Source organism: Cavia porcellus, unplaced genomic scaffold, assembly GCF_034190915.1.
Source record: "Cavia porcellus strain 051 isolate PalLab524CR breed Dunkin Hartley unplaced genomic scaffold, mCavPor4.1 scaffold_20, whole genome shotgun sequence".
Classification (NCBI taxonomy): Eukaryota; Metazoa; Chordata; class Mammalia; order Rodentia; family Caviidae; genus Cavia; species Cavia porcellus.
The window spans coordinates 9,314,907-9,386,995 of record NW_026947503.1 but is presented as its reverse complement, the minus strand read 5'-3'; the positions used below and the strand labels follow the sequence as shown (position 1 = coordinate 9,386,995).

The window sequence follows — 72,089 nt, the reverse complement described above, 5'->3', positions numbered from 1 at the left end:
CTAGAGAAGGCCACTGTGGGTGAGGAATGGAGAGAGGAAGGCGCAGGAGCAAAGAAAGCTCTGGCTGAGAAAGCTACAGGATTTGGAATGAGAGCTACATGGCAGGAGCCATAAAGACAGGAGATGCATCATCTTAAAGGATTCTATGGAGAAGGAGGACAGATCCTGGAGGAGCAGAGCCAGCCAGAAGTATTTGGGCCATCATAAAAGACGGAGTGAGAAAAAGACATGTTCTTAAAATGAAAAAGGCCTAAGGATGAAGGATTTCTGCCAACTTGCTGCCATTTTGATAAAAACAAATAAAACATCAGCTTTTTGATTTTTATAGCCTTCTAGAGGACAAGAGTACCAAGGTTATTAACCAGGCACCCCAGAGGTGTGTTTTTTCAGGGCACAGGAACTGGTCCCCATGACCAAATTATAAGTGAGCTGACAGAACAACTTCGCCTCAGGATGTAAGAGCTTTATTTCTTTCCCAAGGAAGGTGGAAGCTGTCCTGAGTCACATTTAAACAAAGAGGTCATCACCTATTTTGAAAGTGTGCTGTGGAAAGTCCCAACACCCATTCTCCTTGGCTGGGTCACCAAAGAGTGCAGGGCAGTGTTCCAGGGAACAAAAATAGTTATGCCTCAGGTTGTATGGCCTAAGGAATGTTAAAATGGGTTTCCCTGTTCTGGGACAGCAGGATGGGTTTTCTGTCACAAGCTTGCTAAAAGAATGGAAACAGAAACCCCCAGATGATAGCTCACCTGCTTCAAGTGAGAAAGGTTGCTGTTGCATGTGTATTAGCAACAGCAAGTAAAAAGTCCCTGATGAACAAAAAGGTGGTTCTTAGGCAGGGGACTCGAACTGGGAGGGCTTCCCAGGAGCCACTCACTCTGCCATCTGAGTCACAGCACCATTATGAAAGAGTTCTTGGTGTGATAAGAGAGAATATAAAGTAAAAATAACCTTTACTCCAAGGATGTGGAGAGAACTCCATGACCGCCAGTGGCCTGGCTTTCTCTGCCTGGAGGTGGGGTATGGGATCTACATATAACATCTGACCTGCTGGGGGTGGCACTTAAGGGTGGGCATTGATGAGGCTCAAGGACTCATTGGAGTTTTCTTGGCACACAAACAGGAAGGAGAGTTGTAATTAAGGCTGAGGAAGAAGCAGGAAGTGATAGGTGGTTCTGCTTTGGCCTTCCATCACCTTAGACTGTCACCATAACTGTACAGCAATTTATTCTAGGGCAAGAACCTTTCAGGTTTGATTTTGCTATATATAACTGACTGGACAACTATTGTGAAGATAATGAGATATACTATAATACCTATTACTACTATCCCAGTATCCTGCTTTAAAGTTCTGTACCAGTGTCATTTGATTGTCTCAATTGGCTTTGTTTTGTCTTGCTCTGTAATATTTTTACTACATTCGAAATGAAAGTTGAAAAAAAATGAAATTTTATAAGCAAAGGTGTTACCGGCAGTTGAGCCTTTTAGAAATATTATAGGCAGTCAGACAGTGCTAGGCCCTCGAGGAAGCCAACACAGAAGACCAGATAGCTAATGACCTTGGAGGGGACACACACCTCTTGCTGTGGGCCAGATCTCAAAAGAGAAGGCAAAATAAATACAAGCATACCCTTAAGTATCATCCTTAGGGATTAAATTTGGATCACCTTGAAGTCACCATTCCAAATCCTAGGGAAGACTCACTGCTCTCTAAGAATGCCCACTTTCTACATAGCTCGCTTCCCATTGGTTCCCAATTTAGTCAATTTTATCTGGGCAATTAATCTTTGGTTGACCACAGTTCTGTCCCACTTTATGTCCATTTTTAAAATTTCCATTTTTATCAACCTTTGAGCCATCTAATCTCATGATTTTGCTCTACAAAAGTCCCTGGAAAACACAGAGTCCTGAGTATCTCACATGGGATCCCTTCTGTCTCTCTTCAGACAGAAGCTTTCTTTCAATAAATATATTCTACTCTTCACCTGCATTGTTCCTCAAATTCATTCTTCAGTTTTAGAGAACACAAGATCATACCAGACATAGTAGGCCAGGAATCTCATTCCCCTGTATCACTTGGGGTTTCCATAGAGATCACTGGATGGAGGTGAGAACTTGCTTTTGCTTCATAGACTCTTGACTTGGACTACTTTAGGTAATAAATTTTTATGCTTCAAATTTTGCTGTATCCTTGCCAATTGTTTTTAATTATTTGTGATAATTGCTTAGACCTTCAGAGATAAGACAGAGGTATCTTTCAACACCAGATAGTAGGAAAGGATTTACATTTGTGCCTTACATATGTTAATTAACAATAAATAGGCCTTTCTTTTCTGTGTGCTTAGAAAACTTGAAGTTTAACCTGTGAGATTGGACAATATAGACATTTAAATAAAGTGTAGCCATATCCCTCCACTAGAAAAGATTGCCTAGGTAGTTAGAGGACACAAGTGTTTTGGAGAATTTGCCCAAGGGCCCAGGGCAAAGTTCCTCAGGTTTATTTGTTGTCTCTATTTCCTAGGCAATTTCCTAGAACAAAAATGCTTTAACCCACCTTTTCATGATAAGCAAAAGTAGTAGTTTATAACAGTTATACTTACTTCTTTAAGCATTCCTTATGGAAACAAAGTCCTCGAGCTATCTGGGAAGATAGGATTGTGTATGAGACCCAGTGGATAGGCTGACCAAATCTATCTTCCATTCTTTCCAGATGGCTTTTCCAGGTCCACCTGCACTGTAGCAGTGTCAGCTCAGGGATGCCTAGGAATTATTTTTCTTTTGTCAATTTATACAGTGTAGTGAAAATGGTACAGAGCTTCACAGCAGGTTACTGGGATAACAGTAATAGGTACCACAGTATATATTTCATTATCTTCACAATAGTTGTTCTTTCAATCAGGTATAGCAAAATGAAATGAAATCCAAAATTATAGAAATTATCAAAGCATAATATTGAATAGAGCAATATCATTAATCAGAATAAAGCAAAACAGTGGTAAAAACATTCGCCTTCAAAGAGATAGTAGAAAGAAATACCCCTTATTTGCTATATTGCATATGGTCAACCTCCCAAGAGATGCTCATATCTCTGGCTCCCATTTGCTAACAGGGAGGAGGTGCAGGGGAGGTGGGATGTTTGATTCTCAATCCATGTGCAGGTAGGCTCACTACTACTTAGCAAGGAAGCTAGCTGGTTACTTGGTTTCCCAGTGCCCTAAGATCCAACATGGCACTGATTTCAGGAAATACTGGTGGTTGTCACCCTGGGTTGGCTGCTTACCAGAGGGGAGAGCTGGTTGCTTGGTTTCCCAGCACCCTGAGTTCCAACATGGCTTGGATCTCAGGAGAAGCTAGTGGTTCTCCGCTTGGGGAGACTGCAGCCTGCCACACCACAGCCACTTACCAGGGAGGCAAGCTGGATGGTGCCTAGGGACTATTTAGCAAGATTTTAAAAGGATGCTTTATCTCCTTTATTTGCATAATTAGATAGCTCAATTCACAGCTCAGTGAAAGGTCCTGAGTTCAATGCTAAGGTACAAAAAGCTTTCATACTTGTGTCTTGCTTTTACATTACAGAGTTGGGCAACACAATGCCAAAGCCACTTACTCTTTTAGAATGCATTCTTAAGCACTGAAAGGTGTTCGACCCTTCCATATTGAAAAAGAGACTATTGGTATTACTCTGCACAAGTGTATGGCCTATTTACCCCCAAAAGCCAAAGTGGAACATAGAGAAGTATTAATTATGATGTTCTTTTGCAATGAGACATACTGCAAAAAGGAGAGAAAGTGGTCAGAGTTGTCTTAGTTCAGATTTTCTATGCATTGAGAAGTACTCCTTATTTATATTCTAAATGTAAGTGTCAGCCACTGGAAAACTCAGGATCTCAGGCCCTTAAGGCATCTAATGCCTCAGAGCCTAAAGTCACTCCTCCTGAAGCTTTGGAACCTGAGGATAAAATAGCCTTAATTAAATCTACCCCACCTTTAACGAACTTGAGTTTTCCCCAACTGACCCTTCTAGCCTTGAGGATAAGGCTTCTAGATCAGCTATACTACAGGCTTCTAAAGACTACTCCATCCTTAACTGAGTTTAAGCAAGCTCCTCAAGGGCAATATCCTTTACAGGAAGTACAGGGAAGATGTGAAACTTTCTGAATTCATGTACCTTTCTCTTTTGGTGACCTAAAAAAAAATAAAATTAGATCTTGGAAAATTTTCAGATGATCCTGACAAGTACATTGAGGTCTTTAGAGGACTTACTCAGGTATATGAATTAGATTGGAGAGATGTAATGTTACTCTTAAATAAGACATTGACTTCTAGTGAGAGATAGGCAGGATTAAAGGCTGCTATTGTTTTTGGAGGTGAATACTATATTGTTAATTTTAGAAGACCTCAAGATCAACAGCCATGGGATCTGCGAGTTCCCACTGGAGCACAAGCAGTCCCTTTGCAAGATCCTTAGTGGGCTAAAGACCGGATGGGTGATTGGATTAGAAGACATTTCCAGACATGTGTCCTTGAAGGTTTAAGAAGGGTGAGAATTAAACCATTCAATTATTTTAAGTTATCAACTATTGAGAAAGAAAGTAATGAACATTCTTGTGCCTTCTTAGATTGATTATGAGAGGCATTGATAAAACATATTTCTTTAAATCCTGATTCAATAGGGGGACAAATTATCCTTAAAGATAAATTTGTTACATAGTCAGTCTCAGATATTGAGAAAGCCACAAAAGATGGCTTTTGCTCCAGATAATTCACTTGATACTTTATTAAAAGTTGCCTCCTCAGTATTTTATAATCCTGATGAGGTGATCAAGAAGAGAATGCAGACTGAGAAAAAGCAGCTGCTTTTTCTGCAGCTTTAAGAAAAACAGACCCTAAGTTTGACTCTGGGGTGCCAAGAAGAACTCAGTGACAATTATCTGCTATGGCTGTCACAAGCCAGGTCACCTTAAGAGAGAGTGCACTCAGAAGCCCCCTGAGCCATGCCCCGATTGCAAAGGGACCACTGGAAGTCTGACTGCCCTCTGTGGCAATGGCCCCAGTGTTCAGACCCATCCTATCACTTGTTCCAACAGGACTGAAGGGCCCTGGGGAACTCACTGCCCTTTCCCTCTGGCCAAACAGTCATCTCCACAGAGGGGTCCCGGGAAATCATGACTATGGAGGGAAAAGGAACCAGCCTCTTACTGGATACTGGCACAAGCCTCTTGGTCCTTCTTTTCTTTTCTATCCTAGCCTTCCTTCCAGTCACCACACCTCAGTGAAAGGAATCACTGGCAAGGAGGTAATTCACTACTTTTCATAACCTTTAGGCTGTAACTGGGATGGTTTTCTTTTTGCCCATTCATTTTCAATTATGCCTGAAAGTCCAGTTCCTCTCTTAGGAAGAGATATTTTATCATGTTTAAATACTGTGCTCTATATATGCACCCAGGTCAGGTATGCTGCCTTCCCCTCATGGAGACAGAAATAAATCCTGAAGTAAGGGCAACTAAAGATGAAGTAGGTAGGGCAATAAGAGCTGTCCCAATACAGATACACCTCGGAGATTCTACTATTTTTCCCCACCAGAGACAATATTCTTTAAGACATGAAGTTAAGAGTGGATTAATACCTATACTTGATAATCTAAGAGCACAAGTGTTACTTGAGCCCTGTAATAGCCTGTGCAGTACTACAATCTTGAGAATTCAAAAACCCAATGGGAAGTGGAGATTGGTCAGGACCTTAGATTGATAAATGAAGCAGTAGTGCCCATTCACCCAGTAGTACCCAATCATACACTTTACTTTTTCAGATCCCAGAAGACAAAAGTTGGTTTTCAGTGTTGGATTTAAAGGATGCCTTCCTTTGTATTCCTTTACATACAGATTCTCAGTTTCTTTTTGCTTTTGAAAATCCACAGGACCAAGCATCTCAATTGACATGGACTGTGCTCCCCCAGGGGTTCAGAGATACTGCACAACTTTTTGGCAAATGCATGTTTTGGGTTTTCCCAGGTCACAATCATACAATGTGTAGATGAAATACTGTTATGTGCCCCCTCAGAAGAGCTTTGTAGCCAAGGTACATGTGCTCTGCTAAATTTTCTAGCAGACAGAGGTTATAAGGTATCTAAATCTAAGGCACAACTTTGCTGACTTGAGGTAAGATATTTAGACCTCATTATATCCAAAGGGACCAGAAGGCTAGGAAAGGAAAGGATTAAAACCATTCTCTTTCTCCCTCAGCCCAAAACTCTAAAACAGCTAAGGAAATTTCTAGGAGTTACAGGCTTTTGTGGCCTTTGGATACCCAGATAGGGGAAATTGCATGACTCCTCTATCAACTTGTAAAAAAGACCCAAAAGGCAGGTTCCCATATCTTATGCTGGGAGCCTGATTCACAAGCAGCTTTACAGAAACTTAAACAAGCACTTCTGAGTGCCCTTGACCTGAGTCTACCCACAGGATACCACTTCAATTTATATGTAGGTGAGAGGTGAGGCATGGCTTTGGAAGTGCTTATGCAAGATTGAGGATCTGCTTAACAGCATATAAGATATTTGAGCCATGAAGTAGACATTGTAGCTAAGGGATGGCCTGCTTGCTTCAGCCCCATGGCAGCCATGGCTCTGTTATTGATAGAGGCAACCAAGCTTACTTTTGGCAAAGATCTCATGGTATATACACCTCACAATGTGGCAGGACTCCTTTCTTCTATGGTATGTCTATGGCTGTCTGATAACCGTCTTCTTAAATACAAGGCTCTATTTCTAGAATGACAAGCCATTCAGATAAAGACATGTTCTTCCGTAAATCTCACCATCTTCTTGCAGAACAGGAGGAAAGAATTGAGATTGATAAACATGACTGTGAGCAGGTAATTCTTCAACATATGCAGCCAGAAAAGACTTATTAGACACCCTAATCACTGACTCAGATTTAACCCTTTTCTGTGATGGCAGCTCCTTCATGGAAAGTGGGAAAAAAAAGGCAGGATATGCTGTGGTGACCTTATACCACACTCTTGAAAGCTTCTCACTTGCATCTAGAATGAGTGCTCAGCTGGCAGAGCTCATAGCTCTGACCAGAGCCCTTCAACTCAGCAAGGGACAAAAGGTCAATGTTATACACTAACAAAAGGAGCTTCATTATGTTTGTTATGTTTGCTAATGCCCAAGCTATATGACCAAATTACTTGTTAATTCCCTTTGCAAATGCAACTATTTTCTACAATCAGACACCATGGGGCACTGGCCACATTGTTAATAGCTGTAGTGCAGTCATACTGTTCTGTATGTGCCATCTTCCTGGGTGACCTAATTGATATGTTAATCATTGCTCCCCTCTGCCAAGGACTGTAAATTCCTGGGATTCTGACCTAATTGATATGTTAACCATTGCTATCCTCTGCAAAGGATAGATGTTATCTAAAATTAAGTGCTAAAATTAGTTGACAAAGATTGTAAATTCCTGCGAGACCTCTCTGTCCTCTGCAAAGGGAAACAAAGTTCTTCCTCATTCCTTAGGATTCCAAGGATTTTCTCATATCTGGATCCATGCCCATAATTCTTTCATTTTGCAATCGTTCTTTCTACAAACGTCTGAGAAAGTTTTAAGCGAGTTACACAGCTTTGCGAACTCCAACTACACTGTGTGCTTGGTACCGGGTTAAATAAAACAGTGCTGTTTTTTCTTAAAAAACATGTCTTGCCCCATTTTTGGACACCATTTTGAGGGGCTTGTTTTTGGGCTACAAGAGTCAATATTTATACTGATTCTAAGTATGCTTTCCTAGTATTAAATGCTCACACAGCCATATGGAAAGAAATTATCTAACAGCCAATGGATCTCCTATAAAATATCCTATGAAAATAGAAGATCTTTTATTATCTGTTTATCTACCCTACAAAGTGGCAGTATTTCACTGTAAAGGGCATCAAAGACTAAATGATGACTATCTCAGTGTAATCAACTGGCTGATGAAATAGCTAAAAAGGTTGCTTGAATGCCTCATCTTCAAGCCCCCTGATCTGGGAGGGATCTCTTGAACATATTCAACCCAAATACTTTCAGCCAGAAATTAAATGGGCTCTCTCCTATGGATGCCAGCTTCTACCATCAGGATGGTTATAATCTGATGATGGAAAATTGTTTCTTCCTGGTGCTAGTCAATGGAAAATAATTAAGTCTTTGCACCAACCTTTCATCTAGGGACAGTACTCAACAGATGGCCTCAAAGCTATTTATAGGAAAAGGACTTGATCAGACAATAAGACATGTAACTAAGACCTGTGAGCTCTGCCAAAAGAACAATCCTCTTAACTGAACCATAATGAATCATAATTCCTCCAGGCATACAGATGCATGGTAAATATCCTGAAGAAGGCTGGCAGCTCAATTTTACCTATATGCCAAAATATAAAGAACTTCAATACTTACTGGTTTGGGTAGGTACTGCCATAAACTGGGTTGAGGCCTTCCCTTACAGAACAGAAAAAGTATAGAAGGTAGTGAAAGTTTAGTCTCAGAAATCATCCCCAGATTCAGACTTCCTAAGAGCTTACAAAGTGATAATAGACCTTCTTTTAAAGCAGCAGTAACACACAATGTCTCTCAGGCACTGGCATTCTCTATCACCTCCATTGTGTATGGAGGCCACAGTCATCAGGAAAAGTAGACAAGCTAAATGAGACCCTGAAAAGGCCTCTTCATAAAATGACTTAGGAAACTTATTTTCAGTGGCCTCACTTACCATTTTTAGGTCTTATCAGAATAAGAAATATACCTCAAATCCTAACCATTAGTCCATTTGAAATGCTTTATGGAAATCCTTTCCTAACTAATGATTTTTTCTTCCACAGAGAACTTGATGTCTTATTAAAAGACATTATTTCATTGCCTAAGTTTCAACAAACTCTTTGAAAGCTAACAGAAGCTCAGTCTACAGAAAAAGGAAATCCTATATTCCTGGAGATTTAGTACTGGTAAAATCTCTCCCCTCATCATCTCCTTCCCTAATACAATTTGGGAAGGAACTTATACTGTTATCCTGTCAACTCCTTTCACAGTCAAGACAACAGTTCTAGATTCCTGGATACATCACATCAGACTTAAACCTTGGAAACCAGAAACTGTTACTGGAAGTGAGCAACCACTCCCATATGCCTGTGAACCTGTAGAAGACTTAAGATTCTCTTCAAAAAGAAAACAAAGACTTCAGATAAGTAATGCTAATATTAGACTTTTACTGTTCACTTCACCACTTAAAGAGGGTGCAATTCCTTTTTAATATGGACATAAGAATATGCAAAATCATTGCAACAAACACTTTGCTGGATATGTGGCTTATTGCCCTTGACCAGTACATCAGGACTTCCTTCACTTAAAGCTGGACACACACCCAAGATGAAAATACCTGGTGTCTATCAAGGGCCTCTAGACAGGATCTCTGTGCAAGTACCTCTGACTGCCATTCAAACACTGTGACCCTGTTCAGCCTGAAGCAGCTTGATCAATCATAGTCCATTACCCTCTTGTGGCAGTTTGGGTTACTTGTTCAGAGGGGTAATGTTACAGGCAGTTGAGCCAGTTAGAAATATTATAGGCAGTCAGACAGGGCTAGGCCCTCAAGGAAACTGGCAGAGAGAATCAGATATCTGATGACCTCGGAGGGGACACACACCTCTTGCTGTGGGTCAGATCTCAAAAGAGAAAGCAAAACAAATGCAACCTATCCTTAAGTATGATCCATAGAGATTAAATTTGGATCACCTTGAAGTCACCACTCCAATCCCTAGGGAAGAGTCACTGCTCTCAAAGAATGCCTGTTTTCTACATGGCTTGCTTCCCATTGGTTCCCAATTTAATCAATTTTATCTGGGCAGTTAATCTTATTGGTTGACCACAGTTCTGTCCCATTTTATGTCCATTTTGCAAATTCCCACTTTTCCCCACCTTTGAGCCATCTAATTTCATGATTGTGCTCTATAAAAGTCCTTGGAAAAGACAGAGTCCTCAGTATCCTACTCAGTACCCCTTCTGTCTCTCTTTTAAAAGATGCTTTCTTTGTGTCAGTAAATGTATTCTACTCTTCACATCCATTGTTCCTAAAATTGTTTCTTCAGTTTTAGAGAACACAAGCTCATATTGGACATAGTAGGTCGAGTGTCTCTTTCCTCTATGAAAGTTTTCACCATGATGAAAGAGAGAATATAAAGTAAAAAATAACCTTTATTCTATGGAGGTGGAGAGAACTCCATGAGCATCAGGCCCTGGAAGCATTGGGCATGGTATATGACAAAGAGCAGATGGAATTTGCAAAGCTATGCAACTGAGTTAGAATTTTGACTGATTTTTATAGTTCATTTATGATTAGCTCTTTTATCATTAAGGACATAGGGATGAGAAACACAAACAAGGTGGGCCTTTGTTGGTCTTTGCTTGAGGTCAGAGGCATTTCACAGTGGGTGGTTAGCCAATTCAGAGTCCTTTGTCTGGCAATTCTAGGAACATTTGTCTCTCATAAAGGGAACAATGATTGACATAGGATTATTTGTCAATTACAAAGGGAACAAAAGTTGACACAGCACACAGGTTACTAGGATGGGAGGGGAACGACACATACAGAACAGCATGATGACGTGGTTGGTGCTTAATCTATAACTATGTGGTTGGTGCTTGGTTACTAGAGTAACGAGCTCAGCACAGAATGACAATACTGCTAATAGCTATGCTTTTAATAGCTATTTTTGTTAATAACTTAATTTTTCAACATCTTAGTATAACATTTTCAAGTGGGGTTGCACTTAGGGCAGGCATTGCTGATGTGAGAGCAGCCAATTGGAATTTTCTTCATATGCAAACAGGAGCTAGAAAAGGAGCAGGAAGTGATAGGCAGTCCCAATTTGGCTTTTTGCCTCATTAGACTACTGCCATTAATTTCTACTGAGGCAAGCACCTTTCACCTTATATCAAAGGGGTTTCCGTAACCAATTGCATGCAAAGGAATATGATAATGTTTATCAGATTTTGTGGTAAATTAATCATTAATTGAATATGAAATTTAAAAGTAAAACTTTAGTTCTATTTGTTGCACTTTTTTCTTTCCACAAGATCCACTTACATTGAGTTCAGACTGTTAGGGACCACAATTCACAATGACTGGTTTTGTGTATTTCTATAAGGGATAAAAGGAAGAATTGGAATTACCTTTCCCACCAATCTGAGATTTACCATTGACTCTTCTAAGCATAAAATTATCTATGCCTTCTTAAGTCATTTGAGGATTACACTCCAGTACAAGATGCTTTTAAGCATAAGATCACATATGCTTTCTTAAATCATCACAGGGTTATATTCCATTCAAAATACTTCAAACATAAGATTACCTATGCACTCTGGAGTGGGAGTTAGACTAATTGTAATCCTTTGCTAGCCCCAACTATCATTGTATAGACAAATAAAAGTAGCTGTTTTGGGAGTGGAGAAGGGCAGGTCCAGAGCTATTTTTGGAACAGAATACTTGTCTCTGGGTTTCATTTTTCTGGAGACATCCTTGAGACTGACAGTCAGGACTCTTGGCTATCTTGATATTGACATTTGGGGCTTTTGGACTAGTTCCTGAAATTGAGTAAAACAAAACTTTCAGCACCCAATACCAAATGTTCCACAACCTATCCATATGTTTTACTGAAGTCTTTACTGACAGTTTTTAATTTCAAATTTTGACTTAACTGTATTAAAATGTTCCTTGATTTTGAACTGTTTTTCATTCATTGCAATCAAACTCACAATCAAGATTAATGGTCATAGAAAATTAAAAGAAAGATGGTATTCTTATAAATCTATGAGTCCTATTAATCCAATGAAACCTTTTTGATATATGTTTTCACAAAATGAAAATATGATCACCATGAGTATAATAATAAAATTGTTATATCACAAACATCTTAAATTCTCTCAATCTGCAAACAATGATCATCTCCATTCTAAATTTTCCATGTAGATTTTTTCCTTACTTTAATCAGGTATCATAACTACTACCTGGCATGTTTGATGATAATTTTTTTCACCTAATCAAATGTTAGTTAGAAAGATGGCAGGAGTCCTGTGATACTTGTCATTTTATCATCCAAATTCAACAAGAAATTTAATATAAATTATCCATAGAATGCACATTAATTTGGCTTGAGGTTTGTGTGGGGGTTTTTGTTCTGTTTTACTTTTGGTTTGAGATTGAGTCTTGCTGTGTAGCCCAGTCAGCCCATCTTTGAATTTCCAGTGATCCTCCTGTCTTAGTCTCCCATATGCTGGGATTAAAGGCTTAAACCTCTACATACAGATTTAGTTTTCAATTTAACAAAATAACCTGGGAATTGAACTCATGACTTCGTGTGTCTCAAGCAGGCATTGGGCTCCTGAGTTATATCCCCAGCCCTCAGCTTGAATTTTAAACTGGATGTAAAAGGAAATATGTGACATGTGACCAAGAAACATGGTAAATGTCCAGATTCTAAAAAATGTATTACAAAAACAGACCCACGGCCATGAATCACCCTCATAATAGTGTCCTTGTTTATCCCATAATTCTTGAAGCTTATGGAAACAATTCTTCAATCTTTTTGCTTTGTTTTAAATAATTAACTATACTGGTTTACTTTAGATATGGATAATAACCACACTTACCATAGGGAATTCAAATTTTGTACATGATATTGTTGTAACCTAGTTCTAACCATTGTGCCTCCTTTCTCTTCTGTATGTGCCATTTCAATAGAGATTAAAATTCCATCTCCAGTAAAGACTTAAGTTTCAGCTCCTTGTAAATCTCCATCCCCTCCCCATTCTTTTTAGGTTAAGTCTCCATTTCCCACAAAAGCTTTAAGTTTCAGTTTCTTGTAATCCCCCCCACCCCCTTTAGCCTTTCTGCAATACAATGTGCTGTCCTTAAGAAATGTTTAACTACAAGGAAGTTATCAAACTGGTCAAAGTTCACAACATTCTTGTGGCTTTCAGCTTTAAAACCCAACCCTTTCAGCTGTAAGGCACACAGTCTCCATATTGGCTCCTGGAAGCTGTGTCACCAGGCCTGGCCTAAAATAAAGCCTTTGCTCCCCAAATTTTAATTTCTTGCTTCCTTGGATTTTATTCTGGGGTCCGAGCTATCAGATTTGGGGGCTCATCTGGGATGGAAGCAAGATCCCAGACTCAATTGTGAACACCTAAAAGTAAGTATTGTGGAGGGATTAATTAGACCATGGTTAGTTTGCACTTTGGGAGGGGGCGCCCTCAATTTGGGGAGTGGGAACCTCCTGAGTACAGAATCAATTGGTTTTTTTGGATGAATTTCATCCATTTGGGACTCTGCCCTGGGTGGGGAACCATACCATTGGGAGGGGATGCTCTCAATCTGGGGAGTGAGGACCTCCTGAGGACAGAGTCATTTGTTTTTTTGGGACAAATCTCATCCATTTGTGACTCTGCCCTGGGAGGAGATCCGCTCCAGTGGTTAATTTGTTAATTGCTCCAGATCCCAAAATTTGACCACTTCCAAAATTTGGCCAATTTTTGTGCAAAGGCTATTTTTGCTGCAACTTGTCTTGTCTTGTATGTCTGTCTGTGTGTCCATTTGTTCTAGTTGTTCTGCTTTTGGTTACCCAAATCTAATAGAACATTTTCTCCTAGGAACCCCTTCTACAAGCCCAAAATGGACAACGGGATTTTGACGATTTTTTGCATCTTATTGTTGTTCTGTCTCTTCCTCCTAATCTTATTTTTGTCTCTTAGACTCTCCCAGAAAACAAAAAAGAAACCGACATCCTTGTTGGCCACTGGGAAAGCTGAATCTAAATTCAGCACACCCCTTAGTCTTGTGCTTGATCACTTCAAGGAATTCAAGCAGCGGACTGAGGGATATGGGGAAAGAGTTCATAAAGCCAAATTAACAACTTTTGTCACACAGGAATGGCTGTTAGGGACCCAGGGGGTCTGTCCCCCCTCTGGGTCTTTCAACATGGAGACAGCACAAGCTACTCGCTGGTATGTTTTTGGGTCCCCTGCTCACCCTGACCAAATTGTCTATATTCAGATCTGGATAGACATAATTTATGATGCCCCTTCTGGATTAAGTCCTCTCATGACAGAGTCACTGTGGCCCTCAAACCAAAAGTGAAACCCAAGAAGCTGCGTTCTGATCCTACCATGCCTCCAGTCCTGCCCTCTGAGGAAGACCCCCTTGACCTGCTGGAGGCACTCTCGCTGCCTCCCCTGTACCCCACCTCTGACCCTCAACCTGACTCCACTGCTCCATCCCCACTGCATCCCATTCACACCTCCTGACACCCGTGGCCTGAGGTGTCTTTAGAGCAAAGCTCTGAGGTGACTCTACTTTGTCCATTACGGGAGGTCCCTCGGCTGGATGGAGCTCAATGTTTGTGTAAACCCCTTTCTCATTTGCAGACCTTTATAATTGGAAAGCCCAAAATCCTCCTTTTTCTAAGGACCCTGAAACTCTGATTAACCTTTTAGAATCTGTATTCTCTATCCATTGCCCCACTTGGGATGATTGCCAACAGATCCTGCACATCCTCTTCACAGCTGAAGAGAGACTGTGCATTCACACTCTTGGGCAAAAAGGAGTCTGAGAACTAGACGGATCTACATCTACTGATAAGTAGAGAATCAAACGCCTGTTCCCTTCCTCCTGACCTAACTGGGACCCCAATACAGATGAAGGTAAGACGGCTCTTGATGATTATCATCTGAGGCTTCTAGACACACTCTGTGCTGCCACCAAGAAGCCCACCAATTTATCTCAATTGACTGAGGTAAGACAATTAGCTGATGAATCTCCTGCTATGTTTTTGGAGTGCCTTTTAGAGGTATATAGATTACATATGCCAATTATTTTGATGGCACCTGAAAATGCATGAGCAACTAATATTGCTTTTGTGTCACAGTCTGCCCCCAAAGTCAGGAAAAAGTTACAAAAGCTTGAGGGATTTGAAGGGATGTTCCTCAGCCAGTTGATAGAGATAGCACAGAAGGTCTCTGAAAACAGAGAGAGCTTGCAGGAAGCCACAAATAAAAAATGACCAAGGTGTTAGAATTGCTCTGTGAAAAAGAAACTAAGAGATCAGCCAATACTAACAAGAGGTCAGCGACCTCCTCTTGATAAAGAACAATGTGCATACTGCAAAGAGATGGGACATTGGTATAGGGATTGCCCAACGCTAAAGGCTAAGTTAGAGAAAGAAGCAAAGGCCCTATTGTCTCAACAATGAGGAGGTCAGGGCCGGTCACCACCTCCCAAGCCCCTGATAACTCTTCAAATTGGGGAGGCAACCAGTGGACTTCCTGGTCCATACAGGAGCCACCTATTCTGTGCTGACGTGACCCTTAGGAAAGCTAACCAAGGACTCGGTTAATGTAATAGGAGCCACAGGGGAATGAAAATTATGCCCAAAAGTGACAGCTAGTTTGGCTTGCCCTGGACATAAGCTGGTCCAACATGATTTTCTATGAGTACTGGATTGCCAAGATCTTCTCCTAGGATGAGACATAAATTGCAAGTGCAAATTGATTTCTTTACAAATGGGCCAAGGCTAAGATTAGGGGAAGACTCAACTCTAGACCCTGAAGGCATCAGAGTACTAGCTCTTGTCCCAGAAGGGGAAAATTACCTCCTGCTGGGAAACTTGTCCAGTATGCCTGAGTCGTCAGCCACAGATTTGGAGCTAGAGCTATTAGACAAATGGAAACAAGAAATTCCAGAGGTTTGGGCTGTAACCAACCCCCCAGTCAACCAAGTGCCCCTGTGGTGGAGCTTCTACCCCAAGCGTGTCCCATTTGTTTGCACCAATACCTAATAAGCCTACAAGCCTGAAAGGGAATTAAAGTTCACATTCAGAGACTAAGGGGAAATGGTATCCTCATTCCGTGTGTCTCTCCATGGAACGTGCCTCTACTTCCAGTCCAGAAACCAGGGACAACTGACTAGTGCTCTGTGCAAGAATCTCCGAGAAGTTACTAGACAGTATTGACTCTGCACCCCACTGTGCCTACTTTACTCAGCCTCCTCAACCCAGAGAACACCTGGTACTCCATTTTGGACCTCAAGCATGCCTTTTTCACTCTGCCTCTCACCCCAGTGAGTCAACGCCTTTTTGCCTTTGAATGGACTGACCCAGATTCAGGGGTAATGGAACAGCTGATCTGGACTCGCTTACCTCAGGGTTTTAAAGACTCACCTACTCTCTTTGATGAGGCATTAGCCAGAGATCTCTTGGGGTTTAGTGAAGAACACCCTGAAATATTACTACTGCAGTATGTAGATGACTTATTGGTGGCCTTGTCCTCCTTAGCATCCTGTCAGGAAGCAACCGAGGGGCTGTTAAAGACCTTGGGGTGATTAGGCTACAAGGTTTCGGCCAAAAAGGCCCAATTGTGCCACCAGACCGTGGCTATAAACTGCAAGAAGGAAAAAGGACTTTATCCAAAGAAATAATCCAGGCCATATTACAGATTCCATCTAGCCCCAGGAACCAAAAAGCAAGTACGTGAGTTTCTGGGGGCTGTCAGATACTGTAGATTGTGGATTCTAAATTTTACCAAAATAGCTTGCCCGCTGTATGACTTCCTTAAGGGAGAGACTCAAAAGTCATTAAACTGGACAGACAAATGTGAATAGGCCTTCCAGCAGCTCAAGCAGGCCCTAACAGAGGCTCCAGCTCTGGGACTCCCTATCGATACCAAGCCATTCACTTTGTTCATAGATAAACTCAGGGGCATTGCCAAAGGAGTCCTAACCCAGGACATTGACCCTTGGAAGAGGCCTATGGCCTCCAAAAGGCTTGATCCAGTGGCAGGTAGATGGCCTCCTTGTCTAAGAATCCTAACTGCTGTGGCAATGTTACATAAAGAGGCTAAAAAAACTCACTTTTGGACAGAAGATTTCTGTAGTGACCTCCCACAGTTTAGAGACTCTTATCAAAACCCCTCCCGAAAAATGGCTCTCGAATGCTAGAATTTTACACTATCAGGCCGTTTCTAGACCCAGAGTCTGTAGTTTTCAAGACTCCTTCAGCTCCTACCCTTATGCCTGACAATGACCCAGAGGAACAAAGGACACCTCTCCATGAGTGTGCTGACATCCTCAAACTGCAGCAGAACCTACAGGCTGATCTTACCTACCAGCCTTTGGGAAATGCCATCAACTATTTCACTGATGGAAGCAGCTTCATCCAGAATGGCAAATGAGTGGCTGGGGCAGCAGTGACCACCCAAAAGGAGGCACTCTGGGTTAAGTGGTTAGAGCCTGGCACCTCTGCCCATAAGGCGGAGCTCATTGCTTTGACTCAGGTGCTAAAACTAGCCACAGGAAAGAGGTTAAACATCTATACTGACATGTACATGGAGCCATCTATCAGGAGTGAGGTCTCTTAACCTTGGACGGGACTAACATTTAAATTGCTCCACAGATTCTAGACTTGCTGGCAACTGTCTGGCTACCTCAATGAGTTGCTATTATTCATTGCAAGGCTCACCAGACAGGAGATGACCCTGCCACCTTAGGAAACAATTTGGCAGATAAAGCCATTTAAAAAAATAGCAACCACATCAGAGGGGCCAGCTGAGGAAGTAACTGCTCTGATGCTAGTTCCTTCAACCTTGTCAGAACCAGCCTACACAAAGAAAGACTTACAGTTAGCATCTCAACTTGGAGTGAAGTCCCCCACCCCAGGGGGCTGGTACCAGTTACCTGATAAATGAGTACTGTTACCTGAGGCACTAGGGTTTGAGCTTTTACACCAGGCTCACCAAACTACCCATTTAGGGGGAACTAAACTTGCTGAATTGTTCAGAACTTGGTTTTTTATTCCAAAACTTTCCAAACTGACCACCTCTTTGGCCTCCAGATGCCCACAATGCTTGTTAGTCAACTCAGCCAAGAGCTTTATGCTGGAGACTACCCAACATTGAGGAATTCTTCCAGGAGAACATTGGGAAGTAGATTTCACAGACATGGTAAAGCCTAGTTTACAGGGGCATTGCTATCTCTTGGTATTAGTAGACACCTTCACTGGCTGGGTAGAGGCTTTCCCTAGTAGTCTGAGTCAGCCTTAGTGGTAGTTAAAAAGCTATTGCATGAGATCATACCTCAATTTGGCTTCCCACTATCAATGGGGTCCAAGAAAGGCCCGGCTTTCATTGCCCAAGTCACCCAAAAATTAGGCATTAGTCACCCAGGCATTAAAGATTAATTGGAAACTCCACTGTGCCTATTGGCCACAAAGCTCAGGGCAAGTAGAATGTATGAACAGAACTCTCAAGGACACTTTAGCTAAGCTGTCTTTAGAAACTGGCAATAATTGGGTGAGCCTTCTTTCCTTTGCACTGTTAAAAACTAGATGTACCCCATATGTTTCTGGAATATCCCCCTTTGAGGCTATGTTCAGAAGGCCCCCTCCACTGGTCTCAAGACTGTCAGAGGACCAATTAGTTGAAATAACTAACCAAGACCTCATTAAGTTACTGCAGACACTCCAGCCTGTGTTGGCCTTGATCCACCAGCTATTTAGACAAAAACACCCAGACCTGCCTTCAGAAACGCCACTCAAAGCACCCATTGAGCCAAGAACTTCTGTCCTGGTGTGATGTCACCATCAAGACTCCCTTGAACCCCGTCGGGAAGGACCCTTCACCATTGTGCACAGTACCCCCACTGCCATCAAGGTAGCAGGAAAAACTGCGTGGATTCACCATACTCGTGTAAAGCCTATACAACAGACTGGTAACCCCTTGAAGTTAAAATTGACTAAACATACTTAGATCATACCAGTCATGAACTGCTTTAGCTTGCTTGCTTTTGCTCCTTCTATCCCACTGCTGGGGATTTTAATAACGTTGATTCCGACCTTGTACAGCAGCTTTGATCCCCCTGTCAGCAAAGAACAATTGTTGAGATCTTTGTATGGGAGCCCCTGTGATTGTGGAAGAGGTTATACTAAAGGTAAAGACACCAGTGGTGGGGAGTTATACATACAATAGGAAAAAAGGATCATGGTCCTTCCCATATAAATGATAAATTATGTAGTATGGTCTTGGGACAGATTGTGGGGACAAGTTAGCATTCCTTGTTGCTATACCCTCAGTTACAGGGAGTTTGACTCAAATGTGGGCTGGTTACACATGGCATAGGGCTCCCCCATACCCCTTGCAATCCCCACCAATGTTTCTCTGACCACTCTGAAGGAACAAGATTTCTTAAATTGTAGTGCTGGTCCCCCTTTAGAGTACAACCAGTAGGCTTCAAGGACTCTCTGTCTCCAAGGAGGTTTTCATAATGATACCTCTGACATTGACATGGGGTTTGTTGCATTTACTAATTGTAGTTCCATAATTAAACAGACTACTTCCCTTTATCCTGCCAAAGGACAAGTATTTATTTGTGGAGGAAATATGGCCTATACACTCCTCCCAACTAACTGGCCAAGGATTTGGCCTCAGTCACAATATCAGGGGGGAATGTTGTAACCTAGTTCTAACCAATGCACCTCCTTTCTCTTCTGTATGCACCATTTCAATAAAGATTAAAATTCCATTTCCAGTAAAGACTTAAGTTTCAGCTCCTTGTAAATCCCCATCCCCTCCCCATTCTTTTTAGGTTAAGTCTACATTTCCCATAAAAGCTTTAAGTTTCAGTTTCTTGTAATCCCCCCTACCCACTTCAGCCTATCTGCAATACAATGTGCTGTCCTTAAGAAACATTTAACTAAAAGGAAGTTATCAAACTGGGTCAAAGTTCACAACATTCCTGTGGCTTTCAGCTTTAAAACCCAACCCTTTTAGCTGTAAGGCATGCAGTCTCCATATTGGTTCCTGGAGGCTGTTTCGCCAGACCTGGCCTAAAATAAAGCCTTTGCTCCCCAAATTTTAATTTCTTGCTTCCTTAAATTTTATTCCAGGGTCCGAGCTATTACAATATATTTTTATTATTTTTTATTCATTTTTGTCTTTTTGAGACAGGGTCTAGCTATTACAGTTCAGGATGACCTTGAACTCATTTTGTAGCCCAGGCTGGTCTTGAATTTGCAATGACCCTCCTGCATCAGCTTTTTGATTGCTGAAATTACAGGCATGCACTACCATGCCCAGTTCCCATGATATATCTTGATGTATCTTTTCCCCCTATACTTCAAGGACTTTCCCTTTTTATTTACAAAAATTTGTTTCCATTTTTTTTCTTCACCTTTTTTTCCCTTCTTTATTCCCCCACCCAGTTCCGTTTCCCATGTAAAGATTTCCTGATGATTTCACACTATTAAACATTTTGATCTTTATTTACACTTGCAGTTTCTCACATCATGAAAATATTTCAGTATTTATACCTGTGTCTGATTTATTTCACTTAATATGGTCTCAAAAGTGCATCCATTTCCCTAAAAATGTTTCAAGTTTCTTCTTCCTTATGACTAAGTTCTCCATTGCATAACATGCTGCACACAGCAGCAGGAAGTGGGGCTCTGCACAAAACAGCAAGGAATTGATAAGCACAAGCACTACACTTGCTCTCAGCCCAAAGGCTGGGGAAGTGATTCCAAAGGAAGAATTCACATGACTGCATAGAGGGGGAGCCACCTTGGTATACTCAAAGGAAATCAATGAAAAATATAGGTAATTGTAAGAAAGGGAGAAACACATATTCTGATGCCTCTGTGGTCTGAATTAATTAAAAATGTTTACATTTCCTGGACATTTTGATTTTAAACAAGAGCTAGAAGTCATAGTGGGCCAGATCTAGTGATTCAAGTGGCTGAACATATACGGTAAAGTTTTTACCAGTCTGCCCTTCTGTTGAATGTCACATAGAAGTGAAAGTCACATCTTTTGAAGACATTTGGGAAAGAATGCTACCAGCACCACAACAAATACCAAGATAAATGTATTTAAAGTGAAATAATTTGGGGAAGAATTAATGGTATTGTATCTTTTAATGTAACTTTTAAAATTGCTCACTCTGGTATCTTTGGATCATTTTGCAACATGGAGATCTTTGGATCATTTCATTGTAGAAATCAGATTATATGGAATTGAAATTCTTGTTTGCTGAATATAATGAACCAGCCATATTTGTAGGTGACATTTAGTAACATCACACAACCACATAATTATAGACAGAGTTTTAGTGTACAAAAATTGCAACTCAACACAAATCCTAAAACAAAGATCAAACAAAAAAAAAAAAAGAAGTTCCAACTCCCCTAAATAAATTCCTTTCTGTGAGCTGACAGAGAACTATTTATATCTTTGATTCTTTTTTCTTTCTCAACATAAACACATTCAGTCCAATCTCAGTTGTTTATTTAATTGTCAGGTTTTACAGAAAACTTGCCCTACTCTCCACAAACTTTCAGTTTTTCCTTGTAAATGAAGACAGTTGGATTTTGCAAATGTCAAACTAAGAAAATTCGATAGAGCTATCTGTTCTCAGAGTACAATGTTACAGAATATCCAATTATTATGTTCTGACTTCTCTTCCCAGAGAATGTCAATCAGAGCTCCTCTATGACTTCAGCAACAATATAGATACATGAGACTGATGAGAAAAAAAAATCAGCTTTGTTTTTAAATGTGTAGATGGATTTTACAATATTAATTTTATTGTTGATTTCATGTAGACACATTTTACTTCTTTCATTAGATTGATTCCTATGTATTTAATTTTTTAGATGCTATTGTGAAGGGTAATTTTCTTTAATTTCTCTCTCAGTGAGTGTATTGTTCATATACAGGAAGGCTACTGGTTTTTGAGTGTTGACTTGTATACAGCTATGCTTTTGAATTTTTTTTAATTAAATCTACATGTCTTTTGGTAGATTTATTGGAGTCTTCTATGAAAAGTATTGTCTCATCTGCAAATAATGATGATTTAACTGCTTCCTTTCTTTTCCATATTTCTTTTATTTCTTTTTTGTTGTCTAATTACTCTGCCTAATATTCTCAGAACTATATTGAATGACATTGGATATCTTTGTCTTTTCTTGATTTCAGTGTAAAAACTTTCGGGTTTTGTATATTCAGTGTGATGCTAATGTTGCTTTATCGCAGAGAGAAAGACCATCTACACCAATTTCGTAGGGCTATTTTTATCCTGAATCAGTGTTGTACTCTTTCAAATGATTTTTCTGCATTTACTGAGATGATCATGTGCTTTTTGTTCTCACATCTGTTAGTATGATGTATTACATTTATGTAATTTGCATATGTCAAACTATTAATATGGGATGAAAGTGTTCCTAGATTTTAAACTGTTTTCCATTCAATCCAGTCAAACTCACAATCAAGATTAATGATCACAGAAAGTTAAAAGAAAGACTGCATTCTTATAAATCTATATGTTCTATTAATCCAACCAAATCTTTTTTGATATATTTTTTCACAGAATGAATTTATGCAAATGAATCATTTGCATATGTTGAATTATTTCTACATACCTGGGGTGAATCCCATCTGGGCATATATAATCTTGATGACTGGTACATTTTATTTGCCAGTATCTTGTTGAGGAATTCTACATATTTGTTCATTAAGGAGATTGGCCCATACTTCTCTTACTTGGTTGGGTCATTCTCTGGTTTTGCTATAAGGGTAATGCTTGACTCCAGCAATGAAACTGAAAGTGTCACTCCTCTTTCAATTGTATTAAAGATTTTCAGAAATGGAGATATTAGCATTTCTCTAAATTTCTTGTTAAAATCAGCAGTGAATCTGTCAGGGCCTAAACTTTCTTTGTTGGTAAATTTTTAATTACAACTTCAATCTCATTGACTTATACTGGTTTATTTAGAATATTAATATCTGCTTGATTCAGCTTTGGTAATTTATATGTATCTAAAAGCTGTCCATTTCTTCTGCTTTATTCTATCTCATTATGAGTAAAAGTTCTCAAAGTAGATATAATTTTCTGAATTTCTGCAGGATATGTTGTGATTTCATCCTTTTTACTCAGAGTTTAGTGGATTTGAGTCTTTTCTTTTTTTTCATAAGATTGGCAAAAGGTTTGTCAATTTTATTTGGTCTTTCAAAGAACCAACTCTTTAATTCATCATTTATGTAGTTTACCTAGTATCTATTGTATTAATTTCTGCTTTAATTTTTAAATTTTCTCCTTCATATGAGATTGGACTTGACTTGTTATTCTTTTTCTAGAAGCTTTAATTTCAACAGTAAATTGTTTATTTGAGCTCACCCTGTCTTCCTGATGAGCTATAACTATAGATTTGCCTCATAGTACTGCTTTCATTGAGTTCCACTATATGGTATTGGTATTGCCATTTAAATCTAGAAACTATCTAATTTCTTTAATTTTGTCTGTGATCCGTTGATGGTTCAAAGGGTTATTTAACTTTCATGTGTCTGTGAAGTTCTCCTGATGTCTTTTGCCATGGATTTCCTATTTCATTGCACGATGATGTGATTATATTCAGCGAATAATTTCAATTTCTTTTCATTTACTTAAGTATGTCCTGTGAGAAAGTATGTGGTCTATTTTGGAGAATGTCATATGTATAATTGAAAAGATATGTATATTCTGATGTTGTGGAGTAGAATACTATAGACATTTACTAAGTCAATATGATCATAGATTTGGTACAGTTCTAATATTTCATTGTTCATTTTCATGATAATGTGATATTGATGTCTCCCATTACATTTGTATCAGTGTTTTTTTTTGATATTCTATGCCTAATATTTGCTTTACATAGTTAAGTGCACTAGTATTGCACATTTCTTTATGATTATTATTTCTTCCTCTTGTATTGTTCTCTTTATGCAGATGTAGTGATCTTCTTTTCTTCTTAATCAGTCCTGCCTTTGTATAAAAAATAGAATGGCTAACCTTGCTCTTCTGGGTTTCTGTTATATGGACTTTTGTTTTCCATTCCTTGATTTTAAGCTTATCATTTTCTTTTTGAATTAAATATGCTTCATGTATGCAGCACATTGTTGGATCTTGCTTCTTGATTCATTGTGTCAGTCCGTTTCTTTTTATTGGTGAATTGAGATCATTAACATTGATAGTTACTACTTTTATGTATTGGCTTCTGTTTGTCATGTTATTTTCTTGTTGTTGCCTTCATTTTTTCCCTTTTGTTCAACTGCTTGCCTGCTGGACTCATCCTATTCCCATTCATGAATCTGCATCTTTGTGAGACAGATGAATTTGTATCATGAATTTGTAATCTTTGCTATCCCTTTCTAGAATGTTCTTCAGAACATTTTGGAGAGCTGGTTTGGTGTTCATTAATTTCTTCGTGTGTTCTTTGGCATGGGAGTATTTTATTTCCCCATCAATTTTGAAAAATAGTTTTGTAGTGTATATCAGTATGTGTTGGAGCTTGTTTCCATTCAAAGTTTGAATATTTCTTGACTTGAGGTTTAGTTTTGAGAAGCCTTTTATGATTCTGATAGCTTTTCTTTATGAGTGATTTGTTTGTTTTTCAAACATCTTTTAATATTCCATTCTTGTGTTGAATTTCTGGCATCCTGACTATTGTATGCCTGGTTGTACATTTTTTAATCATAGCTAATTGGAATTCTATATGGCTCCTTTATCTGAATGTCAAATTCTTTCTTACTGCCAGGGGAGATTTCTGCTATGATATCTGTGAACAGGTGTTTATGTCATTTGTGCTATCTGCTGTGTTTTCACTGACCATTATCAATCTTATGTTTTTGTTGTTTGGATCTTCTATAGCAACTTCTGGGTTGATTTATTGTGATCTCTCATTATTTTTAAGAAATCTTTTTGTGATCACTAACTGCAATCCTGTCTTCTATAGCTGAGATCTTGTCTTTGCTTTAGCTCATTCTGCTGTGTATATTTTTGGAGATCTGTTTGAATCTGTTCCATAAATTCCATTTCTTTCCTGTGTGAAATGAAGTTTTCCATCATGATTCTACACTCATTTTTTAAAAATCTGCATCTACTCTATAGTAACTCAGTGTGTCTTTCCATAGGGTCAACAACTTTTTAATTATTTGAGAAATTAGTTCTGATTCAATTTTTTCTAACGCTTCATTTGTCTTGTTGTTATCACTTCATGGAGTCCAGCTGGGTGGCTTTGGAACTATTCCCTATCATTTCCTCCTGAGTTTGTCTTTGGTAAGCTGAACATCTGTGGTTGCACCTTGTGTAAGTGCCTTCTCATTTTATATATTTTTTCTTACATTAATACTGGGGTTGATGCTTGTAAATTGCCTATGGTAAGTAACTTTATTGCTAGCATTTCGAATCTTGGGAAATGACTACTCAAAAGTGTCTTTCAGCAATAGCTGGCTTTTGGTTAGTTTTATCTATAACAATAAAGATATCAAACCTCTGTGATCCTTTTATATTAGATATTTAAAATAATAAAAATTAAAACTTTCAGATGAACCTATGGTTTAAACTAAAAGGGAAAAAGTGTCAGTCTCTGGAAAATACTAATATCCTCTGTTATGCAGAATCAACTAAAAATTATTTTCGATGAAATATATTACATAAAATGATTTTGGAAAATTAAGTAAAAGAGAATAGTTAATTCTTTAATATGATTTAATAATACTGCATCATGTTTTCTGAAAATGAAAATGTTTTGACAAATTATGTTTTATTCATTGATACCTAATGTGAGTTAGAAATAATATTTTGAGTATATTTTAATGATTTGTTCAAGATTATCATATAATGTCTTTAATTGATACTGCTAAATATTATGAGAACAAACAACTTTCATATCACAATCAACTATTTTGAAGGATTTTATCATTTTAGTTTGTTCTATACTTATTTTAATCATATTTTTCCTTGTAAACTCATATTTAGTATATAGTAGTTCTTTTGGATATAGTCAATTATGAATATATTAGATTTTTTAAAAGAGGGATGTGGTTATTTGCTAATGCAAGAAAAAAAATAATTGTGATATATGTCACTTTATGATCTGAGCACAAGAGGTTGTATTGACCGCATGTGAGTTCCAGCATGGTCTACTAATACAATGAAAGTATTTGAGGTGGAAATACATACTTTCAACTAAAGTTTATAGATCCTGTGCTATGAAAATATGATTTTTCTGACTACCTTATACAAAAAGAACTATAAAAGTCACATTTTCACAGATTTATAAATAATTAAAATATTACAACAGTGTTTATGGCAAATATAACTGGATTGTTTCAAATGTGTTTTAATAAAGAATCATATTTAATATGAATCATGAGAAGTAGGTACAATGTTCAAAATTGCCTCCTTACTATAGAAGATGTAAATCAATTAATAATATTTACAGTTGATATTCTGGAAAAATAGTGTCATGAGCTTTTTCATGATGTAATTACAATAAGGTTATATATAACCTCTATATTTTAATCAAATATATTTGTTTTACATTCCAAGTCAACACTGGTTTAATCATCAAACATGGGAGCAAAGACTTGTCCTTCCAATGACACTGTGGCTATGAGAGCTCTTCTAATTCTGCTTTTCAAACAGCCTTCCCAGGAATCCAGGATGCAAAGAGAATTTCAGATTTTTAAGATATTTTAACTGAGATTTTATTCATATGGAGCAACTATGTCTCCAGACAAACGTCATTGTGAGAAAAGGTAATACTATTTTAATTTTCTTAGTGCCATTTTAATCATCAGCCAGTAAATACTTACTAAGTCTCTGTTTGCAATAGTAAAGCCTCTAATCCTTCCTACATAAAACAAAAATGACTTTCCCTCTGGGGTCTCAGTCTCAAATAAGGCATGTGAAAATCATTTAAAAATCTGTATTATACAATTGATGCATTATTTCAATAAGACATTGTAAAAGTGACTATGAGGCATAAGATAAAAATTGCTTTAGGGAAACAGGAAAAATGAACTTTATTTTCTGTTTTAAAATATTATCTGACTTCATGATGATGAAGGAGCCTCAAAAATGTATCTTCTTGACTCCTGTGAATGCAGTAGGGAAAAAGAAATGAAAGAATTATAACAGATTCCACAAGTTAACATAGACACTTTCCAAGAAGAGATACATAATTAATAATCATCAGAATGATTGTATGAAATCTTCTGCTGTAACACTCTATGGGACTACTTAATATTTCTCAAATCTGCCTGTGTGTAACAACTACAGATCTACAGATCTTAACTTTAGCTATATTTGAAAATATGGAGAATCTTTTGAAATTGGCTTGTGGAGAAGTTTGGCACAGAGTGGAAGACCAGATAAGGGAAAGTCTAGCATACTATAAGTGAAGCTCAACACCCAAGCAGAGCTGGGAAAACCAGAATACTGATAAACATATGGTCAGTAAGGGCCAAACATTGGAGCTTCCTGATGAAGAGTTAAAACAACTGCATTTTGTGTTGTAATTTGAACATAAAACTTTAGAGGCCAAGAGATGCTTGGCCAAGGGGGAATATTAAATGCCTCTCAAAGATCCACAGGCCAAAGGCTTAATCACAAGGTGGTAATGTTAAGAGATAATTTAGAAGGTAAATCTAGGGCAACAAAATCAGGTCATGAACAGGTTGGTTGGAGCCTGGTCTTCTCTTTCTCATTTCCTTCATAGCTCATAAGATTAGAGATTTTGACTCTGCCACTGGCACTTGCCAGGAAGTGTCAGTTTACTATAGACTGAAAGCTTTGAGACCAATTGATGATCATGGAACGCAGCTTCTAAAAGTGAGCCAAAATAAAATTTTTATTATGGAATTTTATTATCTCAGGCTTCTCCTTATAACAATGCAAACTGACCATTGCAATTGGGTTAATTAATCTCCCACAAAATTGATATCCATCTGAAAACATAAGTATCTTATTAACAAATGGAACATTTGCATATGCAAGTTAATAAAGTCATTTTAATTAGAGTGTATGATAACCTAATAATTTATCTCTCCCTGATGAAAGCTAAGAAGGACAGAAGAAATCTCTGCTAGAGCTTGCCAGGAGAATAACTCTGATGTTAGCTCGATTTTAGACTTCTGGCCTGCCAATATTTTTTGTTGTTTTAAGTTATTCAATTTGTACTTCCTTAAGGGAACTCCAAGAAGTTAGTCCATGAAGTTACTCTCTCATCACAGTTTTGAAATTTATACACACAGTTAAATTCCTCTGAGCTTATATAAATTTTACAATTTTTGTTAAGTAGTCTTTTGATTTTTCTAAATTAATATACTTTGAGTTTTACATTGTTAATTAAACAATAACTAAGACTACAGGACAAAATGTTAAAAGTGTAAATTCTAAAAGATAATCCCATCAAGTTATGATTTAGAAAATGCTGAAATGTTATTCCTTTTTAGAAATATTTTATATGCACATAGGTTATATATATATTCATAAATTTAGATATGAACCACTTGGTTTCTGTAAATATATACCTAAAATAATTCCACAGAGCGTATTTATTACATGGTTTAAATGAGAAATTAGAATTATTTAAAATTTAATCATCAAAATAGTAATTGACTTCAAACTTGGTTTTCATTTCTTAAATACTTCATTTAAATTTCATATGTAGAAAAATTTATAAAAAGTTCATTTTAAAATTAATTAAACCAATATTGATTTGTGAATTTGCAACATTTGTGTTGCTGGAATTTTAAAGTCTCAATTTTCTTTTTAATCACAAAAATAGGAAGGAAATATTTCATATTATAGGTGTATAGTCAAGTATATGGGGTAATTATGTATTTGTAAATTAACTAAAATAGCTGTTGTACAATAAAATTCATCTGCTTGGGCATGCTAGCACATGCCTGTAATCCCAGCACTCCGGAGGCAGAGGCACATGGATCACTGCACATCTGAGGCTATTCTGGGCTACATAGTAAGTTCAAGTCCAGCCTGAGCTCCAAAGAAGACTCTCTCTCAAAAAAATGGTTAATGTTCATTTATTATCTGTCACAGACACAAGTTTTTAGAAATAGAGATATTTGTTTTCTACTATAGCAGATTTTCTACCTATTATAAATATATGCTATTTTTAAAGTACTATTTGCATTATGAATATATTCTAACAGTTATATTCAGAGATTTCCCTAAATTCTAGTATGATGGTCTGGGGCATTTAATCATATAACATTATTATATAACATAATCTTGTTAGAAACAAGATTACTAGTGTTAGGTCAATTATTTCATTCAGTGTTAAATTTTTTTCTGTAGAAGACAACCTGGGCATTTCCCCTTGAGTGCAAAATAATTGCTGTAAATGTTAGTTAAATCCAGTCTTTTTTCTACATACTGATATGTACAAAGCAGGCTCTGTTATTTCATTGTGCCTTTAATTGGCTCTAAGTGGTACAAATAAGGCTAGCTAAGTACTGATATGCAATGCTTGAAGCCAATTTGACAATTTTCTCTTTCTTGCCATTGTACTCTCAGTAAAGGATTGAGCACAGTGGGATAGCAGAGCTGCTCAGCTCTAAGGAAGGTCAGCTGGGTGCAGACTCAAAGTAAGAGGCATGTCTCACCAGGGCAAAGAAGTTTACATAGTAGAAACTAAGGCAACAACTTCCTAAAACACCATAATTCAGTTATGCAGACTGACTATTCTGCATATCATTCTCTCTGCATGTTGCAAAGATGCTCTTCTCCCTACCTGGCTAGCCAGTTCAAGTTAAGTAGTTCCTACCATCCTCACTGTGACTCACCCTTGAACCACTCCCATTTTTGCAGTGCAGTAAATTCTGGGAGAGGCCTTGGATCAAAGCCTTTGTCCATATATACTCACTTTGTTGAGACTTATACCCCTTTGGTTGCCCATATCTTTGAATGTGTCTTGGTATCTGTACTCTCACAGTGAATTACACTGTAGGTGATAGATTGGAGTTAACTCACTGGAATTCCAATAATGTTTCTATAGGATTAGTTAGTTAGAGCTTTTTGGATTAGGAGGCAAACTAAAAATGGATTCTAATATTTGGGTTATAATATATAATACATGGATCACAATATTGAAATTATCATATTGGAATTCCAATAGTTTTTAACGAATATCACAAATTCCCTTCATCTACAGCTTCTTTTCTTGATACATTTTCGACTCCTTCCTTCAAGAATTAAAATGTTTATTTCCAATTGGAATTGAGCTGTCCTTAAACTTGCTTAGGATGGTAAATCAACATTGGTCCAGTTCTGAATCCAGACCTTCATCACTCAAGGATCTACAGAAGATAAACTTTGGGTTTCTAGAAGATGCTTATGTGCACAATATGTACAAGGTCTGTGAATTTTTGGTAGCTCCATGAAGTGAGGTAGAATTTAGAAGATGGAAATCATGAACTCAGAAATTTAACTTCAAGAGGTATCATAACAGTTCAATGACAGCCACTAAAGTAACACTATTTTGTACTCATAGAATGATTCTGAAGAAAAAAAATTATATAGATTGCTGAGTTATATTAAAGTTTAATGCACAATTTTGAGATTTTTGTTATGGTAAAATTATGACATTTATTTGGAAGAAGTACAGAGTTGAGAACTGGACTCTGTGAAATAATTTCAATGGACCTAAAACTATTCCACCTTTTATCACATTTTTTTTTGCTTTCTTTCTTTTCCTTTTTTGGCCAGTAAAAATAGCCTATCTCTTCTATTAAACTAGGAGTTCTTTCTTCTTAACAAACCTGCAATGAATTGCCTCAAGGTGGCTGCTTAGCCAGTGAACACAAGGTTCTCCAAAACAGTCCAATGAACTTTATAGAAATGCAGAAAATGACTTACAAAATATAGTCTATATCAAAATAACTTTTTCCATCAATATTCATAGAATGTGTAAATAAGAAAGAAATTGGATCTTAAAAATATAAGATCAGGATGGGAGGAGTATACTATTGGATCAGAATGCAGCAACTGAGATAGCATTAAATGTGCTGCTGTGAAAGAATTACAGTTGCTTCAAAAAAGTCCTTGGCTGATTTTGACAAATATGTAATTAACAGAATTAAGTTTAGAAGGCAACTTAAATGGGAATGACTATTCCATTCCGTACATAAGAAAAAAGTATTTTCAAAGCTGAGGGTACTGGATGCGCAGTTGAGTTTATCATTTAGGATCTGCTCAATCACCCACCATCTACACTGAAAATGTGCAGAAGAGACTTTTTCACCACAGCTATGAGAAGTATATCAGGGAGGCAAATGTAGTTTTTATAGACAATTCTTTGTATGGCAAGAAGTAAATTATTGTGAAATACTATAATGAAAAGGACTTGTAGAATTTAGTGAGAATTTTGGGGTCTGGTGCTAAGAGATCAAGTGACGGTATATCTCCTACTTACCAAGACATGGTGGTCATAGTAATCATGAGGGGAATTGGTGCCAAGGTTGCCATCAAAATGATCAAATGCACATATACCTTTAATGTTAGCAATTTAGAGTGACATTCTAGTTAATAAACTTTTCATCCACACCCCATGCTGGGGCTGCCATCCCCAACCCAAAGGAGGAGAGGTTCAATTTGGTTCATGGTTTTCGACGGATTGAGTCCAGGGTTGGTGGGCTCCAAGACACAATATCATGATGGGAGAGTACAGTAAAGCCATGCCTGTTAGTTCATGATGGTCAGGAATTAGAAAGGAATCAGTGTTGGAGGGAAAGCAATCAGGGACCTAATGCAATACCCAAATTCATGCTTTCATGACACATCTAGATAAACCCAAAAGTCTGCTACACAAATCTCCTAGGCAGGTTCTAAGTCCATCACACCTATAACAATAACACTAGGAAATCAATAAATAGCTACTAATAATCAAAACAATAAATAACTTTCACATTAGTAAGGCTGCTGATAACAGCATATAGTACCCAGAAGAGAATGTAGGTGGATGAGGCATGCAAAGCAATAGAGGCAGGGCTGCCCATGTCCAGGGGTGGGTTTCCCCCTTCACTACAATGTGCACAAAATATTGGTCTTAGAGCTTTAAGATTTAATATTTGCTCTGCTGAGTTTTGGTCTTGCTTTAGAGCAATTTCTCCTTTCTTCCTCCCTCTTATGTAATAGGAATAATTGTTCTATTCCTATCCTGCCGTTATAACTTTGGAATATATAGTTTTATTTTTCCTTGGCTTCTCTCCTTTTTTTAAAATTTTGCAAAGGGTCACAGATCAATATACTTTTTGTCTTGCCTGAAACTTTGGACTGGACTTGAATGATCTTAGAGCAAATGAAATATTGGGGCCATTCATCCTAAAATGGATTCTATTTGCATTTTTAGAAGGAGATGAACCTTAGAGAGCAAGGCCAGCCTTCTAGGGGTTGGATGCTGTTCATGTCTCAACATCTATGTGTTGGGAGTTTGAGCTTCAGTGTGAGGATGTGGAATTTGGAAGAACCTTCAAGAGAAGGTCTAAAGGGAATTATAAATCAATGCGGGTATGCCAGTTAAGGGAATTACCCATTTACCAGTGCAATTGTTTAAATACAAGGTGACCAAAAATTCTATATTTTTGTTTAATGGTTATTAAATAATATAATAGAAAATGACAATTTCACCAAACGTATTCAACACGAGAATCTGTTGGTTGAGATGACACCTGTCAGCAACATTCAAGAGAGTCAATATGTAAACAAATGCATTATCCAAGTGACAATAAAGGTGAACTGTTAAGTAGTTAATGTATTTCCCAAAATGCATTTCTCATTCAGGTTATGAAAACTAGAATCTGACCCTTCCAATCGCATAGCTTCCCATGCATATTCTTTCCCCATGATGAGAAACTCTCCACAGTGAGGCACTCACCACTGCTCAAACCAGTGGAGACCATCTATCTGAGACTTTGAACTGCCAGACAGTAAGCAAAATAAAACTAATATTCTTTATAAAATTAATCTGCTTCAAGTATTTCCTCATGCTATTAAGAACCTGACAAATACACAAAGGCATGTGAGAGATCTCCACTATTCGTTCAGTTATTTTTAAACAACACTCCAAAAATAAGCTCTATTCATTTAAAAACTATAAATTATTTATTTAAAACATTTATTGAAAATTTATCTATAATCACTTTCACCTATGAAATTCTATAGTTTTTATTACCAAACCTATGTCAGGAGTGAAATGTGTTATGTCACAGCTGTCTTCAATAATCTCTTGGTTTAACATATTTATTTCTTATGTTGACTTCATGTTTCCAAAGATGCTCCTCATTTCTTAACTCTACAAGAGCCTGCTCAATGTATTCAAGGAATTACACAGTGAACATAAATAATAAAACAAATGACTAGAAAATAAGCGATTGTCAAGTATGTTAGTCTATTTAGGTTGCTATCATAAAATACCATACACTGAGTAGCTTATCCACTACACATATGTATTTCTCATAGTTCAGAATTTCCAAGATCAGTCAGTGACAGACATTGCATATTGGGAAATCCCTTTCTCTTGCTCATAGATGACAGCTCCTTGCTGCATTCTCACACTGTGAAAAGAGGAGGTTTTCTAGGGCTATTTAATTATAAGACCTCTATCCTCATGACCTAATCACCTCTCATACACTATCCCCTTTACTGCCATATCGGCAATAATACTTCAACCCCCAATTAGTGGCAAGACACAAAGATTAAGACAGTAACTTCAGGGCCACTTCATGCAATATTGTCATATTTATGGAGAAAAAATTATTGTAGGGCTTAAGGAAGGGCACTGATGTTAGTTGATTAATGTTGAACAAGGTTCATGCCCTTATACGATACTGTAAAAGTCAAGAGGAGAGTAGAAAAAATAGTTAGTTACAAGTCCATTCCAATAGACTATGAAAGAGATGAGGATGACATAGATTGTTGGGGTGGCAGTGGAGGTCATAAACCATAGACACATGAACAAAATCTGCAGATAAGTGAATGTGCCTAAAGAAATTTCTTTAAATATACAAGGCCTGAAAAATGGTGAAAAATAGTGATATTTACTGAGAGGCAACCATGGATCATACCAGAGCAGAGGTAAGACTTAAGAGTGCAGGCCAAAGATAGATCATGTAAATTACAAAGAGAATATATGCTTATGCAATATAAATAAGCAAATAGAAATGGAAGGAAAGGAGTGTTAATGGATTCATTATTTCTGTTGTATAATTTTTCTAAGGCAATCATTTCTATCACTGAGTGATGGAAAACATTTATTAAAAATCAATGCTCAGCTTTTCTTCTCTAAATATAAAAGTAAGTAAAAAATGTTTAAGTTCTAATAAGAACAAAACTTCCAGAAAGTAGAATGAGTAATTACATGTTTCTTTTATTCTGTTATCAATACCTAAATGCTGGGGGATCAGTGTGGTTCAACTAGTTAGTGGGCCACAGGTCATATAGAAGTGACTTCCCTAAATTGTCTTTCCATTTTATGAGGTTTTAAAAGTAGAAAATATTTTTTGTGCATATTCTGGTCATTCTCTTCTATAGAATTTAGCTTTGCTATCCAAGACCCTGGGCGAAGCATCTGGCATTCCTTGTTTTTATATAACCATAAACAATCTTATTTATTCCAGCACTTAACTAATTAATTCAATTTGCTGTTTCCCACAAAAATATTGGACCCCAAGGAGCTTCTTTTTTAAAATTTCAAAAGTGTTTCAGTCTGTTTTAGTACATTCTAGTGGGATAATTCCTACTACAACTAAACTAAATCCTGTTAAACTTTGTATGAATAATGGATTTTATTCTTTCCACAGTCTGTTACTTATAAACACATGCATCATGTTTTCCAAAGCCATCAGGTTTGTCACTAGTTCTGTCATGGCTGGTCCTAGCAGGAAGGATTCTAAAGACTGAGTATATTTTTGCCATACTACACAATCTTTCAGTGGCTGCTTAAATTTTGCATGAATCTTAAGAAAAATCTACAAGCCACTTACCACACTTTTTATTTGACTTATACTCCAAGATCACATTCTACTTTGCAGATCTTTTATTGGTACAGATTTTGAAAAAAAGAAAGATAAATACTAATATTTCTTATATGCAATGTCAATAAAGTGATTCTTCCTTACAAGCCTTAAAGTTTTTATTCACAAGGTTTATTAATATGCTGCTTCTTATTATTGTCTTAGTATTTTTCATATGTACAACATATCTTCAACACCAAACAAAGAATAAATCCTATTTAACAGTAAATAAGTGTATAGTACTATTTACTTACAAATACTCACTTGATTGCAATGACTTTTATTGAGTTGACTCAAAATTAATTGATGAAAGCTTAAATAGGAATGTTTAATGTAAATCAGGTAGATATACATGCACAGTTTGCTATATTACTAGTAAAACATGATTTTATTTCTTCTTGAAGATGCGGTTTTGTGTTTAACACATTATTTATTGTTTGTTGCTGCCTTGTAGATACAAAGCTAGAGAATGGTCACTTCTGTAGGGAATCATTTCAAGATGTTTTGCATCTAACAGACTAAGTGAAGGGTACCAGTCACATCAAGAAATCTATGCCAGTTTTTAACGTAAGTACTTCCATGAATACTAGGTTTCTTAATAGAGAAAACTCATTTTCCTGAAATATAGTACTTTTGAAAATAAAAAATAAATTAGGCTAGATTAATATAAAATCAACTTTAAGACTAATATATCATGGTGCTCACTGTAACCATCACAGGGAGAATGTAATTCATGATATGTTTATATTGTCTTTTATTTTGTTAGTGTGAGTTTTTACTGATAAATTCAGTGTTAAATGTACCATGTGATTCCTTGACCTGGTGAGTGTTACTTACACTGACTCAGCAATTTTTCAAAAGAACCATATTTACTTTTCTTTCAGTTTACATATAGCAATGTGTTTTCTTTCCTCTACTGCAGAAGCTTTTGCACTAAATTATATCTATAGTCTAATAATATGTTATTTTTAAATGTATTTTAAGTAATAAAATGTTAAATAATTTACTTAGTTATACATGACATGATTAACTTAATTACATGTGAATTTTTATTAAATCTTATAATCAGATAAAACAAATATTTGACAGTGATTAAATTGCTATGTTTTGGTACAATAAAATAATTCACTATAAAATTATTAAGAGTAGATGTATTTATAGAAAACTTTCATTGGAATTTCTTATGTCTCTAGTGTGTGCACAACTTTTTATGACATATGACACAGACTTGGTGTTAGAAACACAGGATATCATTTGGGTAACTATCACAGAAATTATTCAGCATTAGACCTCATGAAGCTTCTTTGTTGCTGATTTAAGTCACAAGTACATATTAAAAGAATTTTGTAAATACATTCAACGTACAGTCATTATTAAAGAGAATGTGTTATTCATGGCTAGTATTTTGTCATGACTATTTATTATTAATGTTTAATTCTGATAAGTTGGTTAATGACATTGAATTAATCACCTAGGACTGTCATAACAAAAGTAGAACACACTGATAAGTTTAAGACTACAGGATTTTATTCTTTCTCAGTTATAGAAACTAAAAGTATCAAGTCAAATTTTCTACCTAAGTATCGTCTTTCTGCACTCTCAAGGGGCAATGAGCTTCATGCATTTCACTGAGCTTCTGCAATGCTGGGGGTCTTTGGAACTTTCTGGTTTCAGGAAGTATCACTTTAAATTCTACCTCTGCTATTGTACTGCAATCTCTAGTGGCATCAACTCGTCTCACGTTTTCCAAAGGACATTGGTCATTTTTTGATTAAGTTCACTCTACTCCAGTGTAAATTAATCACAACAAATTACATCTGGCCAACCTGCTGTCCAAAGAAAATCACCATCTCTAGTTCCAGAGGTTAGGATTGCATTATATTTCAGGTCCAAGCCAGCAAGCAATTCAAGTTAATAGAACCTTGCATTTTGGCATCTAGCATATCTGCATCTTGTCTGTTTCTTTGAGGTATTATTGACAAATAAAAATTATATTTATTCAAGGTGTACGTGCACATTAAATGATTACCACAATCAAAATAAATTAGCACATCCATCACACATAACTATCACTGTGAATGTGTATGTGGTATATATGTGTATGTGGCTGTGTGTGTATGTGTGGTGACAAGAACTGGTCTCAATAAATTTTAAGTAAACACTACAGGATTATTAACTACAGTGACCAGGCTATACATTAAATCTCAGAATTTATCCAACTGCTTGTGTCCTCTATACCTTTTCGTTCCTACAATCTTATAGGTGGGCCTCCAGGGAAACTTCATTATTCTCATTGCTTCTTAATTGATGTTTCAGTATTTGCTACTTCCTAGCCATGCATGAATTTGGGAAATTAACTTCTCTAAGTAATCAGAGTTCCTCTCTAATAGGTGTGCTGAAATTATTAAATAATTCATGTGAAAATTTCAAGTGTATTTTAGAATTATTACTGATGATTATCACTATCATCAACACCATCATCATCGTCATGATGATGATGGTCCATGAAGCAATACTTCCCTTGATTGTGCTTATAAAGTACTTTTCCACACAGATTGAAGTTTAAAAAGGTTTTTCAATGGTAAAGCAAAAAGTTATACTCTCTTTCTATACATTTTGCTAGATAATTTATTGCAGATCTTCTTCCAGACAATGACTGGTCTTCTAGTAAAAGACTGAATTACTACAGAAGAATTAATCATTGTGCCTCAAAGATAATGATATAGAAGCTCTTACTTTCTTGAAAAAGGCAATTGATAAATATAACCCATATTTGTGGGAAGACAAATTTGCTTTTGGAATAATTACATTAATACTGCATTAATAGTTTTTTTGCATAATTACTAGAGACTAACTTTTGACTCCTCCTGGAGTCATATATATATATATATATATATATATATATATATATATATATATTACTAAAAGAGAAAGAAAAAATACATGGAGATAAAAAGGGTAGAAATAATACAGAATTACAGAAAAATAAATGGTAAGAAATCGCCAGTTGATAAGTTACATATTGTCTTCTTAGAAATAGCTGTTCAGATTACAAAATTAAAGTATATAAAATGACATTCAAATAGTGACACTGACAGCAGTTCTGCTCAATGATCTAACAGAAAGTTAGTAATATGGTTATCAGTCCTACACACTTGTTTTATATCTTAAAGAGGGTAAGATTAAACATATCAAAACAGAACAAAACAGTTTAAAAAAGAACAATTTAGAGAAATACAGATTTCAAAGCAAGTCCACTGGAGATCTTCAGTCTATCTAATTGTCTCTAGTTTCTTCCAAATAATTGTTCCCATCTTCACACACATTAAATACATACTGCTTATTATAGAACTAATCAAATCATTACAGGATGATGAAGGCTTTTTAGGTCTTCAAGATCTGACATTGGGGAAGACTATAATAACTACCATTGCATCAATCATTCTCTTCATAGTAGCTGTCCTTTTCTTTACATATGCTGAAACTGAACTTAAGAGACTAGACTAATATCACTCTGATCAGTGAATAATAGTATTGCTAGATTTTATATCATAATGCTACAAAATTAACATTGGGTTTCTTAGTGTCTCTTCTTCTCCGAGTATCTGTTCATTTCAAATATTGCATTATATAATGTTCCCATAAATAGTTTTTTAAAAAATCTTCTCAGGCTGGAGGTTTAGCTCAGTGGCATAAGCGCCTGCCTTGCAAGCAGGCAGTCGTGAGTTCGATACACGGTACTAATAAAAAGGAAAAAGACAAAAAAAAAATCTTTTCATGCATTAATTTCTACATGTATATCTATCTTCTCTGTATTATAGGGGAAAACAAATCATAACAAGACAGCAAAACAAATTCCTAGAAAAACATGCAATGATAAAGACACATAAGACCACAATAGGTGAACTACCATAAAACATTGTAGGACTTGAGAGCTGTTAATAGTTAATACTGGTATAGATATCTTTTACATCTTGTCATCTTCAGAGTAGTTGCCTCTAATTTTAGGGTTGATAATATCAAGCATATCAAATTCAAATAAAATCAGCCAAGGCAAAACTGTGGTCTTATGAATCGGATTCAAATAAGATCAGGCATAGTAAGACAATATAAGTAGAACAGGATTTCAGCTTAAGTTAATAGGAAATTAAGGATAGTTAGCATGGTATAACCTGCTATTTTTGGGTCAGATGTCTGTGCCCTCAAATCCAACATGAGTGGACAAACCAGAACAAATTAAATTCAAACAGGGTGATAAGACTACTGTGATTCTTAAATCCTGATACACTATTAACAATGACCTATGCCTTTTTTTGTAGGGTATCAAAGCTATCTACACTAAAAGCCTATAGCTAACCATCTCTGCCTCATGTCTGCTACTCCATTTTGCTGCTATAATTTGTCCACCTTACTCCCTCTTTCCACTGTCTGCCCCATTCATTGAGGCCTCTCTGCCACTGTTCCTGGAATGCTGGTATCCCTTCTTCTCTTTCTCTGGAATGTCTTTCAGCACTCTCTGTAGGGTTGGGTTGGTGGCCACGGACTTCCACAGTTCCTCCTTGTCTTGGAAGCATCTTATTTCTCCATTAATTTTGAGAGAGAGTTTTGATGGGTATATGAGTCTCAGTTGCATATTATTTTCTTTCAGGACTTGGAATATTTCTCCCCATTCCCTTCTTGATTTAAGAGTTTGTGTTGATAAGTCTGTTATTATTTTGATAATTTTCCCCTTGTAGGTAATCTGCTTTTTTTCTCTGGCTGCTTTTATATTCTGTTCTTTTGGTGGATTTCTGGAATCTTGATTATTATATGTCTGGGTGTAGATCTGTTTTGGTTGTTGGTAGCTGGTGTTCCGTATGCCTCTTTTATCTGGATATCATTTCTTTTTGCTATACATAGGAAATTTTGCTTTAATATATCTGTGAATATTCCTTGTATTTCATTTTTGGTTGCTCCTGCTTCCTAACTCACATTCTTTATTCTTAAGTTATGTATCCTTTTGTCGTCTTCTAGAATTTGAATTGTTTCTTTCTGGTTCCTTGTTATTTTTAAGAGGATTTTCTTTCATGATCATATATGATAAATCTCTCTTCAAGTTTCAAAAGGCTGAATTTAGTTTCTGTCGAGGCATTTTGCCAGTGCTCAATGGAGTTTTTTGTTTCTTGGTAATCTCTTTGGATCTGTTTCATATATTCTAAGTTATGTTTAATTTCTTCTTCAGAAGTTTCTCTTTCTTTTCTGATTTCCTCAGTTCTTCCATCTGTGTTCTCTTGGGCAGGGCTTATCATTTCTTTAATTAATCTCTTTATATCTCACCTCACTTGGATCAGGAGTGCCACTTTAAATTCATCTATGAGGTCATGGAGGTATTTTTTTATTTTGGCTGATGCAGTATTGGATGGTTACTGTGCTTGTTCTCTTCAGTATTTACTTCTCCTGGACTTATTTTCTCAATTTGGGCAGCTGGAGATTTTTTCTATCTCTTGTCATGTTTCTGGTTTCTTTCAGACTGGAGTGTTCTGGGGGTCTCTGGCCCTCTCCGTATTGCTTAGTGCCTTTCAGAAGTGTGTTGACTTGATTTTTTGCTGTCCTCCCCGATTTGCTGTTATCTGGGGTAGGCAGGGATGCAGGGACAGTGCAGGCTAGCCTCCAGCCTCTGTTCCAGTCAATCTGCAAATTAGGCTGTATTTTGCAGGTGCCACAAAGTTGTGACTATTTTGTATCTGCGTATTGTGTCCCAACCAGAGGCTTGGTTCAGCCCCAGCAGATCCTGCCAGTTCTCTCTGTGCCAGAAGCAGCTGGCTAATGTCACTGTGGCACAGGGCTCTGTCCAAATCCCAGCTGTCATCTTCCAGACCTCTCTGTGCCAGGAATGACTATCTAATATCACCGCTGCTGCGGGTCTGCCCAATTCCAAGATGTCCTCCTCTAGTTCTCTCTATGTTGCTGATGCCAATATGGCACTGGGCTCTGCTCACTTTCAAGATGTCCTCCACCAGACCTCTCTATGCCAGGGGTAACTGTCTGATGTCACTGAGCTGCGGGCTCTGCCCAACTCCAATATGTCTTCCGCCAGACTCTCTGTGTTATTGATGTTGCTGTGGTGTCAGGCTCTGCCCAATTCCAATATGTCTTCCAGCCAGCTATAGCAGCCTCAGGACCCAGTCCCCAGTACTCACCAGGACTCAGTGCAGGTCTTCCTCATGAGTCTACAGCACACTATGCCGCTTGTCTTCACTGTGTTCCCAACACAGCACGGAACATTCAGAAAACTGCATGGTGCCCAGCTTCGGAACGCTGGAGCTTCTCACAATCTCCTTTAGCGCAGCGGGGCGGCCCTGGCTGCTTTGCGGGGTCCCAGGTCTCAATTTCCAGCAGTCACCAAAATCCAATACAGCTTTTCCTCTTGGATCCTTTGGTCAGTTTCCCACATTAAAGGGCGGGATTTGCAGACTCCTGTTATCAGCCATCGCAGTATGAGCCCGACCTTAAATCCTCCAGCCATCCTGTCTTGGTTAATAAGAATCATTATCCATTTGTCTGGCCCTCTCCATGTTGTCATATTCTAACATCTAATATGATTTCTCTGGAGAGACTCTCCGCCCAATCCCCTAGCAAGCCACCATTTTTGAAAACCCCGGAGTCATATATTTTTAAATAAACATTCTTATGATTAAAATATTGACATGGAAAACTATAGAAATAATACCAAAATTTAAAGTTTTCAAATGCAGTCAAGTCAGTCTTAATTCAATTAAGAGACTGCTACTTTTGATGTTACTGGAGACATTTTATGTCAATAATTATGCTTATTATTTTGATTATTAATTAATATAAACATAAAATTTCAAAATTGCAGGATAATGCAACTACTGTCCATAGAAAATTAAAAACATTTGTGGAAGTTTTTTTGGATATGATATATATAGTTTTCTCTAAAAATCATCAAGGTGATCTTTGGGGGAATCATGTACTCATGACAAGTAAATATCTTTAAACATGTAAACTACATAAAACTTATAAATGTATGTAAAATGAATATGTTGTTTCCTCTTTAACATTTAACAACAAATGCATGGAAAATGGTATAAAGCTGGATTTTTGTGGGAGAGTGCTAAGTAGATAAGTCAAGAGTCTTTCAACTTTACTGGGTATCTAAATAAATAACTTATTTGAAAAGAGTCCAGTAAACAATCATGCACAAGTAGTGAAAGAAAAGTATGCAATTTTTCTAAGAAACTTTTCTATGTAATATTACTTGTAAATGAACAAATTATAATAAATATGTATAAAATGAAAACTATACTTATGAAATTAATTCTCAGCCACAATAACAACATATTCCGTATTTCTGAATGTAAATAATCTTCCAAAGAAATCTGACTAAATCACAGATGTTTCCAAAATCACATGCCAGCATACAAATAACTGTGGGCTGAAAATCCCATATATTAAATGCATAAAATATATGAAAATGTATGATATACTGTGGAGGTAGAGATACTTCATGCAAAAAGGAAGAGTGATTGCTCTTACTGAGGAGGTAAATGTGGTCTTTTAACTCTGATACATAAGCAATAATTGCTTCTTAAATTGAAAATATATTTGCCATAAGCACTCAGGAAGCAATAATTAAACAAAGTTAGACTAGTAAGTGAAAAGCTTCCCATATGAGTGTTCATGTTAATTTATTTAACAGTGGCCCATGTATTTTTTATGGTGAACAGTTATTTTTTAATTTAATAAATATAAATGGAAATAATAGATAACATAATTTGATTAGATAACTACTCATAAATATATATTACATATATAATTATATATATTTAATCATATTTATTCAGTTTTAAAACATTTTACTCTAACAGTAAGACAAGGATATGTAGCACTGTAGCAGCAATAGAAATAGAAATGACTTAACACCATAGCAGGTGTACAGATAAGTCTTCATTTATTGAAAGATTTGATTAAGCCCTTGGGCATGGGAGCACAAAAGGTACTTTGGTAGCTGAGAGAAGAAATACAGCATGTTATTGGCCAATAGAGGACAAGGAGTTTCTTTTGACTCATGCAATAATGTGGAGAAATAAAAGTTCAGATGAGTACAAGTGCAATATATGATAGAGCAAAGCAATTTAGCAGGTAGTACAACAATGTTAATAGAAGAAGAGATATGACCTAAGGAGGTGTGAAAGTCTTGCATGCAATGCAAAGGGCAAAACAGAATGCTCTCTGCTTATAAAACCAATATGGAGCCCTTGAGAAAGATGCATGAGTGAATATAGCAAAAGAAAATATTGAGCTTTTCAAAGACTGTATTATTTTTGATGGCCAAATAATAAATGCAAGACAAATAGTTAAATTTTGTGTTGAAGCAAAATTTAATTTCATAATAATTTAATGTGGCCTACATGAAAAGAAAACTTGGTATTTATCTCATTTAAATGTCTTTATTTACTAGTTGGTTTTTGCTTCACTTAGGAACTTAGCTTTTGATATAAAACTTTCATACTCTATAAAGCTTATTAAAGTGTGTCTATTCTGTTTTTACTGTGATTTTGTATCAAACCATATCAGTGAATAAACAACATAAAAATGATTCAATGAGGAATTTGAAGTCTTTCTCCTCAGGTGCCACTCCCAGAAGACTAATGTGAAAACCAATTACCTCCTTGAAAACCCATTCCAACTCTGTTTTGCTGTTGCTGCTATATTGTGTATGCCTTGCATATAACTGTGTCCATCATCTGTACACTGTGAGGATACACACTCATTCCTACATTTTTTATTGACTATGAGATTATAATCTTGCTGCATGGCCTATCTTGGCAAATGAACCTCACTTATTGTTTTGTATTCATTAATAATCCATTGCATAATTTTTAAACTATTATTTCCAAAGAGAAATGTTGAGCAGCAGAAAATAATACTATGTGCATTATTTATTTTTTTAAAAATTAAATCATATAAATATATTCATATATCTCTTCATGATAAGGAACTGTCTGAAACATATGTAAAATTGTTTTCAAAATACTACTCTCATTATAGAAAAAAGTTAGAAGTAAACAAAAACTTGAATCAGAGACTTATTATTCTGTTACATAAATTATACCATTTGAAATTATGGGATATCTTCATTTTTATTTTATAGTTATAAATTCTAATGACACTACAAATGGCCTTATTTATTAACCTAAAATTTCAACACTGAGAAATAAATAACTTATTATATATAACTACAAAAAAGAAAGCAATGCATTAAATGTGACTCTTTTCTATAATTAAACAAAGTGTACTAATTTAAATTATTATCATATGATATCAACTTTTCCTTTGATAACATTACTAGAATTTATCAAGGATTATTCAACAAGCAATATGATAAGGCTTATTAATTCATGATCCACATTAGAAATTGAAAGTTGGAGGTAACATTCAAAAGTCTTTGAAATAGTGTTAATAAGTCTCTAAACCCTGGACAGTGATGTTGAAATATTTATTTTGTCTCTCCAAAATGATATGTCAATGAGAAAAATGGGATGATTATTACTACCTGTTCACTTTTATGGAAAATTTAAAGATAAAGAGATGTACAAATATATTCTGGCTCAGTGTAACTTTACAGTCAAATTTAAGCAGCAGAAAATATACCAAAAATGATAATTTAATAATTTCAGAAAATCAAACTAGGTGATATCAATAAAATTGGCCAAGTAAGAGACTCTTAGAATTTAACCCTCTTAAATACCACAAAATGGAAAATGTCAGAATTGAATTTCTCAGAACTCTGGAGACTGACTATTGGTATTGAGCATCCAAAAGCTCTTGTTCACTGGTTTTAGTTGATCGTTTCATTTCCAGCTCAGCAATGGCCTTGAAAATTAAAATACGTCCTCCCAGTACATAGGGTGCAAAATGGAGCAAGCTCTCCAAAGAGATTTATTTCTAAAGAGTTGTGATTATCGAATCTGCCTGGTGGTTCACTTGAGGAGGTGTCTTTATTAAACCTGACTTGGCAGTGTCTCAGTGTGAAAATTCCCACCCAGAAATACATTTGCCAAAACTATGTACATACTTGTTGAAGTCAGTTGTCTTCTGAACCAATGAATAAATTGGAGCAAATCACAGCTTGATTAAAAAGTTTACAAGAGGAATGTATGCAGCTCCAGACCAAAGACATAACTGAAATAAATCAAATGCACATATGTAGGCATCACCTTGTCTCCTTACAGTAAGAAACTGAAAAAGTAAGTAAGATACAATATTTGTAATAGATATTGAGAAGGGAAAGAAACAACTGGGATGAAGGAAAGAAGGAACAAAGGATGAGAAAACAAAATAAATGTATATATATATATATATATATATATATATATATATATATACATATATACATATATATATGTGATAGCTAAAATAATCACACTACTAATTTGTTTTAGTTCATTGAAGGGGATGATTGTGATTACATTAGTTGATTAATTTTACATGTCTATATCTTGTATTCTGAGACACTATTTTGAAGACAGCAATATGCAATATATATATTTTAAAATTTTATTTAAAGAAAGAATAAACAAAAGAGAAGGGTAGAAATAATGCATAATTTCAAAAAAATAAATAGTAAGAAATCAGTAGTTGATAATTACAAACTGTCCTCTTACAAATAGTTGTTCAAGTTACAAAAGTGAAGCATACAAAGTGGATATTCAAACAGCGAGACTGCAAACAGTTCTGTTCAACTATCCAACAAAAACTTAGTAATATGTTTGAGTCCTATACACTTAAACATACATGCAGTTATCCATATCTTTTAATTTTTTATTTTAAAGAGAGTAAAATTAAAGATAACAAACCAGATCATAAGAAAACAACTCAAGAAACATAGATTTCAAAGCAAGATCACCAGAGATCTTCAACGGTCTATTGTCTCTTGTTTTCTTCCAAATAGCTGACCATTCTTTACACACAGTGAATACATACTGAACAATATAGTACTAAACTGATCAGAACAGGATGATGAAGGTATTTTAGGTCTTCAAGACCAGACAAAAGGGAGTCCACAATGGCTGCCATTATGTCTCTCATTCTCTTCAAAATAGCTGTCCATATCTTTATGCATGTTGAAATTAAATAAAGAAAATAGACTAATATCATTCTGAACATAGAATAATAGTATTGCTAAATTTTATGTCATAATGCTAAAGAATTAGCACTGGATATCTTAGTATCTCTTCTTCAGAGTGTCTTATTCATTACATTATGCATTATATAATCTATCCTCACAAATTGTTTAGAAGTTCTACACATGTGTGAATCTCTACATGTGTACCTGTCCTTTCTGTATCACAGAGAAAAACAGATCAAAGCAAGACAGCAAAACAAATTCCTAGAAAAACAGGAAATGAAAAAAAAAACACAGTACTAGGTAATCTACAGTAGTTACTATGCTGTCTCTTGTTATTTTCAATAGAACTGTCTATGTCATCAGGTATAATATAATTGAACATAGCAAAACATATCAATATTAATAAAAATACAACATTGGAGACATTGTAGAACTTCAAAAGCAGTTAATAATCAAACTGGAATGGGTATCTTATTGCACTTTGTCATCTTCAGAGTAGTTGCCTCTACTCTTAGACTTGATACTATCAAGCATACTCAATTCAAATAAAATCAGTCAAGACAAAATAGTGGTCTAACAAACCAGCTTCAAATAAGATCAGTCACAGTAAGACAATGCAAGTAATACAGGACTTCAGTTTAAGTTAATAGGAAATTAAGGATAGTTACTGTAGTATAGCCTGCTATTTTTGGGATAGCTGTCTGTGACCTCAAATCTAGTATGAGTAGACAGACTGGAACAAAATAAAATGAAACTAAACAGAGCGATAAGACTAATGTGGCTTTTAAATCCGGATACATTATTAACAATGTTCTCTGCCTTCCCTTTTTAGGCATTTCCTCACCTTTCCTTTTCTCAAGGTGCTTTCTATATTTTGGATCCCTCTAGCTCCTTTAGTTTTTAGATTAGGGGGCAACCCATTATCTATTTGAGTGGTGCTGAATCTTTTTAACCCTGAGCTTGATCTTGAGCTGTATTCCTGTACTAAGGCCACAAGGTTTTCCTTCTTTCTAGCTCAGTAGTTCTCCACTGCACAAAAGTGTCATGACTTTCCAACCTATGTGGAGCTGCTGAATGAGCTGTCCCTAGTTCTCTTTGGTTCCCTGTTACATAAAGCATCATTTTCTCATCTTTGACTTTCAGTTGATTAAACCTCTTTCAGGTTGAGTATCTTTCCTATTCAGAGCATCTTGATGGAGCCTATCTTATGATCTCCTATGCCTGTATTTCTTTTTGTTAGTATATCAAGACCATCTATATTAGAGACTGTAGGCAACTTTCTCCGCTTCATCTCTGCTATGCTATTTTTCTGCTATTGATTGATTGTTCTCCTTCATTCCACCGTCTGCCCCATTCATTGAGGTCTCTCTGCCACTGTTGCTGGAATCCTGGTATTTTTTTTTCCTCTCTCTAGAAGGTCCTTCAGTATTTTTTGTAGGGTTGAGTTGGTGTTCACAATCCCTCTTTGTCATGGAAACATCTTGTTTCTCCATTAATTTTGAGAGATAGTTTTTCAGGTTACATCAATCTGGGTGGAAGGTTATTTTCTTTCAGGGCTTAGACTACTTCACTCCAAGCTCTTCTTGATTTGATAGTTGGTGTAGAGAAGTCTGTCATGATTTTGATTGGTTTTCTTGATCTGTTTCTTTTCTCTGACCACTTTTAATATTCTGTTCTTTTGATGAATTTCTGGAATCTTGATTATTATATGTCTGGGTATAGACGTTTTGGTTGCAGCTGGCTGGAGTTCTGTATGCCTCATTTATCTGGCTATCCTTTCCATTTTCCTATGCTTGGGAAGTTTTCCTTAATTATTTTTGTGAATAGTCTTTGTAATTCAATTGTGGTTACTCCTGCTTCTTCGCTCACATTTTTATTCTTAAGTTATAGGTCCTCTTGTCACTTTTTAGCCTTTGTATATTACTTCCTTGTTCCTTGATATTTTTAAGAGATCTTTTCTTTCATGATCACACATTGCAAATCTGTCTTCAAGTTTTGAAAGTCTAGTTTCTAGTTTCTGTTAAGGATTTGTGCCAGTTTTCAATGAGGTTTTTAATTTCCTGGTATTTTCTTTGAATCTGTTTCATATATTCTAGATTTTGTTTATACTCTTCATCAAAGATTTCTCTTCTTTTTCTGGGTTCCTCCTGTCTTCCATCTGTGTCTTCTTGAGAGGAGTTTAGCATTTATTTTATTAATCTTTTTATATCTTGTCTCACTTAAATTAGAATTTCAGTTTTAGGTTCATCTATGAGGTCATGAAAGTATTTCTTTATGTCTGCTGATTCTGTGGCCAATATTGCATGATTACTGCCTTTGATCTCTTCTTTATTTACCTCTCCTGGACTTATTTTCACTGGGTCAGTGGCTGGAGCCTTTTTTTTTCTTTCTCTAGTCATATTTCTTGTTTCTTTAAGACAGGAGTATGGTGGAGGTGTCAGGCCCATTCCATATTGCTTATGGTTTTTCTGAAGCATGTTGGCTAGAGGATTGCAGCTTTCTCCAGTTTAGTATTGATCTGAGGGGCACACAGGGATGATGTGGGCTGGTCTCTCTCTTATGAGCCAGTCAACTGGCAAGGGTCTTCAGCACTTTAGTCGGTGCTGTGCAGGCATCACAGGTTTGGAACAGTTTTTTTCCTGGCTATTGCATCCTGACCAGGGGTATGACCCAGCCCAAGCAGATCCCACCAATCCTCTTTGGGCCAGGAGTGGCTGACTGATACCACTGAGGTTTTGGGTTCAGACCCGTACTGTCCAACTCCAATATGTCATCCAGCTGGTCACCCCCTCTGCAGTCCACTCACCACAGATTAATGAAGCTCTCCAGGTTGGCTCTGCTCTCCGTTGTGCCATATCCTCCCACCAAGGGCCCTGAACTCACCAACTCCCGATTTCAGTGGCCATGACTTCATTGCAACCCTGAACTGTCCAACTCTGAGATGTGCCCAGCACAGTGCAGGAAAGGTGCAGTGAGAGCACCTGGTTCCCACAGTTTGTCCACATTTTTCCTTTCTAACTTTCTTCTTCTTCTTCTTTTTTTTTTTTTTTCTTTTTTCTTTTCCGCAGTTTCTTCCTAGGCTGTGAGAATCCCACTCATTTCATCTGGTCTTCTCCATGGTGTTAAATTCTAGCTTCTCAGAGAGGCTCACTACCTGGCTACCTCTCAAGCTGCCATCTTCAGACCCCTCTCCAATATGCATTGTATTAACCACTGTTAATTTCTTATTATTCTGGTTTGAAATTCTGTATTATTTTTATCTGCTTTTTACTTTTTTCTCTTTAGAGCAGTATAAAAGAGAAAACTTTGAAATAATATGCATATAAATGTTATCTAATATTCAAATAAAGAAGTTGAAGATATGTTGTCTTAACTACTTTTCCTCATTGCTGATACCAAATATCCAGCCTCCACAAATTGCAAGAGGAAAGGACTATTTATCTCACAGTTTTCAGAGGTTTCAGTTCATAATTTGTCCCCAGCATGGTGTGGCATGCCAGACAAGAGTCACAGAGAAGTAACTGTTCATTGTGCGTATAAGGCAGGAAAGCAACGAGGTAGAATGCAAACAATGGTTGTAGCTTCTTCATGCACCCTTTTATATTCTATCTAGGTCACCTGACTTATGGCAGGTGCAAAAACAATCAGAGGACTAATTTATTAATCATAAACATAATTTATTATTACAAGTCAGAAATAAAATGTGGTGAAAGAAAAAGAACAAAATATAATTGAAAGAAATTATATTTAACAAAGGAAAGTGAAGTCATTGTATTCCACATTCGTTATTCTGTGTAAAATCATTAGAAATATCTGTGCTATGAATATCTGTGAATGGCACAGGCAGAAAAGAGATTACAATATCCTGAAATGAGGTAAGCCAATATATTCTATATAACTCCATCTTCAAATATACATGATGTATTATAGCAACTAACATTCCTCTGTTAGCGTACATGTGAGAAGGTCAGGAACAGAAATCATGACCTTCAAAGAGCACATTTCACATCCACTGAGCTGCTCTGGAAATTAAAGGAGAATGAATTAAGAGACAACCTTACTTTTTGCAACTGTGGAAGGATATCAAACAAAATACTTCTTTTCTTTTATTAATTTTTAAATAAAAATTTAGTTAAAGGTAACATGACAGTAATTACAATTCATTGAGAATTTATGTTCTATGTGAAATACTAAAAGCATGTCATATATTACTTCATGAAATCTCTAAAATAACCTTGTGAATTATTAGCATGTCAAAATTTTTATCAATATGGCACTCTTCACATTTACATTAGTCATTTGTTAATTCTGACAAAATTAAAATAAGAGGATGTGACTGGCTGCAAAAGCAAGCAATTTATACTGTTAATGATTCAGACTCCATGAATTTCACACTGAAATTCTGAGAAGTAGCAGCAGCTCCTTATAAAACATACAGTCCAATACATTTTCTATTCTATTGTAGCTCATTGAAATTCAGAGTTTGGTTTTTCTGTTAGCATGTCCACTGTTTCCCAGGATGGAGATTCAGAATAGGTGCTTGTTGATTATTGATTCAAGAAGATTGGTGATTGTATCTGGAAAGAGAAGAAATGGAGATTACTAAAGTTGAAATTTCATACACTTTACAATTTTGATATTTGCATGCTGTACTTTTATTATTTTCGTTTTTCTTTCTTTATTAATGTTGCCTTAACTGACAAATCTTAAATGTACACTCTGATAGGATATATTGTGATGTTTTGCCACAATTATAATGTTTAAACCAAAATAATTAGTACGACTATTGCTTCAAATACCTATATTTTGTATTAAACCATTTTAAGGATAATTTGTTATTTAGTATGAAATTATAGTTATTGACTGTAGTCACCTTGCTATATAGTATATCTCAAAGTTCAGTCACATTCTCTAAATATCTATTTATATAAAAGAAGTTTAAAAAATTAAATGCATTTTTAGAATATAAATAAAAATGTCCAAGTTTAATTTACATTTTAGCCATTACTCTACTTTTTTTTTTAATCTCTAAATTTTGGGTACTTCACAGAATTTCTCATACCAAGAGAACACTAGGTGCTCTCCAAGCAAATTCTCCCATATTGAAAATACAATCTATCCGTGTAATATTTACTAATAAGATGAGTAAGTTTTCTGGAGTAATATGTAGTGTCTGGAGATACATTTATCAGTAATTTATTGAATTATTCATCAGTAATTCTTATGATGGAATTTCTGACATAGGATAATTTGAAGGAAAGAGCCTTCTTTAGTTCCCAGTTGGCTCTAGTTGAAGGTAAATGGTAGAATCTAGTGACCTGGTAGTAGCCTTCTTCCCAGCAGAGTCTTACAGCAGGGCATGGTAACACATGGTAGGATAGTGGGAACCTAACTCCATACAAGTATGTCTGGATGCTCTCTTATAAATCCACCAGGATGCATTCATGTATGGTGTGCTCCAATGACCTTATCTTATTCATTTCCTAAAGGTCCCACATCTGAAACTCACAGGTGAAAATACTGTCTCTCTTCTTGGTATCTTACACTGAGAATGGAATTTCAAGGCAGTGTCTTGGTGGAAGGACTCAAACCATATTCAAGCCATAACAAGTATTTTTCCCATCTTTTGTTCACTTGGAGTTCATCTTTTGTGATGTTTCTAAAGAAAATAAGAGTAAAAGAAAATAGTGTTATGGTTTATAGCTAGAAAGCCCTTCCACCCCCACCGTGCAAAACCTTATCCATTCATAGGTAGGGCTCTTGAGAGGTGACTGGATCATGTGGATATGATGCACATCCCTGGATTAGTCCATTGATGATTGTGCAGTTAAATATGATGGTAGGAGGTAAAACCTGGTCAGAAGAGGTGAATCACTGGGGTCATGGCCTGGAAAGATCTGTCTCCCTCCTTTGTCTCTTGAGCACTCTCTCTGCTTCCTTCCACCATACTGTGAGGTGTTTCTTTCCTGCCATGCTTGTCTGATTATGTTGTCCTTCCTTTTATTTAGCTAACTATGGACTACAAACTCAAAAAAGCCCCTCCTCCTTTAATTTGCATGTGTTGGTTACTGTGTCTCAGTGACTGGAAAAGTAACTGAGACAGAAAGCAAAGATGTTCAAAATGAGAGGAAAGAGGGAGAAAGCAAATGAAAAACTGCAGCCCCAACCTCACTTATTTATCAGAAAGTGCCAACTATAATTTAAAAAGTGCCACTATAATTAAACCTGAACACTGTGGCTTTAGTTTAGAAAAAAAAAAACTCATAAATTGACAATTTTTTTCTTAAAAGGAAAACAAGCAACATATGTGCCACAGTTTAGCCACCACCACTCTCTATGAAGCAGTTTAACTCTTCTGCTGAGATGTTTCTCAAGAACACAATGTATAATTAATTCTGTCAGTCTTGCAGTTACCTCTAATTCTAGACTTATTCATAATAGCAAAGTTATCAAAAGCAATCTGAGAACTAGTAGCCTATTAAAAACTTTAGTACACAAACATACATACATACCATCTGGAGCCTATAGACAGTGTGCTCATTATTAAAATTATCCAATATTCATGGAATAATATTCTTTGAGAGTAAGATTCTCCAATTAGTATCAAAACTGATCATTATTTTGGAAAAAAAGTTTCCCATTTATTACAGTGCATTATATAATGTCATATTCACACTAATATTCTAAAGTTTTATTTTAGGGAAATGTTAATTCAAGAAAATAGCATGTGTTATTACAAAACTAAAATTAATAGATTAAGTGTAACTGCCTGGTAATTAAGCACAATGAACATGTTTGAGGTGATAAGAGAGTTTTTTATTGTTCTAAAAATTTTAATATTTTTCTAGAAAAGCCTAACTTTTTCTCTAGGATTAGTGACATCATTTTTTCATTGAATGATCACACATAAAAAAGAACTAATAATTTTGCATCAGTCTAGTTTTTGTCTAAATTTAATTTGCACATATTATATACTGTCTCAGCAAATCATTTCAGCAAATAAGTCATAATTTGATCAAATCACTTGTTAATTTCCCAATATCCATGTCTTTTAATAGAAGACATAAAAATTAAGAAAATCAAAGAAAAATCTAAAAAGAGTACAGACTTAAAAAGTATGTTTTATAAGAAAACTTGTAACTTCCATGCTAACATGAATCTTTAAAACAGTCATCATATATTAAGATTAAAATAATATAGTCTGGAATTATCAATTTTTACTTTATTGAAATTGTATTCCTTCAAAACCCACTACTGGATTTCAAAAATACATATGCTTGGCTGCAAGAAATTTTGTTTCTCATCAAATCATTCCCATACTTCAGAATTCCAAATATTTGTAAATTCTAATTTTTATGTGTCACATTTAATTCAAAATAGCTTTTCTGTGATTTCTCAAACTATTTACCTACAACTCCTTTGTGATATTTCATTTTCATTCTCACAGATTTTGCAGAAACCTGCATGGAAGATATTTTGTTTAGCTCTTAAATGCAGGGCCAACATGACACCAAATACAGTAGGAATCAACCAACGGGGTTAAGAAAGAAACACAAAATAATCACATAATTTTAACTAAAAAAAAAAAAAAAACAATTTCTCTTTTGAATACAGATCTGGACAACAAATGTAAGGGCTTGCATCAAGCAAATAGAAAAGTTGATGAGAAATAGAAACGATGAAAATATAAAATGACTCTTTTAAACCAATGTACTTAGTTTACTCAGAATGTAATTTCTGATAGAAGACAAATGAAAATTGTTTGAGGGATAATCAAAAGAGATGGTGAATGTTTAAGTTATTGAAAAATGTATTACAGTTAAAGACAAATTGCCATTAGTTACTCCCAAAACAGTGCAGCAACCTTTAAATACTCTTCCTTATATCATTGTTCTTACCAGTTTCTGAAATACTTCTGGAAATCCTCTTTTTTCATGCATTTCTTTAGTTTGCTGACCCAGCTGCCTTGATGCACAGAAGGAATAAAATGCATCTAATTTTCATCATCTTTTGACTTTGAGGCAGAACTTACTGAGTTATGATGTTAAACAGTAAGTTTGTATAATCAGCAGGTTGGAGAATAACAGTTTGGGGCAACTTGAAAAGCAAAGAAGACATCATAACTATAGTTACAGTCCACACAGGCTTGGAGTTTTAAACTAACTCAAGAGCATATAACATCTGTAAGTATGACGATAAAGTCCAGAGACTATATAAATTGCAGACCTTTGGTGAAGTGCTACAAAAGTTCATTGTCTGGAAACTAAAGAGAGACATCCACCTAAACATTAACAAGGACCTACTTCCCTCTGTATTAGTTAAACACTGACCATTTTACCTGTGTAAGAAAAAGGGCTTCCCAGTAATAATAACATAAATAGGAACCACTATTGGGAAAGAGGCAAAATCCTGGACCATTACCTGCTTTTCATTTAAAACATGATTTAGGTTTTTTCCTGGACTAGCCAGCCAAAGAATTAAAATTCATTTTTGCTATAAACCATAACTCTTTACTTAGGCCTGCAGATGTCCAATAAGCAAATAAAGGCAAAATAAGATTTTAAATTTGTAAGTTTTTTTTTTTTTTTCTGTAAATAGCAGGTCAAATTTCTTCTCACCTCTGCATAAATACACTATATAAGCAAATAACACACATATACATATGCATACGTTAACCATTTAAGGAGTACCTGTCTAAAGTTGTCAAAACAGGCTGATTAACCCTAAAATTAGAGAATCTCAATCTTGAAAGGTTTGAGAACATCAGATCAGGATAATGGACTTTTAAGGACAGTCAGCTCTAGTCATTCTCCCCAACCTGTATCAGGAGTAGATGAGACCACCCGTCAGCCAGAAGAATCCCAGAGCTATGACAGCAGGACTGAGATGATGATCACCTGCCTTTATGAATGGGCTACACTGAGCCCCTATATTGAGTGCTTCCTCTCCAGCTACCAAGATTGGAGTCCTTAACTCTCTTACCTTTAACATTTCAGTTAGAGCTTTTTTGTGTGTGTAAAGTCATGCTTTAGTTTTCATTTCCATCAGTACTAATACCAAGAATCTCTGCTAGTTAGTGACCCACACGGAAGTCCACAGGGTCAGCCTCTAGTACATAAGGTGGATGAGGACATACACCAGAGTTCCTATGAGCATGTCCTCCAACGGCAATGAGCAGCAGCAATATTCACTGAATGTTCTCATCACACCTCATCATGATGCTTGCAGCAGAGATCTTCCACAATTGCTTCAGGAAGTAACAAGAAATAGAGAGTATTTGTTTGTGAAAGTCAATGGGCTAATCTATTTTGAGGTTTTAGATTAAATATTTCAGTTTACTTGGGCACTAGACTGTCCATTGTTTGGCCTCATTATGTCTCATATTAACTAGTCTTGAAAATTAACTTTATGTGGTGGCAGTCAACAAACTGACATATTTATTCTTTGTGTAATTTGGGATAGAATCCTCATCTCAGTTTCAAGAACTTCCTCAGATCTTGTCCTATAAAATTAGGATTTTTTTTTTGAGTAAGATTCCTACAAAGGAAAAACACCTCTGTAACCATGCATAATTTTGAGTTCCACCGCTGTAGTTTTGCAAAAATTGCAGATTTAAAATTATGATTTTTTAATTTCTCCTTTATAACATCTCTCCACTTTTGTCTTACCTTAGGTTGTCTTTTAAGAGCACTTCTTCAGAGAGCATGCTACACTTCCTACGTAAAGAATTATAAAATACACCATGCATAAGCTAAAGTTCTCAGTCTAATATACGCAACAAGTGCATAACAAATATTACTTTTATAGTTATCTGTGTTTTAGAAGCTCATCAAATAGCCTTTTAATGTAGAATATCTTTTTGGGTCTTTTTTTTTCCTCAGAAGAGAATTATTTGTACTTCCAGCTGTCACATCCATAAAGCCATTGGTCACTGAAATGTCCCGGTCAAGGTGCTTTCATTTTTGTCCTTCTGGATAACTGACAGAAACATCAAAAAATTTATTAGAAAAATACTTTGATCATTCTTCAAGTACTCCAATGAGCTGAGATTATGCCTGTCACTGTGAATTCAATTATTAATTGATCAATCACTACTTTCTAAAGTAACTGATGGTTTAGGATTTTCCTTGCCTCAAAGGATATTACATGCAAATCTACATCAGTCAGTCATCTGTTAACAAAGTTTCTTTTAAGGAATTCATTGGAATACAAATGGAATGCCCCATGGCAGTGCTGGTCACCTACAACTCACTCTTTTATTTTTTTCTTAATAATCCTTTATTTGATTCCTCTTTGATTTTTCTCTGACTTTTTCTACCTAAGAAAGATTATCTAATTCAAAGGTAATATATCAAAGTGCAAAACACAGGTACAAATTAGTGCTCTGTCTTTCTTTATCACACAAGTTCCTAGTAGATCCAGGTTTGGAAGAGCTGGAGGACCACTTGAGCTCCAAAGACTCACTTATTTGGAATTTCAAGAGAAGACATGCTTCTTCCATCAAACAGGCAAAATCACTCTCTGAAAATTTCAGATAAAAAGGCATTGCTTTTCCTTCTCAGCAGCACTGTGTTACTGAACATTCATGTCAAGTAAATATTTCAGCAAAAAATATCAAAATGAAAAATACTTTAATATTTAATATAATTCACAGCATATTAGATGACACTTCTCCATGCTAACATTACATTCCACCTTATGCAACTGCTTTGGGTCTACATATTGTCCCTTGTTTTCACTGCCGCCTAACTGAGAGGAAAACACAACAGTACAGCAGCCCATTCATTTGTTAAAATACTTTGCCCTCACCTTGTCATTAGCATGACACTAGGAAAAATAAACAAAAATGAAAAGCATTAAATCAGGACTATTGAGGTGCTAGCAGTCTGACAGGAGAAAACCAATATTGTGTTTTCTCAGTAAGTGTTTAGTATTGTCACAGAAGTTTGCAAACAATGTGTAACACAAAAGGAGTTTAGATGTATATTTATTGTCTATGCAACAGTTTGACCATTTATTGTGATAAATTATCACTCATTTTTTAGATATATTATATCCTCATTCCATTTGATGTATTTCTTGATCACAAGGACTTACATACAACAATGCTTCCCTTCTCAAGATTTTTCTGAAGACTGGAATCACATAATATAAACGCTAATGCAATCCCTCAGGCAAGAAGGTGTGTGACAGAACCAGTGAGAACTTTGATCTGGTATAGAATGTGGGGCAAACTATCTACTTTGCTATTTACCAGTTAGATGAACTTATGTAAATTATTTAATTTCTTCTTTGAGGTTATATTTAAATGTCCCACAAAAGCCTCTTGTACTCATAAATGGAGTTTTGGGGAGGTAACTGGATCATGCAGATGTGACAGTTACAGGCTAAATATAATACCAGGTGAAGCCTGGTTGAAGCAGGTGTGTCACACGGGGCCCAGAAGAGTTTACCTCTGTCCCTTATCCTTTAATCTTCTCATTGCATCTTGATGCTATTCTATGGACTGTTTCTCCTGTGCCATGCCAACTTGCCTTGGTCGCAACCAATTTTGAATCAAGTCCTCTACAACTCTAAATCAAAATAACGTTTTCTCCTTAGAATTGTGGTTTTCAGTTGTAGTGTTTCAGTGACCAAAGAATGTAACTATGACATTCAGCATAAATTAAACTTTTCCTCATTTTAAAATGGACAATATGACTTTTTTCATTTAATCATGTTTTTTCATGATTAAATGAGCTATATATTAAATGTTTAAGATCATATTGGACTCACTGCAATTACTTGCCACACTTGTTAGGTATTATTAGAGATGCACTGTATCAAAGTTAATAAATTTGATAGCATTAGACACCCATTCTTAGTGTCTGTCACTCTCTATTCCCTTATACTAAATCATTTTTCTCTTTAGATAGCTCTCCTGGAATATTGCTTATTTGTTCCAAATTTCACTCTAGTTACTTCTCTCTCTTTTCCTCAGTATGAGCTTATGCTTGAAGTTGATAAATTCAGATTCATTATCATATTTGTAGCAATGAGAAGAGTGCCTTACCCTCATAAACTTATAAAACATAGGATCAGGATGAGCTGAACTAATGAAAAAGCACATTACTGAAAAAAATTCATATTTAACACTATTATTTTAAGAAAAAAAAAAACAGTAGCTTCTTAAAACATAAAATGTGATCAACATATACTAAACCTTTTTCTCATCTGACCCAGCATCATTCTTCCAGTGTTTAAGTCCCAGACCTCCCTCTCACCAAAATTACAGAATGCAGACATCAAACCACAGAGGTCCCTCCCTTCAGTTATTTGAGATAATTTACATTAGAAATTTAAAACTGTGACGTCTAAATACCTACAGACTCCTTGCAGTCTTAAAATTCAATGTCCTCTTACTCAAGTACCAGAAAACCATTCCTTTGAATTGTAATCATGAGGGAAGATGGACCCCTCTCAGCTATTCTATAAGGATACGGCAATATTTCATTGGTTCTTTGCTCTAAAACGTAAACTTGCTTCTTGTCTGGGAAACCAAACAGCGTAAAATCAAAAAGCTAGCACAAATAGACCAAGATGACCTATCTCTATTCTTAAATTTTCCAGCCTTTTATTTTAATGGAGTTAGATTCAGGCTGAGTTTAAGTCTCTCTCCCTTATCACAATAGGTTTGGTAAAGTCCCCTTTGTCATTTATGCTTTGCCCAGCACAATGCTCTGCTTTCATAGGAAAAGTATTCATGATTCAGGTGGTGTGGATAATTTAATCAGGAGACTATGAGAGAGTTCATAGAAGTTTTTTGTTTTTGTTTTTTTTTTTTTTTTTTTTTTGTCTTTTTCATTTTTATCGGTACTAGGGATCGAACTCACGACTGCCTGCTTACAAAGCAGGCGCTCATGCCGCTGAGCTAAATCCCCAGCCCCAAGAGTTCATAGAAGTTTTGTCATAAAGCGCTTTTGGAAGATGTGAGACAGCAGATTAGTGTATGCCAAAGTGACAAGAAGTGATTGTGTTCTGTCAGTCGCAAAATGCTAGAACATTGCCCAGAAACACACTGTAAGATCTGCACATAGGGCCAATCAGAAAGTGCTATCTTCATTCCCTCTCTTGAGAAATCAAGCAGGCTTTTGAGAAGATGAGCTAGAGCTAAGATTAGCCTAAGGAAGGAGGATATAGAGGATGACCAGCATTAGACTTACTATCACTGTGCTCTCTTTCTTACCTTTTTGAGTGTACTCTTTCCTATCTTTAACTGGCTCCCATTCATTTTGCACAACATATTTCTTTTCCTATCTTTAAAAAATGTAAAACCTTGCTTCTTTTCACACTTGTTTTGTCCAATTTTTTGCTCAAAGTGAGAACCTAGAAAGAAACCCTGGAAGGGAAACACAGCACTCCAGTACCCAGTAACATTTTACTACCTGTATGATGGCCAGTAGCTTCCTTTGCTCAATCTGGAGACAAAGTAGATGCTCACTGTAGAGCAGCCACAGCAATATTGTTAAGTTCCCAGATAATTACAATCCTACCATTGAACAAACGTCCATGTCCCATTTATGCCTTTCACTTCCACTCCATCCTTGTTTCTTGATGTCCACTGGAAGACTGCTGATCTCAGAGCCCTGGCTACACCTGACATTACCCACTGGGTAGGTGGGATGGGGAGGAAGAGGTTTTCTTCTAAATAGTCTCCCCTCCCATTCCCTTCCCACAGGAAGGACTGTATTTCTCAGAACCTTTCATTCACAGACCAGTTCTATTAGCACTTCTCAGTTTGAAAGACATTAACTCTTTCCTCTTTAACATTAAAGTCGATTTCTGGACTATTGGTGTACACTTTCAGATACATATGTCCTCTTCCAAACTACCATGCAAACTATTTATTTCTCTGTTGTTTAACAATTAAAATAGTTTTAACATATTATCCCTTGAAAGTTAACGAGCACTATTTCTAAAAATTTAACATAGATTATAAGCCATTTCTCTTTTGGGGAAGTTTCAAATAGATTTTTATTCTAATAAAATGTAAATGAAGTAAATCTACTTTCAGAATATTAGAGCTAAAAAAGACAACTTGCAAAATCATTTTCATCTGCCAATTGATATTATGCAGCGGATTTAGTCCTCAAAATATTGGAGCATATTGCTTCACTGTTACTTAAATATGATAGGAAAACATATTGTGAGCCGAAGCTCATTTTGAATTGCTATTTGAAGGGAGAATAAACTCCTTTCCTGCCTGTGCTACTGTAGTACTATTTTTGGAGCTTAACATTAATTGATATGACACATGGTCAAAAATAAGGTTCTGTTTAAAGTAAAATTCCATTCCCCTTTGCCCCATCCTTTTTTTATATTAATTTAAATCTATTCCAGTTTTTGTCTTCTGCAATTATTTAAAATTTCTCAAACTATAGTTTGATTTCTCTATGCAAGATTAGTGAATACTAAAGTAAAAATATTCTAGGAAGATAAATGATGAACAATGGAATATCATAAATTCAGACATGCATACCCAACACTAGTGATTGAATGTACCTCATACACAAGATGAAGGACTCTTGTTACAAATTTCTGAGGAGCTGCTTTTACCCAGGAATAATGAAGTGCATTTTCAAAGTAATCATTTTTATGGGAATGTTTTTCTCACTTTTTTACCCACAAATTTTGCTTACTTTGGAGGATTTACCCATGCATTTAGTATACATGCAACCCACTTGGTTGGAATTTAATGTATTATATGCTTCTTAGCTAGCTGAAATTCATTAATTATTAACTGATGTCATAATTAAGTATAGAACTTTCCAATATCTTATCTATCTTCAATTATAAGTAATACACTATTTGAGTGTGTTACTCCTATTCTGAGGCTATACTCTTCACATTTTATTCAGTGGAATATATAATTCCACACCTCTTGAGCTAACTTGTTCTGAGTTGTATAAGACATTTTAAAGACTTCTGCCACTCACAAACGGTATCTGCTTAGTTAATGAAGGAACACTGTGGCATCAATTCTAAAAAATTGTTTAGTGATTCTTGGGCACAGGTGTAGGTAGGACACACATCTTCATTACCAGGCAGAATGCTTATGCTTTTAATGATAAGAAATTTCATCATCCAGTACTGAATTATTCTATTTGTCAGTTTTTTCACAAATATGTAAACAATACTTTCTCAGGCATTAACTTTTTGGGCATTTTCCACTTTAACAACCTAAATGTGGTTTTTCAGAAAGTTTCATAATTGATACTAAGTAAAAATACACTTCCTCTCCTTGTGGGTTCACTTTGGTTTATAAATATATCTTGGTTCTGAAAAATGCACATAACTTTCTATATCACTTTTGTGTATTTTTTATGGTATCCGATATTGAATCCCAGGGTCTTTATGCTGAACTAGTATAGTAAAAACCATCACTATTAATTCCCTCAAAATGTCTCCCCTTGCTTTGAACAGCTATCCCCCCATTCCTGTCACTTCCTGTAGCTTTCTATTAATTTGTAAAGTGTCTTTAATGTTGTTCTCATGGCTGACTGTAGCTCATGTTTGAATTCAAATACTTTACCTTTCATGGTACATTTGACAATAGTAAAGAATTAGAGGTCTTTTGGTGCCAGATCTCGTGAATAAGGTAAATGAAGACACAATATATTTCCATCATCTTTCTTTGGACTTGACCATATTTTTATCACATCTCATAAAGACACAAAATAAAATTTCTATAACTGCTTTATAAAGTGACAAAAGGGTGGGATTGGTGTGTTTTAAATATTTTGCAGGGAATTAATGACGGTTTTTGTTTTCTCTGTAATAAAACTCAAACATTTGTCATTTGTGCTGATCATACCATGTATATTCTCAGTACTTTTTCATATTTTATTTTGAGACAGGTTATTGCTAATCTCCAGGTTGCCAAGAGAAGGCCAGAATTTATATCCTCCCACCTCAGCCTCTCGGATGACTCAGATTACAGATGCACACTGCCAAACTCAGCTCCTATAGTAGGATTTACAGTACTAGTCAACAGTGAGTATAGTGGTAAAGATTTTAGAAATGTTATCTAACTTAAGTTCAGTGACCAGACAAGAACTATCAATTTATTTTCTTTTCATGAATTTGAAATTGGAGCCTACAAAAGTTCATTCCTTTTCTATGGAGCCACAAATCATTAAGAATATTTCTAACACTGATAATCAGTGCTCTTTTCTATAGCAGAGACACTCAATCACTAGAATCACCTCGAAAGACCTGGTCCCTCTTATATCAGTGATGGTTTGTCATATGGTATTTCAAGTATAAATTTTAATTTAAATGTTGTCATCTCAAACTAAAGAGGGTATGAAAGAATGGTTCACTTGTCAACTATTTATACTGACCTCAACAACATTATTTATAATTGACAATCAACAGACTTATACTCAGGTATAACGGTAGGGCTCCACCATCTGAAAATAGATTGTTACACTCATCTTATTTTTCAGAGAGCTAAGTACCATATTTAATTGAGCATGATGATTCATTCTTGTACTTTTTAAAAATGTAGTATGACTATAGAAATCATAACCATGCTTTAACCTTATCAGATATTCTTACTTCATCAACTCAGTTTTAAAAATAAATGGTATTAATAATGAGATATGAACTTGTAAACATATATCACTATTACAATTAATGTTGCTGCATGGAGGTTATATGACATCATAGAGGTGTATCATGCTTATTTCATAAAATAAGTTTAATTTAAATATTCAAGGAGATTTTATATTTTAATGTATTACAATTTAATTATTGGTGAAAATACTTTCCAAAAAATATAGCAAATAAATGTAGGATATGGTTTGGGAAATTATACTAGTAGGAGAAACAAAATTATCTTATACAAATTTTTAAAAACAAATAGTTATGGTGCACACTTGTAATCTAACTCTTTTGGGAGGCTAAGGCTAGAGGACCACAAGTTCAAGACTACCTAAGGTAATGACAGTGCGACCTTGTCTCAAAAGAGAAAATAATAGTAATGATAATAGTAATAAAAATAATACAGGCTGGGAATGTAGCCCAGTGGGGTTTCTTGGACATAAAGACAGAGAGAGAGACTGATGGTAAGAGAGATCAGAGAGAGATGAGAGAAAGAAAAAGAGAGAGAGAGAGGGAGAGAGAGAGAAACAGAGACTGAGACAGAAAGAAGGAGAAAAGAAAAGGAAGAATAATCAATTGCTGCTTTTCATAATTAGAGAAGTATAAGAAAGTATTCATTTCTATTGGTGTGCTTTCTCTCTTAAAACATCAACAAGGACAAGTAATTATCAGGTGTCAGAGGGGACAATAGACTGAGAGGAAGACACATCATATGTAAAAGACTTTAGACCAGTAAAACAATTAAATGCACACATATAACTGAGTTTTTTCTTTGTTTCTATAGGCTTTGCTGGCAGTGGAACCCAGGGCCTCACACAGGTTAGGCAAATATGTTCTAGTGCTAAGCTATAACTCCATCCCTCAAAATTCATGTTTCAAATGCATTGTTTATTAAACAAAGAGTTGCATTTCTTCACATTGAAATTTTCACAAATGAGTAATAATTCTTTTTGTAAAGAAATACAAAATCTTCACAAGAAATTCAAAATCTTAAAATTTTGATGTACTATAGTCTACACTTGATATGAGACAGAGCCTTGTAATTAACCCAGCAGTGCAAGCAAGCATAATTTATCAGGATATTTGTACATAGCTACACTGTACTTATTAGTTTGGCAAAAGCAACTTTTTTTCCTAAATATATACATTTACATTGCTTTTCTTTACTGATTTACTATGATTGACAGTCATGTGAGCACGATCTCCTACAACACCCATATGCAAAGAGCTACCAGTGAGTCATAGATTGGCCTTCTGCCCTTCCTTAGAAGCACAATGTTCCCCTCACACAGAGACTACTACAATTTTATTAGTCCCCGCCAATCTAACAAGAAACATGGAGCAAGTAGGATTTGCCGTCCTGGCCAGAAAATGTCAGAGATCTAATTTGCTGTTCACCCAATGATGTTACGAATAATCATCAGACATCCCAGATTTGATTTTGATTTAATCTCTATGCTGAAATGACCTTGTCTCCAGTGAATTCATAATCTCTTTGCACCCATTTTTTTATCCTCCTGGTCAGGTGACTCCACTGTTGCCATGGTAACTGTCTATGGGCAAGAATTCAATGACAGCATCTTAAGTGGACACACAGACCACTGTCTGTCGTCTTTCTGTACCTCTCACAGATACTTTGATGCAAAAGCCACATATTCATTTCATCTTGGAAATGAACTGAATGGTTTGAACAGTGACATCAGAACTCATGAATGAGTACTTGTTCTTTCGCATCAAAAGTATGTTCTATATGGCATCTTGGAAATTCCCAGTGGGGTTGACGTCATTGTTCCCCAGGAATACTAATCTTAATAATGACTCCTTGGATTTGTTTTTTTCCATGCCATTCTACCTTGACTTTCAATTCTGTGCACACATAAGTTCTCAAAGTAAAGCCCTTCAAGTATGCTAATAAATGATCATGAACTCATATGATGGTAAGTAAAGTTTAAATACATTATAGTTGGCAATATAATTACTACATATAAGACAAATGGTAAATTTCTTATATGTAAGAAGAGATAATTTGATATGATTTTAAATAGAGAAATGAATGGACACTAATAAAGAGTTCTGTTTAATGGGAGTCTATTCAGTATTGTGCACTGAAAACTTTTCTCAATTGTTTTAGACACATTAAATTTCACTATTATAAGTTGGAAATATAATTTATAACTCAACATCTCAATATGTTCTTTCAGAATATACATGAACATAATCAGACATTTGCTAATGTTATAGGGCACAAACAATTGTATTATTAGGTATGTAAAAGACAAAACAACGATATATGGTGGGAGTTTCTCTTTATCCAAATCTGCTTTTTTGCTCATGTAATTTAAGCTCCAATGAATCTAATTCAAGATTCCAAAGAAAGTAGTTCAAAGTCTCAAAAATACCATCTTGTATCAAAGAAATCAGAGACAAAGGGTAAAAGTATTTTTGAATGAGCAGAACTTTCTCAGAAAAGTGGACAAGAAAAATTTAAATACAGAGATGAAGTGTCTGGCTAAGACTTCTCATCTACCCCATAAGCATAGGATCATAATTAGCACAATCATCTCACTGAAACTGATAGCCTACCACTCCCAATAATGCTCAAAATATATTGTTCTTTCTCCAAAGCACATAGTGCTATTGCAATAATTATGTACTTACATTATTTTATGCTTTTTTATGTATGCATTTTCAGACAGGCTATTCTTTTTGGAGTCAGAATTTCTATTAAGTGGACTCACTACTACATCTTCAGAAAGTGTATGTCATACAGTAGATTCTCAGTATCTGTAGGTTTACAGAAGGAATACGTGCTCTGTATAGTTTTTTAATTCTCATAAAATAATTTGGCTACTTTTTCTTAAATCAGTATTCACAAAATAAAGTTCTAGCATTCAGATTATACAAAACCACTTAAAACCAAATTTATTGGACATTGTTTTTAAAGACATTTTATCTGTATGGGGCATATTTTAATAGCATCACTATTTCTTGGAGAGTTTTAAATTATCTCTTTTTAATTAAATTCAAAAATTCTGTGCACACATACAGACATATATTCGTCTGAGTTTTCAAATTCATAGTTGTAACAATGGCCACACGAAAAATAAATCTATAATACAATAATTTAATTTTGAAAAAAATTGTGTAAACTGTCATAAAGTGGATAAAACAGTGTGTCAACTCTTTTTTTTTTTTTTTTTTTGTCTTTTTCGTTTTTATCGGTACCAGGGATCGAACTCACGACTGCCTGCTTGCAAGGCAGGCGCTTGTGCCGCTGAGCTAAATCCCCAGCCCCCAGTGTGTCAACTCTTGATGCCTAATTGCTTGAATCTTTTCTAACCCAACTAACATTAGATGCATATATAAGAATCAGAAAAATTACAGAAGAAATTTAAAGATCATTTGTTGTCAACATTTCCATCAATATGATTCTTACATGTATCTATGGATGGACATTATAGGAATGACTGTTATTTGTAAAACTATAATGTACAGGGGACACGTGGATCCTGGGTGCAGATTGATTTTGTTCTGAACATTTTTCCACCCAATATGACTTACATTACCATAGAAAAGGAACTTTCTTCATTAAGACTCAGTTACCCACACGTTAAATGAAAATATGTTTAAACTTTCCAAAATGAAATGATGACAATATCTTAGTAGACTGTAATGCACGCTTCAGTAAACACCAGTCATGTAACGAATACTAGAGTAGTGGTCCTCAGTGGTATGTATGATGGTGATGGTTCTTGACATCCTTTTAGAGAACCGTGTAAACTAGTTTCATGCTAACAATACATGGCTATTTGAAATTTCATTCTTTTTTCTCTCTCATAGGCTACATGACATTTGAAGATGTCACTGCTTTAACTAATATAATCTGTGTTTGTGTGGGTGCTCTCAATTTGTTTTCTTAATTTTGATGTTTAAAGACAGAAAATATAAGGCAGTATCATGTAGGTAAAGGCAGAGTGTGATCTGTAACAACAGCATTCAGGTGGTTGAGGCAGGAGGATCACCATAAATTCAAGGCCAGCCTGGGCGCACAGTGAATTCAAAGCCAGCCTGAACTTCATAGTGAGATCCTGTCTCAAACAAACAAAAAACAAAAATAGCTTAACAAAAAGTTTTCTGGAATTGCCTGAATTTTTAAGCTCATAAAGTATTCTATGACCAGAGTTGTGAGGACTAGTATGCTGTAGTCTGGACCGTACTACCTCACGCACTCAGTGAAGGAGACTCACCTTGTACAGTGCTGACATGAGCAGACAGTCCGCGACAGAAATGGATCTACGTTTGCTACCCAACTCACTTGTCCTAGAATAGACTCAACATTACTCCTTGTCTGCTGTCTCAAGAACTATCTGAATCCTTTCAGAAGTCAAAGTCTTCATTAATATGCTGAACTTTCTGTATCCAAAACTTTAAATTATGATGTTGCACCATAGTAAATGAATTTCTTCAAAGCACATGAGCTACATTTTCATATCTAATGAGTAAACTATTTTATTTTGCCATTGAATGTTTCTGTGTAACTGGAGTAAAATGAATGAAGTTCTGAAGGTTATTGTGGACTCTTTTCTCTCTTTGCCTGCATCAATTGATCAGGCTCCTGGTAGCTCATCATCTTTTCCTCTGCTCTGTCTCCCCAAAAGAGAACAGTGAGAAAATTGTCACTCTTTCTCAGCTTATTATAGGGGCATCCTACCTGTCACTCTCAGTTCTTGGGGCTGCGCTCAAAGACACTGAGTTCAGTATTTCATTTCAGCAGCTTTTTTGTGTTTTGAAAGGCCATGAAACATTCTCATGTTATGCTTTACCCCTATTCATGAGAGCGCAAGTCCTGACAGCGGCCCCTACGGGGTACGGGTCATTGCATAGTGCAGAACTGTCTGACTACCACATACACCGACCCTGACTTGGCACTCTGTGCCTTTCACCTGAGCTGCCCACGTCTAGAAAGAATGAGTCTGTGGACTGGCTTCGGCAATGAAATGAAGTAGAGGTAAAGCCAGATGGATTCCAAGAAGAGTCTTGTAGAGAATGTTTATCATACAGGTAGGAAACCTTAAGAGTACTCCATTTCTGGATGCTGAGGAGTGCAGCTGAAGAAGATTACACGAGAACTATTTCATTGTTAGGTTTGTCTTAGAACTGAAGGCATTTTTACATTTTCTGTATCGTTAAATGGCAGACTAAACCCGATCTTTAAAAAAACTGTTTAACAATATTTCCTATCTGCAAAAGACATAAGGTATGCATATTTATTTCATTTTGAATAATAAATGAATGCAAACAAAAGTACGACATGTATTTCTACATGTTAATTTAAATTGTCAGTTGTAAACATGCTTAGAACTGTCACATATTGTTCATAAAAATTATTTTGAGAGATGGATTAACTCTGCAAGTATTCATAGTAATGGACTGAGGCATTCATTAGAAAAATTGCTTACAAAGATTTTTATGAATTTTGAAAAAACATAATCAAGAAAGTAAAGGTTTTAATATTCAATCATAAAATAGTTATAAAACATTTGTAATATACCATCTTTTGTGCTAAAGGCACTCTAAGAAAAATTGTGTTGACAAAGCTTATAATTCTGATAAAAAAAGCTTTGTAACTTTTGGGATAGATGATCTCTAGTGTAACTGATGTTGCTGATAAAATCTCAGTAACATGCCAATGCATAGAAGAAAATCAGTTTGATCCTAATGGAGTTGTACATTTGGGTTATTGTGTCTAACAACTTCAATCCAGTATTTTTGGAATTCAAACTTCAAATATAAAGGAAAATTATTACATCATTTTGGCACTTGGAACAAAGTAGTTATTTTAAGGCTTTTGCTTACCTGCTATCCTGCAGAATTTACTTTTAGTAAATGTGCATCATTTAGATCTATAGAAAACACTTCAAAGGACAAAGAGCTACAACCTCTAAATTAAATAAAATTTGCAGCAAAACAGTTCATAACAAAAGGTATGCTTCTTTAAAATTTTAAGTTGTTTATCAAAGTGAAGGGCTGTACTCTTTTTTTAGCCTGTATTTATTAAATTACAAGAAAATATAAACTCATTTAAAGAAACTCTTAAAATTTTTAAAATTATTTCTGTCCTAGTGATAGTAGAACATATGCTACTTGGCTCAATTTAATAATGTTAAAAAATATTATTGTGTATCAGAGTTGTTATTCTACATCTCTGATAATAATATATTTTCTTCTAACCAAGTCATAATTCATATATCTAATTAGATGGCATATAATGTATTTACCAAGAATATAACAGGCAGTTTCCTAATGAATGGTAGCAAAACATAGTGAAACAGAATTTCTATAGAGGCGCATATCCTCGATGCTCATAAAAATTATTCCTTTCAGTAAATTCAAGGCAGATTACTTTCCTAACATAAATGTTATTTTTGTAAAATGTGCAACAAAACAGAATGTTTTCACAGCAAAAAAAAAAAAGAGGTTATTTGTAGTAAAAATTGATCATTTTATTATCAGTTTTCATTTAAAGACTGGAATATTTGAAAGGAGATGCAACTACAGTTTTCTTTCTCATTTTGGAGACAGAGAGGGAGAGAGAGAGGGGAGAGAAAGTGAGAGAGACACACACACAGAGACAGAGACACAGAGACAGAGACAGAGTCAGAGATGGAGAGAACAAGAGAGACAGAGACACAGAGACAAGAGATAGAGAAAGGGAGACAGAGACAGAAACACAGAGACAGAGAGACAAAGACAGAGAGAGAGAGAGAGAGAGAGAGAGAGAGAGAGAGAGAGAGAATATGACAATGAAAAATTCCTGAAGAACAGAAGTGACGAAACTTGCAAAAGTCCATTCTTCTCTGCTTGAATGACACTTACCATCTTATTTGCAAAATTTGTTTATTTTTATTTCTTCTTTCAGTTTTTGGTGTGGTACTTTGTACATCAGGGAAATACTATGGCCAGTACAGAAAGAAATGGAAAAATATCTTAAACAACAGCAAAGTATGACACATTTTAAATCTAAAACCTGTGAATCCATAAACAAAGATAAAAAATATTTTTGATATGTCTCCTCCCTTAAATCTTCTTAAAAGGCTTTCTGATTGTGTCAAAATTTGTTAAATTGTATGCTGTGTTAGACATGTAAACAATTAATGCTATTTTCAAATCCGTAAAGCATGTATTGAAATCAAATACCAAAATGGTAAAATACATATAAATATATTGCAATAAAAGCACTTGCTCTCCTAATATCTTTAAAAATTTTACTCATTGCTGCTAAGGAGGAAACTCTGAAGGGAAAATATGATTGACACAAACAGGAAGATGCTGGGAGAGAGGACACTTGAGAGATTCTGGAAGAAAAAATACTGTAAATAAAATCTTCATGGATGCAGTCACTTACCAGATCTTAGCCTGCTCCTTGCAATGATACAGCACTTGGAACGCCAGGCACCCTTGTACTCATGAAACCTAATTGCTTTGTTTGCTCCTGCATGCCTCATTCCCCTAAAATGTGCATCTACATATTAGATAAACATCAGCTACTATTGCAAGGGTTCTTCATAATTTTAAGATTTTTAGTATTTAACTGAAAAAATAAAAAACACTTTTCAAAAATAGTGACTGGTGATCTTATAATGACTTTAGAATAAACACCAGTCTATAATTAATAAAGTAAAACACTCCAAATTGTTATACTGACATGTGATCCTTTCCATAACCTGACCTCTGCTAGTATCGCTAGCTTCCTTCAAATGCTGCCTTCTTTTCTTCAACATCTAAATTGTATTGAATTTCTTAGATATCTGAAGCATTTTGGATCACAGCTAGCCTATGCTTAGATTCATAAAAAGATCTGAACTTACTGTCCCCTTCCTTTCAGTAAAATGAAGACAGAAACTGAAATAATTCCTCAACAGATTATTAGGGACTATGTTAATCAAACACAGGCAGCAATGGTTTGTAATATTGGTCATAAACATTGTTAGGTTTCAATAAATAAATTGTCCATTGTTATTAGCATTGTCATCAGAAGTGTCATTGTTATTTAGTACACTTTATATATTTAATGATCTCAGGGCTCATTTATAAATACTGAATTTTGTCTAAAAGACATTTAATATATGTCTTCTCCTGTAAACTATCTAAAATATAATTAAAAGTTATTTATATTTCCTGCAAAAGAGTATATTTTCTGTATAATAGCTTATATAGAGACATTCAAATAGAAATAATGTGATTATCAGTTTTTAAAATTTTGGCAGGCTTTATTCCTAAAATCTGTCACAAAAATGAGGATAAAGAAAGGCACATTTTTCTCAGTCCTGAGAAAAGAAAGTACAATTAAACCTTCTTAAAAGTTAACTTCATGATGAGAGAATAAAGTAAAATTAGAGTTTCTTAGCTCATTAGTCTTGAAAGAAAAAAAAAAATAAACATAATATTTAATTCAGTACAAAGAAATTGAAGGGCTTATTTCTTCAGGACTGAGAAAAGTCACTGAGATATAGAAAAAGATGGAGTACTTCCATTAAGTCTATTTGTTTCAATAAGAGGTGATTATACAGTGACCTTTTCTTTAGCTGCCTTGGTTTCTCCATTTTTAATCATTATGCAAGATTTGGTAAAAATCCCTGCTGACACTTGGTTCCTCAGGGGGCAATTATGAGAGTAGTGAATTCACTGCAAACTGAAAATCATTTCAGTTTACTACCTAAAGTGACAGGACAGAGGCCCACACACTTGGATTGTGAATGCACTCTTCTAATGTTAAATAGCATAAAAATCTGTAAAACTGTGTTTAAGGAAAATTACACAGCCCAAAGAAAACTGTCAGATATATATCACAAACAGGATCATCAGTTATAATTAATACTGTATTATACAAAATGTAGAGCTATAATATGTTTATAAATATGTTTTAATAAATTTACATATATATATAAACTTGAAAAATCTTGTATTTTCTACCTATTTTAATTGTGAGTGTATCTAGTATTTCCAATGATTTTGATACTGATCACTGGTTTAAAAAAAATAGTAACAGTGTCTCAGTACGCATTTGTGTTTGTATTTTACCCAAAGTAAATTGACACAAACAAAAATATATTATTTATGAAATATCTATATTTTAAGAAAAATATTTCAGAGTAAAGTTTAATACAAAAGAATTGCTCTGCTTTTTCCTTTTTCTAACATTCTGTACTTTGATTGCACATTACACTTTTTGTGTTTTAAGAACACCTACCAAATGAGATGAACAATTTTCCATTAAAATACTATATGTACATCTAGTTTTATACTATAGCAAAATGATATCTAGAAATTTACTATTAATAAAAAAGGAAAGAATATTTTTTCATGGATTCCAGTTACATTGTCATAGTGGT

General features: G+C 35.6%; 1 long non-coding RNA gene across 3 annotated transcripts; it reads left to right on the top strand.

The window, feature by feature from the left end:
* Window positions 1–13,047: 13,047 nt before the first annotated feature.
* On the top strand, window positions 13,048–64,627 carry LOC134471763 (uncharacterized). Of its 3 annotated transcripts, none has more exons than XR_010041367.1 (8): window positions 13,048–13,222; window positions 14,592–14,729; window positions 26,533–26,645; window positions 30,065–30,266; window positions 35,377–35,489; window positions 61,950–62,085; window positions 63,482–63,516; window positions 64,223–64,627. It is a non-coding gene; the product is annotated as an uncharacterized LOC134471763 (long non-coding RNA). The 3 variants fall into 3 exon arrangements; XR_010041366.1 differs by having other exon boundaries at window positions 26,437–26,645; XR_010041368.1 differs by lacking the exon at window positions 30,065–30,266 and having other exon boundaries at window positions 26,437–26,645.
* Window positions 64,628–72,089: the final 7,462 nt, after the last annotated feature.